This window comes from Hippocampus bargibanti, linkage group LG14 (genome assembly GCF_051943395.1).
Source record: "Hippocampus bargibanti isolate YZ-2025 linkage group LG14, ASM5194339v1, whole genome shotgun sequence".
In the NCBI taxonomy this organism is placed as follows: domain Eukaryota; kingdom Metazoa; phylum Chordata; class Actinopteri; order Syngnathiformes; family Syngnathidae; genus Hippocampus; species Hippocampus bargibanti.
This window is the reverse complement of record NC_142747.1, coordinates 7,332,886-7,397,336: the sequence shown is the minus strand read 5'-3', so window position 1 is coordinate 7,397,336 and position 64,451 is coordinate 7,332,886. Positions and strand designations below refer to the sequence as shown.

The window sequence follows — 64,451 nt, the reverse complement described above, 5'->3', positions numbered from 1 at the left end:
AGTGTCCCGGAGCCGATCCCAACTACATTTGTTTGTACTGGAGGTTGGGAACACGCTCGATTGATGGCCATGCAATCACGGGACTCCTGAGGGCAGTTAGCGAGTCTATCTGAATTGCTTGCCTCTCTACGTTGTTAGAATTCAATAACACGGCTACGTGGACGAACGTGAGTCACGACAGATGAATGAGCAATGGCAGTTCTCTCGACGAAACTACTTTGAAATGTCACCAAAGGAATTGATTTGTTGCCGTTTGGACTGAAAAGTGGCGCTGCGTGAGAAATTACTGTAAACATTTCAAAGGAAAGCAATTTTCTCCGCCGCGTGCACGCTCCAAATGAACTCTTAGGTTGTTTGCGATTTAATCTCTTTTCCATTTATATGCTAAGTCCGCCTGAACCGTTTTTTTCCCTGCTAAAATCATTTTAGATTATCTTAATCTTGGTGACACATAATGACAGTAGGCCGCTGCCAGCCAAGGGGTGGCCCTGAATGTCATGTGACCGCTGGGGAATCATGAGAGGCTTGACGGACATTTTGGCAGAGTACAGGCAGGATTTAGCCGCGTGGAGGGTGCGACCGGGGGAGTGAGACTATCAAGAGGAAGTGTTCATAGGCATCCAAGACAAGCCCGAATCACTCCTTGAATCTATGGGCCCATCACGCTGTGAACAAAACTGATTCTTGACTTGTACAATTGACTGATGGAAAATATTATCTCGAGATTCCTTGTCTGATTGTCTGTCCAAGTCCCGAAATGTTCAGCAAAATAGATGAAAAAGTCCTTTCGGTGGGGATGGGATTTGACACAGATAATCATGCGGCGCACCCGATCCGAGCATCATCAGCCGTGTACATCGACGTCATTGGGTGTTTAAGCAATTTATTTTCCCCTCATTGTACATAAAAATGTCATCCATGTGCTAGATTTCCTAAATTTTATTATTCCATCACTTATTTGGCACGCGATGTGTCATGCCTTCACCGTAATTGACAGGTGACCAATCCAGAGCGGAATGATGCCTGTCAATTCAAGTCTATGAGTTTCCAGCTCCCTGTGTGTATCCACTCCAAAAAGTTTTATTTTCTGACAATTGCTCATGTCCTGCATTGGCTTCTTTGTAACGTGCTATCTTTATCCGAGAAACTGCAAAAGACACATGCAGCCACAATGTTTTTTCGAGCAGCAATGGAGGACAGTTCCCCAATGTATTTCAATGTGATGTGTTTCAAGCCCACCCCCAAACCCCCTCCACTCCAACCCCTTCTGTGTTGAGCAAACAGTGAACATCCCTCAGGTCAGTCAACTGAAACTCCTTCCTCAGCGTGTTTAAGTCCTGCTGGGCTCCTTGTCTCACTTCACTGCTTTGTCTTATTGGAAGCAACGGGAAAACCAAGTTGGTTCACTCACTCCATTAATTTGGTATTATGAAACTGCCACCGTATGACCCACCGACGCCCGTACTACCACTCCCCACCCTTTGGCCTCCCAGAGGTGATCTAAATCAAACAAAGCAATTGAGCATGAGAATTGAGCAAAAGACATGAACATTCATACGGATGTAGCTAGCAAGCTTTGGTGGAACGACAGTCGTGATCCTGAATGAAAACCTACGCTTGTAAAATATGCGGGTCTAACCTAAAATAGAACAAAAACATAAAAAGTCTGAAGTATATATGTTGATATGAAATATATAGTATTGCTCAAATTTGCCACGGGAAGCTAATTTTATGAGATCTACTATCCCAAGCTATCACCTGGTTTAGCTCGCATTAAATAATAAATAAAATAAATAAACTACTGAGCCCCACACAAAAACAACAGCATTTAAACACCAACACTCAATACTCAACAACAAATACCCAGCGCAGTATGAAAAATGATCGTAACTTATTCACTGACAATTTATTCGGGAATGGCAACGAATTCACGAATTTATTCGGGAATTGAAAAGTGTGACGTGGAGCGCCATTCTCGAATTTGTTTGGGTTTTGGTTTTTCTTGCTCGCGGGTGCCGATAAAGTGCAGCTCAGACCTCTGGCAAAGATTTTCTCTTCCACCAGGAGGCAGCATTTGCCTTTTGTCTATGTTAGCACTTCGTTCCAGCTTCTGCTGTTGTTAAAGTGCTATATAAATCAATGTGGATGTACAGTGATACCTCATCTTACGAACTTAATTGGTTCCCAGAAAGTGTGTGTACGGCAAAGAGTTTGTCTGCCAAACATTTATTTCCCATAAGAAACCATTAAACATTAGAATAATCCATACCCAGGTCCCCATAAACCATAGTTTTCTACTAAATTAGCCTTAAAACTACATTAAATATACCTTATTTTATGTAGAACAAATGTACTATTGTATTGTAATTAAAGAAATAAACCAGGGGTGTCAAAGTCATTTTTTGCCGCGGGCCACATTGTAGTTATGGTTTCCTCTCGAGAGCCGTTATGAATTTGGGGAACCCATTAGAATGTTTAAATCCCTTCAAATATTACATATAGAGCAAACAGCAAATTAATGAATAACTCGTTTTCAAATCTGAAGTCAAGAATAATGACTTTTATTGTGGTTGACATCCAAAAATATGACAATTTGGCTCAGATTTTAGCTATCATCATGGAATTTAACAAGTTTGATTTGCTTTCGCGGGCCGAAAAAAATGATGTGACAGGCCGGATTTGGCCCACGGGCCTTGACTTTGACACCTGTGAAATAAACTGTACTGTATAAAAAAAGTCGTTTTATTTACCTTTGTGGTGGTTGTTGATGTAGTTGCTGCTTGATGATATCCAAGTGAATTTGCCGTGCTTTCTCTGCGATAATACACTTACACACACTGTCCCCTTCTAGCTGCTTTTCATTAATCCAAATTAAGAGAAGTTTTTCAACCTCTTCTATTGCCTGAGACTGTTGCTTAGACAACACAGAAACACCCTTAGCCACACGTAGCAATGGTCGACTTAGCGTACTGGTACTAGGACGCTAAGTCACACAAGCGCACACCTCGTTCGTGTTTCTCGATCAACTTCTTCTTTTTCATTCATCATTCATCATTTTCTTTAATGTCTTCTTCGGCATAACACTATAGCCGCCTGTAAATGAGTCTTTTTCGGTCCCATAATAGCAAAAGTACTCCACACGATAACAAACCATGTTTGCACTCAGAGAGGAGGTGTGGAAAACTAGTCCGCCAGTCACCCTGGCGCTGTTCGCCCGTGCGGTTTGGTATTCATCCGCCGAAAACTAGTCCGCCAGCCACTGTGGCGCTGTGTGGTTTGGTTCGTCCGCCGAAAAGTAGTTTGTATGCCAAGATTATATTCTCGCAAATTTAATGTTCATAAGGTGAAAAGTTCATTAGCTAAAGCATTCGTAAGCCGAGGTATCACTGTATTGTATTTTGTACAATATCTATTTTGCATCCGTGTTTATGTTCTGGGGACATAAACATATTTTTTCTGCCAAGTCCGCCTTGTTTCTTGTCATTTCACTGCATTTCAGCATAGTAAGTGATTTGATTTTGCTTTAAAGACTCGACTTGAAATAATGTCAGTCATCTCCCTTGTAGCGTGAAGATAAGTAATTGCCCCTGTCACCATTAGCATTAATAGGTCACAACTGTGACATTATTGCACATCATGTCGTCAGTGAGCACTGTGTTGCCACCTATTTGAGCATCAAGGGCTGGTTTCTTTTAAAATATTTGTTGTCTGATGAAAGTACATGTTAACCCCCAAAAATAAATTATATCGTCCAAATCCTATCACCCCCTTTTCTGCTGTCACATTCAGGGACACACAAACTGTTCACTCGTCAACATGGCAAGAAAAATGGCCATGAAACAAAATGTTCCGCGTTGTGGCTTAGCGGAACACCTGCGCCTGGACTCGCACGAATATGAAATAGCGCAACAGCCTACGTACAACAACAGTAGCCTTGGTTTAGTTCAGAATTTGTGTTAAAAGAGACTCGGTGAAGTACAAATGGGTGTCGTCAAAAACTAATGGCTCATCTAACGAGTTAATGATTGACGACGATTGAAAAGAGCACAATGTAAGCTAAAATCAACCAATACTAACTTTGCAGGGGTCAGAGAGGAGGACAAAGTGTCTGCTGTATCCACCAAAATACCTAACTTGGTCCTTGAAAAAGTTTTCAAATCCCAAAGTTTTGTGTAAATTGGTGATTTACTTGATGCCGAATTCTTTCTGAAAGAACCACCGGGTAAATTAATTCATTTTATTGGCCAGTCAGCAGTTTGTGAAAATGCTATCGTTGCATACTAGATTGATCCAAACAAGCACTTAATTAATACATTGCTTCCGATGCCAAAGCGTGCAGAGGTTTTCTTTTCTTGGATGAAAAGCAAAATAAATAAATAAATAAATTGATTGGCCTGAGCGAACGAGGCGGAATGTGATGCAATTGCAGCCGATGACGATTGACTTTGTAGTAATTAAGTTTTGACATTTTGGCCCCCTGGGAGGCTGCTCAATAGCCAATCTAATCAGTATCACAAAGTTCAATCCGAAAGCAGGAATGTCATAAAAAGCATCATTTTCATAATCTTTATGAATAATATTTGAAAGACTGTTTAATGAGCATTGTTTTGCATTCATGGCCTGGAAATGTTTTTCCATGCAAATATTTTCTGTAATTTGTCATAAAACAACAACCACCTACTGTAACATTTCAGGTGAGTGTATCATGTTTGAGAGAAGCCATGATATATATTGTTGTGCTTGTGTTTTTGGCCCCCTATACAACAGATTGTTGGAAATCAAGTGAGGAGTAACTTGTGCTTGCTTGTGTCATCATAGTTACATTAAAAAAAGAATAATAATGCTTAGCAAAATAGCAATTCTGCGTCTTTGTCTTTTTGGCCAACAGACATGTCAGCATTTGTTATATTTTCCTATTTTTGGGGGGGTATTTCAGAAAGTAAATTCTAATCTCAAATACCTGTGTGACCCAGGCCATTGTATACGGAGGAGAGAACTTTTCCGACACAAAGCTGACAATGCCTTTCCGATGCCGTGCATAATGTACGAGCAAATGACCGCTGTAGAAGATGAGGTGAATGCACGAATGCCCCGAGAAACAAGAGCGAGGCAAAACGCGGATGTTCCACCTCCACGGCCTTCGATGTTTTCCTCTGGGAGAAGTCATGCTGCGGTGCATCATGCACATGGATGCATATCCGGACATTGGAGCCACACTAATTGACATTTGCGCATCACTAGTGACCGAGTGAAATTTGTTTTGCAGAATTCTGTGCACTGTATTCCCTTCGGAGTCTTACTATTTAGCATACGGAGCGCAAGACAATATCGATTTTACGTGTGCTGTGCAGTCGGTGGAGTGAAGGGCTTCACTAAGTGAGGAGACTGTATAATGTTGGCCTACAGTGTAGGCCAACATTATACAGTGTGTTTGTGTTGGTGTAGGCCCTACACCAACACTCATCTAAATTTCAAGGGCAGCCAATGAATAAATTGAAAATTCTGTCCAGTTTTGCATTATGAGACTTATTTGTGTTTTCCCCAAATTTGTTCACGTTGAATCTACAGTGAATAATGGAATGGAGGCGCAATAAAAATTTACAGAGAGAAATAGTTACAGAGAGTGTCCGAACAAAAACCTACATTAAATATAGCAAAGTAACCAGTTTGTTATCAGCTTAAAAATATAATAATAATAATATCGATGAAAAGGTTTCTTCAGTTGAAGAAACCTTTTCATCGATGGACCACTGCTGAGAGCTGCCACAGACAAATAATAATGATGATAATAATAATAATAATAATTATTGTTGTTGTTGTAATGGAAATAATAATAATAATCATAATAATAATAATAATAATCATAATAATCATAATAATTGTCTGAGAAGGTGATTGCAACCACCTGGGAATGGCCAATTGCCGCTGGGACCTGATTGGCCAGAAGCTCAGGTGAACCACCTTTAAAACCAGACTGAGGAGGAAGAAGAGGGAGAAAGGATAACAGTGTTACCTGTGGTCTGCCGACAACCGACATCCATTGTGACTTCAAATAAAGAAAACTCACAATGCCCTTCTGGATCTGGCTGAGTGAACGTTTATCATTTTTTCCACATGCTTGCTGTCTCGCCGCATAACACCCCGCGAATCTAATGAGGAATAAGAGGCACGGATATTGGATGGGAATGGATTGGATTGGATATGCCTTTATTAGTCTCACATGGATAATAATAATAAGAAAGATTTTCCATATTTGTCGCTACATAATACTTTTCTTATTGGGGACAATTTGGCCACGATATCAGATTACATTAGATTAGATGAGCCTTTATTTGTCTCACAGTGGAGAAATTTACATTTCACAGCAGCAAAAACAAAATACAAGAGCTGTTGTAAAGGCAGCCATTCTCGAAAGGTGCCATCTTGAAGTCAAAAACAAACAAAAAATAATAATAATTTGACAACACAAAAGACACGGACTGTCATTCCATCTTCAACACTTTCTCCACCCTCTTTGTTGCATGAAGCAGTTATCTTCTGTCCCACGTAAAAATCTGCTTCAATTTCAAACTGCGACAGTTCCACATACATATATATATATATTTTTTTTTCCCAAGAGGGCGGCGCGTGAACACGCAGCGGCTCCCCTCTCCCGGCAAATTGGCGTTTTCATGTTTATGTTTGTTAAAGTAATTATAAGTGCCTTGCATGCTGGGTCCGAGAGGACAGTAATTTCATCTGTGCTGTATGTCATGCATATTAGCATATTTGACAATAAAACTGACTTTTACTTTGACTGGACTTTGACGCATCGGCGCTCTGCGTTGAAGCTCCTTTGAACTCATCGCTGGCTCCTCAAGCCATGGGTCCGTCCAACCGCAGACTGTCCAACAGCACAGACCTTTTCACTGAACAAAAAAGGGTATGTGAAAATGCTGCCCATTACAGACGCAAAAAAGCACAATCGCCCCAGGGTTGTCTTTGCGATTTCCATAATTAGTCATGTTTCTGTTTGTGAACAACAGGTGGCGCTATAGGGCGGCACAACCGTTGTTCATGTCATTTGGTGAACATGTATAGAAGGAATACTGGCACACCATTCAGTGTCATATTTGTTCTATCCTGTCAGCTTTGTTGGAGCTTGTCATGTTTGTTTGGCAGTCATGTTTCAGTCGTGGTTTTTGTTTGTTACTTTGGACTCCTTTGTTATGACTTTGTTGTTTTTGATTTAGTTCTGTCTTAATTTAATACAATTTGTTAAATACGCCCCCCCCCTTTGCCTGCATTTTGGGGACCACCACCACCAACTTGCAAACATGACAATTTGTCCATGGACCGAACGCGTACATGCAGATTATGTTCTTTATTTCCTCAAAGATTTTGAATCGAAACAAAACAAGAAAAAAATCTCAAAAGAAAAGACTACTACTAAGATCTATTTCTGTAAACAATGCGCTGTGCGGCATCACAACTCACAGCAAGATACTATGTGTAATCATACATACCTAATTTGTATTGTCCAATACTATAAATAATCCAATAAAAAATCATTTATATGACACCCATGTGCCATACATATTCCAGAAATTTACATATATGAGTAAATACAGGGGAGACAGACGCTAAATGTATGTATATGTGTATAAGAGTCCTGCATTATACCGAATGGAAATGTTCCAACAAGCCTCCGTGCCCTGATGAGTCTTCACGCTTACACTTATGCATTTCTTTGAAAACAAAGCACCCTGTTAAGAAAATGAATCCTTTTCTCCATAAACCAGATGGCTGCACAGATGGTCGTCACAGCTTCGGATTAAAAGCTTCATCTCGACTTGTGTATTTGAATGACACACTCTTCTCACCCAAAACTGGATCCATCTATCCATCACCCGAGAACGACGCCGCGGTTGGGTCAATGTTGGTGGTAGGCAACTCCAATTTTCTGTAGTCACAGTCCTGCTTGTTGCGACTCGATCCAAACAAAAAGACTTTATATGTAATGATAATGATAAACCACCACAATGTACCACAAAACCAAACCAAAATTCCAATCCTGTAAATAAAATCTACCCATCCATCTCCTGGCCCGTTTATACTCATTTGAGTCATGAGTCAGCCGTCGTCTATCCCTGTGGATTTTGGATGAGTAACTCACACACGCTAAGGAAATGTATTGAAACACATTAATGGTGAAATTGAACGGTTCATTATTTTGCAAAATTGCCGCTGCCCCGCTGTAACCGTTCTAAATGATGAGGCTCAATTTGTTTCCCAGTGGCAATCTGCTGGAGCGCAAATTTGATTAAAACCTGAATATCATTTGAATGTTAAAAGTCCATCCATCCATTGTCTGGTGTGCTTGTACAGACAAACAACCCTTAGATAGTTTGGAGTCTTGATTTAGACTCACTTTTTTAACTCAAGCACTGCCATTCCCGAATTTATTCAGGAATTGAAAAGTATTAGTGGCGCGCCATTCCCGAATTTGTTCGGTTTTCGTTTTTCTTACGAACGGGTGCTGATCAGACCTCTAGCAATGTTTCTCCCTCCCACGAGGGGGCAGCATTACAGCCGCCCCCATTTCAAGCTCAGATAACTTCAGACCCATATAACTTGGGAATTAACTTTTTCTGCTGAAAGAAGAGAGTCTATGGTTTCTTACGCTGTATTGAATGTATGTAGTTTGTATGTTTGTATGTTTATGTAGTCCTAAAACTCAATATTCTGTCAATAAAACACTAGCACTGTAATGGACACATTTTTGCACATCGTCTGGCCGTGAATGAGTTAAGTTCAACAAAATAGCTGAACTTGGGCTCATGCGATTTGTTTATTTTGTTTTTGTACTACATTTTCAACAAGAAAATATGAGACAGAATTCATTTTCCCTTGGATTGTCCTTCCAATTAGAACAATGTAAGTACAAACGCTCCCCAACTTACGAACGGGATATGTTCGGAAAGGTCGTTCATAAGGTGAATTCGTTTGTATGTTGCTTCAGTGCTATATTTTGAATGAAATGTTTGTTTAAGGCTTATATAAGTTTGTTTAAGGTGCATATAAGTATGTTTAAGGCTTATATAAATAACCTGTATTGGTTTGGAGTGGACATATGTTTGCACATCGTCTGGCAGTGAATGGGTTAAGCGTGTTATCGAAATGTTAAAAAAAAATGCTTTCGTGGTTTTAGCATGGCCAAGAAAAGTACAAACCGCCCATTGAGAAGTCACGCAGAGAGAAAACCCGTTTCAAAATTATTACGATTTAAAGATAAAAAAAAGAGGTAAAATGATTAAAACGTGGGTCTAAAATTTTGAATTGAGCTCGAATAGTTCAGTCTAATCCTTGTGATCGTCCTTTCAATTCAATCCGGCCCACATTGCATATTTGGAGTAAACACTGGAAAATATGTTAAAAAAAAGTGTTGATGTGTTCATTTAGTAGTACGTTTACTGCAAAAAAATATACTGTATATATTTTTGACGTGGCAAAATGTATTTGAGATGTCACTTATGTAATAAAATAGCAATCAACGTTTTTGTCGCGGCCCACATCAAATGGCAAATAATCTTGTGACACAAAATTCTTCAATCATATTTCCAATTGCGGTGTTTGACATCATGAAAAAAAGGCAGGGGGAGCAAAATAAAAACACATAAACTTTGACAGATGATGCCTTGGGAAATGAATTGTAATCTTCATGGGATGTTTTTGGTGTTCAGGCCACGTCGCTCTTTTTTTATCTGTTGGGATGTCCAACATTGTCAGATATGAAAGGATTAAAATGAATATGGACTCAAGAGGGCAAAAAAAGCATTCCGATTTTTTTTTTTACATTAACAACTCTCATTTATTGTGTAAACATGTAATTCTAACTTACATTTGTCACATATGCATTTTTAATACCTATTTTTTTAATGTATAATTTTCTGTGTTGTTGTCTCTGGTGTGTCAAAATAAAACAGTGTCAGCCAATTGCAAACAAATAATACTCTGATTTTTGGAATTGCCACTCCTTGTTGCCAATGCTTGAGACATACGTGAAAATATACACTGAAATACATCATGTCGCCCGCATGCGTGTTGGGACGAAGCTGCCACCGCCACCTCCGACTGTACATATACCGGAAATGAAATATTCCAATTATTCTCAAATGAAACTGTCGGTTATTGCATAATTTCATTTTCAAATGCATACCAGTACACCACAGGCATGTTGTCGTAGCTGTACAAGTGTCCAAATATTGGTTTGTTGCATTTTCTTTCTGCCCGAGGCAACAATTAGAGTAAATTCATGACTCCATAAAGGTTATTATGCTCCCATTAAAAGTCCATTATGAGATTATGTTGTTGGATGGTCGGAGATGTTTCCTCGTCTTCTGGGTATCAGTCACAGACGCTTAAGAGACAAACACTTCACTCACTCACTTTTTCTTTTATTGCTCTAAATCAAATTAGCTTGTGATTTAACCATCAATGAGACGTATCGTCTGACTGTTATGTTTGGGTGTGTTATGGATTATTTAATAATAGATGTTTGCCGAAACGCAAGTGGGAAATGTGCAGAGCCGCAACAGATGAGGACAAAGGAGACGAATTAGACAAGATGGTTCGTGGGCGACTGTTTTAGATGCGATGGGAACACAGGTAATGAGGAAATGCAGGACGCTGTCGTCCCGCTCACAACCAGGAGGACGATATTTTGCCACAAGGGGTTTGGATGTTCTCTTGCATTGGATTTCTGGGGATACTCTTCCATATATAATTATTAGTAGTTTTATATACGTATATACGTATACTGTACACTATCTATACTGTATATATACAGGTGTATATATATATATATATATATATATATATATATATACAGTGAGACCTCAACTTACGAACTTGATTGGTTCCCAGACAGCGTGTGTGAGGCGAAAAGTGTGTATCTCCCCCAAAAATCCATTACAATGGGAATAATCCGTTCTCGGGTTTCCATAAAAGATACTTTTCAACTATATATATATATATATATATATATATATATATATATATATATAAACACCTCCCAAGGTGGTAGAGAATGACCGAGCAAAGATCCTGTGGGACTTCCAGATACAGACTGACAAGATGGTAATGGCCAACCAACCAGATATCGTGGTCATACATAAAGGGCAAAGGAAAGCCATTGTCGTGGATGTAGCGGTCCCGAGTGATGGAAACATCAGAAAGACGGAACATGAGAAAATGGAGAAATACCAAGGGCTCAGAGAGGAGCTGGAGAGAGCCTGGAAGGTAAAGGTGACAGTCGTGCCTGTGGTGGTCGGAGCACTCGGGGCAGTGACCCCCAAACTCGACGAGTGGTTGCAACAGATCCCGGGAACAACATCTGATATCTCGGTCCAGAAATGCGCAGTGCTGGGAACAGCACGGATACTGTGCAGAACCCTCAAGCTTCCTGGACCCGAGCTAAAATGGGGGACAGACACCACCCATGGGGGGGTGAGACGGGGATTTATATATATATATATATATATATATATATATATATATATATATATATATATATATATATAATGTTGTTCCCGGGATCTGTTGCAACCACTCGTCGAGTTTGGGGGTCACTGCCCCAAGTGCTCCGACCACCACAGGCACGACTGTCACCTTTACCTTCCAGGCTCTCTGCAGCTCCTCTCTGAGCCCTTGGTATTTCTCGATTTTCTCATGTTCCTTCTTTCTGATGTTCCCATCACTCGGGACTGCTACATCCACGACAACGGCTTTCCTTTCCCCTTTATCTATGACCACGATATCAGGTTGGTTGGCCATTACCATCTTGTCGGTCTGTATCTGGAAGTCCCACAGGATCTTTGCTCGGTCATTCTCCACCACCTTGGGAGGTGTTTCCCATTTTGTCCTTGGGGTTTCCAGTCCATACTCCGCACAGATGTTTCGGTAGACTATGCCAGCCACCTGGTTATGGCGCTCCATGTAGGCTTTCCCTGCCAGCATCTTACACCCTGCAGTTACGTGTTGGATTGTCTCAGGTGCCTCTTTGCACAACCTACACCTTGGGTCTTGTCTGGTGTGGTATATCCCTGCCTCTATGGCTCTGGTGTTCAGGGCCTGCTCTTGGGCAGCCAGGATGAGTGCCTCTGTGCTGTCCTTTAGGCCAGCCCTCTCTAGCCACTGATAGGACTTCTTGAGATCAGCCACTTCTGCTATGGTTCGGTGGTACATCCCGTGTAGGGGCTTTTCCTCCCATGATTGTCCCTCTTCCAGCACCTCATCCTCTGTTCCCCATTGACTGAGACATTCTCTGAGTCCATCATCCGTTGGAGCCTTCTCTTTGATGTATTCATGGAGCTTGGATGTTTCATCCTGGACAGTGGCTCTCACACTCACTAGTCCCCGGCCTCCTTCCTTACGGCTTGTGTACAGTCTCAGGGTGCTGGACTTGGGATGGAACCCTCCGTGCATGGTGAGGAGTTTTCGGGTCTTAACATCCGTGGTCTGAATCTCTTCCTTTGGCCACCTTATTATTCCTGCAGGGTATCTGATCACTGGCAGGGCATATATATATATATATATATATATATATATATATATATATATATATATATATATATATATATATATATATCCGGCCTCCCTGTGTGGAGTTTGCATTCTACCCGGACCCGCGTGGGTTTTCTCCGGGTCCTCCGGTTTCCTCCCACACTCCAAAAAACATGCATGGCATAGGTGTGAGAGTGACTGTTGTATGTCTTTGTGCCCTGCGATTGGCTGGCAACCAATTCAGGGTGTACCCCGCCTCGTGCCCGAAGACAGCTGAGATAGGCTCCAGCAACCCCCGCGACCCTAATGAGGAATAAGCGGTACGGAAAATGAGATGAGATGAGATTTACTGTGCAATAATCAAATTGTAACATGCATTAGTAGAATACTTACTAATATATATATATATATATATATATATATATATATATATATATATATATATATATATATATATATATATATATATATATATATCTCAACCACCCTAGATAGATAGATAGATAGATAGATAGATAGATAGATAGATAGATAGATAGATAGATAGATAGATAGATAGATAGATAGATAGATAGATAGATAGATAGATAGATAGATAGATAGATAGATAGATAGATAGATAGATAGATAGATAGATAGATAGATAGATAGATAGACATAACAGCACAACAACTCAATATGTTAGAAAATAGCTAGGGCCGTCAAATATATATCCCATGAAAGATAATTTAAAAATAAAAATGTTTTCGAAGTGCGGAAGAAATTGGTTGCCCTCTCCATCAATTCATATCCAGACCGGAGCTGTCAATTTCAAAAAGGTCGGTGACCCTCCTGTGAGAAGTGTCTGAATGGATTTTTATGGCAGGATTGATTTTGTGTGTGTGAGTGCTTTGTTGCCGAGCACATAAGCATGTTACACAGTAACTAAACTGTGTGTCCAAATATGTGGTGAGTGACATCTCTTGGCACCAAAGACAAATCAACAGAAGACTCACCAAATACTCTTCCTGTTATCAGCGGCACACGTCACTGGTGGGGAGAGATTTGTTTTGATGGGTTGGCGTCCATCCATTTGTGAGTGCCACAGCTGAGTCGACATGCTGAGATGACATTGGGTAAGAGGTGGCGAGCCAATCTGAGGGAACATATCGACAACCATTCAAACTCTCGCCCAAATGCATAACTTGGCTTCAATAAGCATTGCACAATGGGTGTTTATTTATTTATTTATTTATTTATTTATTTATTTATTTGTTTGTTTGTTTGTTTATGTAGTTATTTATTTATTTATGAAACTACACTCTGTTTTTCATCTTTTTCCCCTCCCAATTTTACAGAAGCAATTTATGAGATTCATGAAACTGTATTCGTTTACTCGACTTGATTGATTGGTGGATTGACAAGATAAATGACTCCATGAACCACATCAGCGGAGGAAAAACTGCATAAATTCAAAATATGTATGGGGGGGGGGAGGATGAGTTTAAAACATTAAATAATAAACAGCTAATTCCATCCAGTGTGTGACCTTCACTACTTTGAGAGTTCACAGAGGCTTTGCCACGAAGGCTATTTATGTCAGTTGTTGGCAGTGTGTTGGGAACCAAAGTAATATTTGATTATTGTCATAAAAGCCTATGCATATGCTCAATATGACTTCATCATAACTGCAATCAGTGCACAAAAGAATGACATTCTATTTCTGGAATGAAGCAAAAACGATACATGAGAGCACACTGGAACACTGACTCACTTGTGCACACTGCGTGCCATGGCTGACGAAAGCTGAAAGAAAAATATTTGCGCAATTATATGACCCGATGGTATCTTCTCGTATGGAATAAACGCTGATACAGTTTACAATGCATTGGTAATACGGGCGCGCGCACACACATACAGTTTCAACTCTACCACATTTGAAAACATGTACAGTATGCACAACTAAATGTATCATCATTATTAATTAATTAATATGTGCATTGTCTGGTAGGCGTATTTTTGTTGAATTGCCATGTGACGAGAGTGCTCTCTTGCGGTCAGTTATGTGAATGGCATCAGTTTGATTTTATCCCATCTCAGTATTTTATCGATCAAGTTTGATTAACTCTGATTCCGTTGTTACCACGATCAAGTGTCTGTTGTAAAGAAAATTATTGGGCTCAATCACGCATATTTTTTTGGGGGGGAGCGGGGTGCGCGGGGGGGATAGACGACCCCCAGAAATATCAATTTCTTCAAATTCACTTTCTGTCAAGCGAGTGGAATACAAATTTACTTTTTATCCAGCCCAATTCAACTCATGACGACTGCCAATGAAAAAGAAAGTGAGTAAATACTAGTGTGGCATTTGACTTTCTATGTCAATTCATTCTTTCCTTTGGTCACATTATTATTGTTTATCCTGTGGTGCAACTCCATGTTGCGCCATATAGTCATTTGGAAATGGCCATTTGGAAATGGCCACAGGCTGAAGAGTTCTCCTGACAGCAGTGCTTTTTTTACACGGTGACTCAGTTTCAGTTCATTGCATGGATTTCTCTGCCTGTTATTTTCAGCTGTACTGTTATTGTCAACAGATAATTTTGAATTTTCTATTACATGCGTTGTTTGTAAATGTGGGAACAAGCCGAATACCCAGAGAAAACCCACACAAGCTATGGGAAATAGTGTGCCGTAAATCCTGAACCTCAGAACTGTGAGACATACTAGCGAACTACTTGACTATTATCCTGCCTTTTCAACTTAGCATTTCTTGTCATTTTAACAATGCACCGGATGTGTCAGAAACACAGTAATCCTTCGTTTTACGCTGTAAATGGGGACCAGGATCACCCGCAAGACAAAAATCTGTGGCAGGTCTGAGACAAGGCACACCCAATCCACATGGCTGTAAATCATGGGATATAGTGCTGTAATTGGGTGACGTCAGCGTTGGGAACCAATCAAGCTACAGCCATGTACAAAACATGAGTCATTTGGCATTTCTTTCTGAATTTTCTTTCTCTGATTTTTTTTTCTGTAAAAAAACACGAGGCATCAAGCGACGCGATAATCAAACCGCGAAGTAGTGAGGGATAACTGTACATGCACGATTCTCATTGAGCATATTTTCATAAATACAATACAAGCATTATCTCTTATTCTTATCTGGTTTTGGCATGATTACCCCCACTTGGAGAGGAGGAACAATGTCAGCAGTTGAGGTGACGCTCCACATTGTCTCTTGCGCATAATAGCCGGTGAGTCTCTAAAAGGAGTCGGTAATTTGAGAGATTCATCACATGACTGATGTTCCACCGAAGGACCTACGAAAGTCTCGATGGCGGCCATAAATCTTGGTTCACGCGTGGCGCCACAAACATATCTGCATCTGTCACTGCAGCGCATTAAATTAGCAGCCAAATTTTAACGGCCCAGAGCCCATTCAATTGATCACTGGAGGAGCCCGTCGCTATTTTCCAATCCTATTTCGCACTGGCTTTCTTGAACTGAAGTGATTATATTAAAATGCATTGTCACGTTTGTTTCGTGTTGTCTGGAGGAACGTGATACATAAATCATTACATTTGGAGGTGACACTAAATGATTGCAATGTTACTTTTATCTCTGCACCGTCAAAGGCATGGCTTTTGCGGTGACTGTACGAAGCAAATAAGGTCAAGCATAATCAGGAGATAAAAACACTTTGTGGTACAAATCATATTTGGTGTTATCTATCCATTTAAGATGCAGTTTCTTCTATGTTTTATACATGAGTTATTGGAGTTAATGGGAGCGGCATCGGGCCTAGAGGCATTTATTATCTCATTGAATCCCAGCCTGAGTTCCTTCAATTTATCCAGTACTTATTGCAGCAGACATTCCAGGGCCAGGATTAGACTGAACCGCCATTTTTGGATTGGATTGGATTTACCTTTCTGAGTCTCGCAGTGGAGAAATTTACATTTCACAGCAGCAAAGTTATGAAAGGAAGATGAAAGGAATGAAAGAAGTAGAAAAACAAAATATGTGAGCTGCTGGAAAGGCAGCCACTCTCGCGGCACCATCTTGAAATCAAAAGAATAACACAACACAACGACAATAGGACAACACAAATTCATTCTTAAGCACTTTCTGTACCCTCTTTGTTACATGAAGCAGTTGTAGATGAAAGAGGAGACGATCAAAGCGTCCTTTTCACCAGAGGATCATGGACGTCATAGTGGAAAATGTACATCTGTTACAAGCTAAATGTTGAAAGCAAACACGAATCTGTAGCATCCATTGGCGAAAAGAGATTGTCTCACATCTCCTGTCCCACGTAAATCCGCTTCAATTCCCAGCCGCAACAGTTCCACAAATGCATCGGCACTCTGCGCTGATGCAACTTTCTTCTCATTGCGGGCTCCTCAAGCCATGCATCCATCCAGCCGCAGACTGTCCAACAGCACCAACATTTCTACTGAACAAAGCAGGGCTGTGAAAATACTGCCCACGACAGGTGCAAAAATGCACAATCGCCCCAGAGCTGTCCAGCGATGACAGACAAGTGGCACGGACATTCCACCCATTCAAAAACAGTAATGGCATATTTGTGCTGCCGAAAAACCGCTCAGCACAGTCTCTCTTTTATAGTTTATAGTTTATAGTTTATAGAAATATAGTATATACGTTTTTATATATTGTGAAGAAGTATAAGTGAAGTTAAGTGAAGGCGGCCCGGTCCGGCCTCCCTGTGTGGAGTTTGCATGTTCTCCCTGGGTTTGCCTGCATGGGTTTTCTCGAGGTCCTTCAATGAAAAGGTTTCTTCAGCCGTCATCTGTACTTTTTCTTCTTTTCATCGATGGACCACTCCTGTACAACTGAGAGCTTACACAGACGTATTGCTGCCAACTCCAGGTCCTTCGGTTTCCTCACACGTTCCAAAAATATGGAATGCAGGCTGATTGAACACTCAAAAATTGTGCGAGTGTCAGAGTGAATGGTTGTCTTTGTGAGCTCTGCAATTTGTTGGCAACCAATACAGGGTGATTTTGATTTTGACCAATCACGTGCGGCTTCAACCGAATGGCAGGAAGTTGTCTCTTCAAGCGGCTCCCAATGAACAGCCTGTTTCAGTCGATCACTTCAAAGAACCGGCACTAAAAGCCGCTTCGCTCGTGAACGACACATCAATCGTCAAAAGGAATGAAACGAAAGTGTGAGCAAGAATGGCGAGACATTTTCCTAAGATTGTATTGTCTTTGCTCTTTTATGATTTGGTTATTTTGGTTTTAGTTTCCTTTCAACGCTGCGGTGAGTAAAACTCGCTTTTCGTTTCGAGTCTTCGTCAAAATGCGTCATGTTGAATATGAACGAGGTGGCGTTCGTCTCGTACAGAGGTCGGGAACCTTTTTTTACGAAGAGAGCCGTCGAAGCAAAACATTTAGAAATGTTATTCAGTGAGAGCCACGCACGCACATATAAGTGTGTGTATTAAGAACGTTATATTGTATCCTCATTTTGTGCAATGCTGTAATATTGAGCGGATCTGGCAACACAGCCACAACGCGACATCCCGTCCTTTGACAGCGATCTAAGTCAGTGTGCGTTAGTGATGTGTCGTTCGCGAACGTGCGGGTTCATGGAGCCGATCTCTGAAGGGAACGAAGAGAGTCGGTCCCCAACAAGGAGCCGGAAATGGGAGCCATTTTTTGTCCTTCATTTCTCTGGTTTGGAGTTCTTGTTGGAAGAGAGTTGCCGCCTTTCCTTCGTTAATATCGGATGATGGGAATTTTGGTGATCCAAATACGAGCTGGAAAAGATGAACAGTAATTTCAAATCGATGAAAAGGTTTTTTCAGCCGTCATTTGGACTTCTTCGAAGGTGTTGGACGTTTCACTCTTCATTGCTGACGAAGCTCTTCGGATGAGGAGCGAATCATCCGACACCTTGAAAGAAGTACAGATGACTGCTGAAGAAACCTTTTCGTCGATGGACCAATCCTGTACGACTGAGAGCCTACACAGAAGTACTTTCAAATGGTTCATTTGCAGAGTATTCTGTACACTAATGATTTACAATGGCTAGTTGATCACCAGTGTCTCCACATCATGGACACGCAACATATGTATTTATTTCAGCAGAAGGGCGACGTCAAGGATGCATTCTCCCAAAACAATTCTTAGCTTTTATCAGTTTGTCTCCACAAAGTCTCCAGTAAGCAGTGTATCATGATTAACAGATGGTTCAAAGTATGCACTTGCTTCACTCCGGGTATGAGAATATTATACAAGCTAAACCAAATATGGCCCAAGACACACATCGTGACATTATTTTCATGATATATTATTTAAAAAAACAAAATACCATTACAGACACTTCAGTAGCCAAAATATGAACAGATATAACCGTTCATTCACCACGTTAATTTACGAGTAAATCCGCACTGTGTACTCAGTTTGTGCGTTCGTGTTTTTTTTGGGGCAAATCCACTCCTGTGAGTCGGATGCCACATGTCATGTCAGTTGCATTTCGCAATTCCAAGCAAAAAGTAAATGGGAGCATCACAAGTGCACTGTATAAATAAATACATAACTAAATAACTCACTTAATAACCCTTCTTTTCCTTTCGGCCATTCCCCTCAGGGGTCGCCACAGCAAGTCAGTGTCCTTCATCTAAAATTAATCCATAAATGAATGAATATATAAATGAATGGATGGATTAAAATTATCATTTACATTATAGTATAGTTGAAAAAAAATCTTTATTATACTCTATTTTTTCCAACCCTTGGAACAATAGTGAGAAGTGACCAAGTTTATATTTTGTGTGTGCCAAGGTTGTACACTCATTTGACGACAATGAGGTTAAAATCTTAGCGAAAGAACATAGATGGTTTGAAAAGGGGGTAAAAGAGGCGATTCTTATAAAACAACAAAATCCTTCATTAAACCGGTCTGGTGGGGTGAGGTTCAATTTGGATCGTTCATACAATAGCCTGCTTAGGCAAAACAGGTTAGGCAACTTTCGTAATGCTGATGAGGGTCGTTATGCTGATGAGGTGATACCGGGGGGAGTGGGGGTAATAGGCCAGTCGTTAGTCAGGAATGTAGGAACAATCAGTGGGGCCACAGGGAGGGGCCCCTTGCCCCCCCCCCAACCTGAGAGTAGGGACCTATCATAGCTGTGTCCGGCGCCACCATGTCTGGACATTAGGGATATATAAATGGGGCCGATACGACCAGTCAGACTTTAGTTCGCTGACGAAGCCTCTTGGATAGGAGGCGAAACGTCCGAAACCTTCACTTTTGTACAGATGACGGCTGAAGAAACCTTCTCATCGATGTGGATTGACGTGTAAATCTTTCTTTGAAGAGAACGCTTGTGTCTGTGTGTTTAGAATTGATGTCCGTTGGCTTTGCCTCCTACTATGGCAACCACATGGTGCTGCAAAAGTCTCCGAAGAGAGCGATTCTTTGGGGTTATGGCAACCCTGAAGGTGCCCAGGTTACAGTCTGCTTGTCAGGACCAATGAAATACAACAGTTCACCGGTCACTGTGAAGAACGGTAAATGTATCCTGTTGCTATGACTCTTCGGATATAAATCAAAGCAAACAAATGACCACATCACAGCTTATACAAATGCGCCCCAATTTACGAACGAGATACGTTCCGAACGGTCATTCGTAACGTAACTTTGTTCTTAAGTTGCTTCAGTGCTATATTTTCGATAGAATGTATGTTTAGGGCTTATATAAGTGTGGTTAAAGGACAACCGACGTCACTTTTTTGTTTCTTAACTGACATCAGAAAAACGTTTTATAGCATCTAAAATACCCAAAACACGCAGTATGATATTTTTATTCAAAGATGTCATGATGCCAAAAGAAATGTTAAATCATTTTGTGTTTTCTGGATTTTGGATGGGAGAAAGGTGCGCATTTCTCCCATCCAAAACAGTAGAGTGTGGCGAATGGGAATAGCCAATTGCTGCTGGGACCTGATTGGCCAGAAGCTCAGGTGAAGCACCTATAAAACCAGACTGAGCCAGTCACTTCGAGGAGGAAGAAGAGGGAGAAAATACAGCCTGGAGAGCAGTGTTACCTGTGGTCTGCCGAAAACCGACATCCATTGCAACTTCAAATGAAGAAAACTCACAATACCCTTCCTGCATCTGGCTGAGTGAACTTTTATCATCTTTCCACCTGCTTGCTGTCTCGCCGCAAAACAAAATGCAAAACACCAATAAAAATGACTTAAAGTGTCCAAAATCTGCAAAAAGATTGAGCTGCGAATTGGGCATTTTCAGAAAGTCCCGCCCCCAGTTTGTGACGTCACGCCAAGACGTCTTGCATTGCTGGAGAATCAAAACAATGGCTTCAGATTCGGAGAATATGCTTTCTTGTTACACATCCAGTTATGAATATGATGCAAATAGTTCAGAAGAGGAGAGCATACACGTTTGCAATCGATTAAATAATTTATTCCGTGCCATTTTGAGGCAACATTGGGGGAAATGTCGCACCCAAAAAGAGGCACAAAATGGCCACCGAGCTGTTATGAGGAATGAATCAGCCCGTTTGCACCGGCTGATAAATTCCTTACATGGAGCGTGGACGCCCTCTTCTGGCGGCTTTTGGGTGCAACACGAGGTTTTCAGACCAAACAAGTACAGCAAAATACATTGACGTGATGGAATGACTGCTACAATGTGTCTATTTTTCGGTCAGGGGCGGTCCTTTCGTGACGTCACATACACACTCGTCACCAACTCAAAAACAAGACTTCCTGAATATTCAGCGCCAGTCTTAAAACGTAAAATATAGCTATATGCGGTGGAATGTAAATTTCTCCACTGTGAGAATAATAAAGGCATATCCAATCCAATCCAATCCAATCCAATGTTTGTAAAATACGCTCAGTAGAAGTCATTTGAAGCCATTTTACAAATTATGGACACAATTTGTCCGGAGACGTCGGTTGTCCTTTAAGGTTTATATAAGTATGTTTAAAGGACAACCGATGCCTCCGAACAAGTTGTGTCCATAATTTGTAAAATCACTTCAGATGACTTCTATTGAGCATATTTTACACGGTAGGTATCGTCACTGACCGAGAAAGCGACACACAATGATTTTTGGGTACTTTGTTTGGTCTGAAAACTTCGTGTTGATCCGTGTTGATGGTGAAATTAGAAGGAAAACATAAATAACACAATGGTGAGTCGTTGCACCAAGACTGCTATTTGATACTCGCTGACACAAATTCCCAGCAGACAAATCAGCCCATTTCCAACGGAGCTTGCGCGCCATCTTGTGCATTTTCTGGGACACTACATTGCTGTCATTGATGGCTCAAATTGATATGGGAGGACTCCTTTAATCGATTGTAAACATTTATGCTTTCCTCTTCAGAACTATTTGAATCATATTCATAACTGGATGAGTAACTATTAAGCATCTTCTCCGAATCTGAACTCCGTGAGCCCATTGTTTAGTTTCTTGAGCAAGGCAAGACGACCTTGCGTGACGTCACGAACTGGGGGCGGGACTTTCTGAAAATCCCCAGTTTCGAGCTGATTTGTGGCAGTTTTTGGACACTTTAAGTCATTTTTATTTGTGTTTTGCATTTGACCAAAAATATCAGCATGCGTGTTTTGGGTATTTTAGATGCTATAAAACGTTTTTCTGATGCCAGTTCGGAACAAAAAAAATGGTGTCGGTTGTCCTTTAAGGCTTGTATAAGTAACCTGTATTGGTTTGTACTGAAAAATAAAGATGTAATAAAATATCTCTAAAATATCTAAATAATATATATACATATGTATATATATGTGTACAACTGGAGAGAATACTACATGTTACTACAAAAATGTTCGTATGTACCATTGTTTGTAACTCAAATGTTCATAAGTAGAGGAGCGTCTGTCTATCTAAAAATTCAGGTTGAGTCACTTGTATCTCAAAGCAGTACTGTACTCACTGTAATGCTCTCTAGTATGGCCCAGTGTGAGGGATCAAAGATTTTTAATACATGCTTTTTAGATACTAATAGTACAAGGCATACCGTAACTTGAAAGCATGACACTTCACTGTGCCATATGCAGGCGTTTGGCGAGTCGTTATGGACCCCATCGAGGCTGGTGGTCCCTACAACATCACTGCAACTCTTCAGGACAGTGCGGCCACTCTGACGGATGTTTTATTCGGTGACGTTTGGCTTTGTGGTGGCCAGAGCAACATGTACTTTAAAACTTCTCAGGTCAGCAAAACTCCACGACCTCTGCACTTTGGGGTCGACGGACAAACCGCTGGACCACAGGGCCGGTAAGGTGTCATTTTATTTATTTATTTTTAACCCGGTAGATTTTCAATGCATCCGAGGAACTCGCCCTGGCATCCAATTATCCTCACGTCAGGCCTTTTATGGTTGCCTTGAAGGCGAGTGACACAGAGCTGACCGATCTGATTGGAGTGATGCTTCCATGGTCCATCCCAAAAGCAAGTAAGCAAGCGGCTTGTTTCTCCATTTCACGGTCCAATGACCGCTTCTGAGAAGGCAGCGTGTTTCCAGATTCTGTTTCGGAGTTCTCTGCCGTGTGTTGGCTCTTTGGCCGTTACATGTACGAAAAACTCAACTACCCAATCGGACTGGTGGAATCCTGTTGGGGGGGCACGGCCATCGAAGTCTGGTCATCTTCAAGAGCACTTCGTCAATGTGGATTGGACCAGAATCAAAAGTAGGTGTACACAATTGTCCATCAGCGGCCACTCGTTATTTACTGGTTTGTTGCAGACTAAAAACTGGGGAACCGTTGCTCTCAAGGCTTCTCAAAACCTTTGTCAGCACCGCGCCAACTGAAAACTCCGTCCTGTGGAATGCGATGATCCATCCGCTGCTAAATATGACACTCAAAGGAGCGCTGTGGTACCAAGGTAAGGTGCACAGCCTATTCAATACAAACGCTCCCCACCTTACAAATGAGAAACATTCCGAGCGGTCGTTCGTAAGGTGAATTTCTTCGTAAGTTGCTTCAGTGCTATATTTTGTATGGAATGTATGTTTAAGTCAGACACTGAACAAGGAAGTATAAAACACAGACGCTCTAACAGTCGTAAAATAAATTCACACCTACTGTAGTACGACGGCATATTTCCTTGGGTCTTCAGAAATCCATTACTGGAGCTGCTGGCACATAATTACTCATTTATGTGCCAGCAGCCATTACTTTTTGTTTTGCATCGCCTCCTCATGGGCCGTCAACTGGGAAGAGGGATTTCCTTCCCGCCCACATACTCTATGCAGCCAATCGCAAGCGAGCTCAGTCGGAAAAAGGCGCGCAATCCAAAATTTAATTTACAGCATCTCTGTCCGAACATACCAGCAAAAATGTTCGTAAATTGGGGAGCGTCCGTACCCGTAGATATGCAACGCATAGATAGAAATGCCTCACTTTTTTTTAGGTGAAGGAAATACAAATTATCATGAAAACAAATACAACTGTTCTTTCCCTGCCATGATTGATGATTGGAGGATTGCATTTCACCTGGGCTCAGGTGGGCAAACCGCGGTGGACTTTCCCTTTGGATTTGTGCAGGTATTTTTTTGGGCCAATATTTTATTCTTTAGAAATGCAATGGTTATTTGTTTAGAGTGCCGTTATCTGGAAGATATTTTATTTTGAAAAATTACCCGTTTTCTAGGTACATTAGTGAATATGTTACTCGCGACGGGCGGCCCGGTAGTCGAGTGGTTAGCACACCAGCTTCACGTTGCAGAGGTCGCCGGTCCGGCCTCCCTGTGTGGAGTTTGCATGTTCTCCCCGGGCCCGCGTGGGTTTTCTCCGGGTCCTCCGGTTTCCTCCCACAATCCAAAAACATGCATGGGAGGCAGATTGACCACTCCAAATTGTCCCGAGGTGTGATTGTGAAAGTGACTGTTGTACGTCTTTGTGTGCTCTGCGATTGGCTGGCAACCAATTCAGGGTGTCCCCCGCCTCGTGCCCGAAGACAGCTGAGATAGGCTCCAGCAACCCCTGCGACCCGAATGAGGAATAAGCGGTACGGAAAATGGATGGATGTTACTTGCGACGCTAAAATGAAATCGAGGCGTGAGCAAAATGAATGACAAACTCACTCTGCATAACACCCGGCGACTGTGAGTCATGGTTTTCATGCATTATGTATTTGCGATGCATCTTATTTTGAAGGGACATAATTTGCTTGCATTTTTTTAACCTGTCAATTTGACAGTTTCTATGTCGCTCAACGTCACACTTTTCATGGATGCATCTGTCCCGCGCCTGTGTGACATTTACACATTTTGACAGCCAGCGGCGCAACTTTGTCACTCTACTGCGCCAGCATCAGCGCATATCTATTACGATTAGTTCATATTGCAACATGATCTGCGCTACATATGACATACTTCTGTTAAAATAGCTAAAGAAAAAATGTTTCATTAAGCCACAATTGAAAACTGTTCGTTTTCCTTCAGAGATTTTAACTTTCGTCGTTTGCAATCTTGCCTCACTAATATATAGCCATAAACACCTTGCATTTGTTTCGGTGTGTTCCAAAGTCATTTTTTAGATGGGTCTGGAGTTATATGAGCTTGAAATAAGGGCGGCTGAACATACATATTGGTTCGTATAGCGCTTTAACAACAGATTAAGCTGGAACAAAGCGCTAACATGGAAAACTAAAGGAAATGCTGCCCCTTGTGAAAAAACATTGCCAGAGGCCATGGCCGGCGCTTTATCGACACTCAAACAAGCAAAACCAAAACCCGTACAAATTCGGGAATGACGCTCTACGTCATATTTTCAATTGACATATACATTTGTTAATGGCATTGATTGAGTTAACATTGTTGAGTTAAATGAATTAATAAAGAGGATGGAAAGTTCTTTTGAATTGGATGTACCTTTATTCGTCGCGCAGTGGAGAAATTTACATTTCACAGCAGCAAAGTCATGAAAGGAAGAGGAAAGGAAAGAAAGAAGTAGAAAACAAAATATAGGAGCTGCTGGAAAGGCAGCCACTCTCGCGGCATCATCTTAAAGTAAAAAAAACTAAATAACATGACAACGCAAAGACAGTCATTCATTCTTCCGCACTTGCTCTACCCTCGTTGTGACATGAAGCATCCGATCCATCAATTCACCTGACAGATTGACAAATTTGATGATTCAAACACTCGTCAGTTCGAGCCAATTATTTTCACTCTTTTACCATTGAACAGTTTCTTAGGCCAGAATCATCATTGTCGTGATCATTTCAAGTGTCTTTTCAACAAAAAGCAACTACTTTTTTACTATACTTAGAATATCTTGTTTTTTTGTTTTTTTTTTATCCTTTCACATCCCCCCCACACCCTTTCAAATTGCTGCTGTGGACTGAAAATTTCCCTATTTTGGGACGATTCAAGGTTTTCTGATTCTCCCCGGTGCAGCTGTCCACCAACATAAAAGGCTCCAAGGATGACGGTTTCCCAAACATCCGCTGGCACCAGACGGCCAACAAAGGCTTTGTTCCCAACTCTCGCATGCAAAGGACCTTCATGGCTGTGGCTTTAGATTTACCAGATGAGACCTCACCGTACGGCAAGTAAGGAAACATTAGACTTGTAAGAGACGTTTAAAGTGTGGAATCGACAACAGATGATTAATTGATCGCGAATAAATGATCGGGTTAATCGAAAGAAAAATGTGAATTTCAATTGCCCAAATACCGCTTCTAAGATCCTAATTTTGAAAAAGCCAAAGTGCTCACTAGTTTTCCATCCTGCACCTACGAACCTTGTATCTGCTCCAAAGAACACTTTTGAAACCAGAACTGCGATCTGAACCCACCTAAACGTCTCCTTCCTCCACGGGTGATGCCGCGTGACATGACTGTGTATACCTGCAGCATCCACCCTCGTGACAAGCAAGACGTAGCGTACAGACTGACGCTAGGAGCACGAGCGGTGGCCTACGATGAGGAGGATGTGGCCTTCCTTGGCCCTTTCCCGAAACAAATCCTGTCCACTCCGATGTACGTCAACATCAGCTACGATCAAGCAGTCGCTGTCAAGTCATCCCAAGACATCTTTGAGGTAATAAACATCGACAGTGGGCGGCTCGTACTGACCTCGCTGCTTGTAAAACCCGCATACAGCTTCAAGCAAGTGAATCCCAAGTCGCGTGCCGCGGTACACTCGTGTGCCTTTAGAGATGATCTGCGTGCTGCTTAATTTGCTGGAACATAAAAAAAATATTGAAATGTTTTTCTTCAACCATATATGCCAGTGATGTATAGTGGCAGAATGTAAATGTTCCTATTTTTGTTTGTTATATTTGACTGAACAAACATGCTTTACATAAAAATTAACAAGAAAAGCAAAGAGCAACGGTAGTAGAATATTTTTTTTGGGGGGGGCAGTGTATACAGTAAGACCTCAACTTACAAACTTTTTGTCTTACAAACGTCAAATTTATGAAAATTAAACCTGATAATAAGCACTATTTTCATAATACACACCCACCACGGCTGGCGGAGTGATCTTCGGCAGAAGCACACGACCGAACAGCACCAGCGGTTAAGTTACCAACAGTCCTTATGGAAGGTGACTCTCCTTCCATAAGTCATCAACGATCATCAAAAAGGTAAATAAAAATTTATTTTACAGCACAGTTTATTTCTTTAATTACAGTCGTCATGTAATGCGCCTCTCTTTCCAAACAGCAATTCCCTTTGACCTTCGACCTCCAACGCCATTCCATCAAGCCATAAATGACCATCACAAATGTAAATAAAGTGACTTTATGATACAATGCAGTGTATTTCTTTCATTACCATACAATAGCACATTTATTATACATAGAATAAGGTATGTTGTGTGTAGTTTCAAGGCTTATTTAGTTGAAAAGTATATTTTATGGAAACCCGGGAACGGATTATTCCCATATTCATTTCCTTTGGGATTTTTTTTTTTGAGATACACACTTTTCGCCTTACACACTCTGTCTGGGAACCAATTAAGTTCGTAAGTTGAGGTCTCACTGTATCCAGACAAAATATTTTTCCCAAGTGGCTTAATAATGCACTGTGTTGCTTCCCAAAAACAATCTGTGAAATATATCCCCCGTCCTTCCCCCCGCCAAGATCTGCTGCTCACACTCACAGAGTCCATGCGGACCCAAGTCGCTGTGGATTCCAGCTCCAATCATCCGCTGGGCTCCCAACACCGTCCAGATAGCAGCCAACGTCTGTCAAGCCTCAACTGACGTAGCAGCTGTGCGGTACGCGTGGAAAGATTGGCCGTGCGATTTTAAAGCATGTCCTGTTTATGGCGCGACATCTGCATTACCGGCGCCGCCTTTCATTTTCAATCGCTATCAAGATAATAACGATTATTTTTGGAAAGACATTTTTTAATAAGTCTGTATAAATTATGAGTTGCCGAGACATACTGTAGTTTGTATAAAATTATTTTTAGAAAGTCATGGTGACAAATTGTTATGTTCCCAAGACTGTATGAAGTCCAGATGTTTTTTTATTTAAATTGACACGTTTGCAGACACATCACTGTTTCTCATTCATAGTATTTGAACAAATAAAACAATTTTAGCATATGGAATACTTCTCGAGCTGCTAGCTTTCTTTTGGAAAAGTACCGTTGTCAACTGCAGATGTACAGTATTTGGGCCCAAATCACAGACAAGGACAGTAGAAAAGACATGAGATGTGTCCCGCATTTGTTTTCTCCGTTTTGTCAACCGCGATGACCTCAGAGGCAGTTTGAGGCACAGAAACGTCAGGGGCTGAAGTAGGCAGTCGGCAGTTTTGCGGATGTAGCGGGCAGATGCGAGGCGCTAGAACACTGCAGGGTCGGTGCTGAAAGAAAGAGACGACATGATTAACTCATTCACTGCCATAATTCGGGAATTGAAAATCATGATATGGAGCGCCATTCTCAACTTTGTTTGGGTTTTGGGTTTTTTTGTTTTTTTGCGGCGCTTTATAAATCAATATGTATGTATTGTATTGGGGGCGGCCCGGTAGTCGAGTGGTTAGCATGCCGACTTCACAGTGCAGAGGTCGTGAATTCCCGACCCGGTCCAGCCTCCCTGTGTGGAGTTTGCATGTTCTTCCCGGGCCTGTGTGGGAAAATATGCATGGCAGGCAGATTGAACACTCCAAATTGTGCCTAGGTGTGAGTGTGAGAGTGACTGGCAACCAATTCAGGGTGTTCCCCGCCTGGTGGCCCAAGATGGCTGGGATAGGCTCCAGCGCCCCCCGCGACCGTAATGAGGAATAAGCGGTACGGAAAATGGATGGATTGTATTTTGTACAGCCGTCCCCATTTCAAACTCAGATAACTCCAGACCCATATAAATTGGGAATAAACTACTTTTTTTCTGATGAAATAAGATAGTCCAAGCTTTATTATGCTGAATTGAATATTTATGCAGTCCTAAAACTCAATATTCTGTAGGTCCTGAAATTTAAGTGAAAATGACAAAAAACCTGGCTGGAGTGGACACATTTTTGCACATTGTCTGGCAGTGAATGAGTTAAGTATGAAACTGATACGTCTGTGTAAGATCTCAGTCGTACAGGAGTGGTCCATCGATGAAACTGTTTGTTCAGCCGTCATCTGTATTTCTTTGAAGGTGTCGGACAATTCGCTTCTCCTCCAAGAGGCTTCGTCAGCTAACTAAAATTTTGCTGGTAGCTCTGGCCTGACACCTTCAAAGATGACGGCTGATGAAACCGATCCAATTGGTCAGCCCCCACGGTGTCTGACATTTTAATAAATTATTTAATCGTCTAAGTGTTTGTTTACTCAAGTGTTCCTTGCAATTATGTTTGTGAACCACTGCATACATTTTAACAAAGCCTCGATGAAACACTCCAATCAAAGATCTCCAATGTTTCTACGAAGATACGTTTTGCATTTTATGTTCTTTGACAGGAGACTGACTGGAACTGTCCCATACTTAAAAGCCCTTTCCTGTAAAATCAACCATTGGCGACCAAAGGGAAGAGTTCCGGTGGCCATTTTGAGAGGTGGCAAGGTCGCAGATGAGGAATGAGGCCATTTTGGTGACAGAGATCGGTAGAGTAGCCATAAATTGTACTCAAGTACTTTAGAATAATATTCAAGTGTAAGTACCGTATTTTTCGGATTATAAACCATGATGTCCCTGATCCACTGGTGGAAAGACGCTTTGATCCTCTCCTCTTTCTTTCTTTTTGTACAGCAAGTCCTGAAGAATAAATGTCTCTCCGTGTCTTTGTTTTGTCATATTGTCTCTATGCTGTCATATTATTTGTTATTTAGTTTTTATTGTTCTTTTGACTTCAAGACGGCGCCCCGAGAGTGGCTGCCTTTCCAGCAGCTCATGTATTTGTTTTTCTACTTTCATTCCTTTCATCACTTTGCTGCTGTGAAATGTAAATTTCTCCACTGTGAGACTAATAAAGGCAAATCCAATCCAATCCAATCCAATCCAATCCAAACCTGAGATTTGCTCTTGCTTGTCGCTAAATCGCCGGTGTTGCTGATAGGCTTCAAAGTTGATGGAGGCGTCATCCTCAGACAGGCTGTGAGGTCTCTGGCCATCGCCTGGGCGGCACACTTCGAAACGGATCCATCGGTAGCTGGGAGGACGGACATTAGGAGAAAGCATATATGTGATGCGAACCACATGTGAGAGAAAACAACATCTATTAATATTTATTAAAATAAACAGTTTAATAAACATGGGAAACATACTTGTGACACTTTCGTGCTCCAGGACAACTCTGGATGAGATTCTGGACGGTGGGATGAGAGAAGCCAAAAAAATCTGCGCCGGATGGCACGATTGGGGCAACCGCCTTGGAACTGGGAAGAAAAAAAAGTGATGCAGTTCAACCGTCAAAGCTTTTTGGAGTTGAGAATTTATCGGAGGCAAAATGAAGCAAACCAGACTTTTTGATGTCACAGACAAATCTTGTGAGACTTCATCTCAGAGAGCATTCGTACCTGACTGACGCGATGGCTTTGAGCAAGTTGGAGTGGCAAGTCAGGGCAGAGGAGGCCACGATGGCATTCTGGGGATCATCTTCGGGTACGATCTCAAACTGTGACATGACAACAAATGGGAGCATTTGAAACAAAGACCTTCGCTTTGGAAAACAACATACAAAATCCACTTCTGACGGCCTTGTATAAAAAGGCATGAAACATATCACCAAATGATCGTGGACCTAATAAAGTGTTCAGTGAGTACATGCTAAATTTAAATATGGTGCGGTTGGATGAATATAACTAGCCTCCTCTGCTGGCCTAAAAATATCAGAATCACACACTGACGTTCATGAATTCTTATTAAATACTTCCAAATTGTCTTCATTGCTTTTACCCAATTGTGCTGCTTCCAGATGTGTGTTTTCGTATTCAAGCATTGAGCCAATCACATTTTAGCCATGATTTGTTATCCGGGTCAGAAATCTACCTGGACGCCTTCACAATCAGTTCTGCGGGCCCTGATCGCACTTTTGCTCTAACCAATCAGATTTCGAGTTGGGAACCCAAAAGAGGTATCAACGCCTTCTTGAAGGCGCAGGTCAACGTCAGAGTTTTCGCAAACTATGATGATTGGCTAGTCACTAGCCAATCATACTAGTTTGCCAAAACTGCTCTGATCACAAGCCACGAGTGACAAGAGCATACTGGCCAGAGGAATCTGCATAAGCAAATATATTGTTGTGTTGATTTAATAGCAGTTTTGTCAACCCACAATGGCTGAAGGAGGAGAAGAAATGGATTTCTTTGGATATTTTCTGTTAAAGCCATTTTCAAGACGGACTTTTCTCGTAAAAATGGACAACTGACGCCTCCGGACAAGTTGTGTCCATAATTTGGAAAATGGCTTCAAATGACTTCTACTGAGCGTATTTTACAAAGATTCCACCGCATATAACTATATTTTTACGACTCGCGCTGAATATTCCGGAAGTCTTGTTTTTGAGTTGGTGACGAGTCCTCACCTCACGTCACTGAAGGATCGCCCCTGACCGAGAAAGGACATACCTTGCATCACCTCGATGCATTTTGCGGTACATTGTTTGGTCTGAAAACTTCGTGTTGATCCGTGTTGATGGCGAAATTAGAAGGAAAACATAAATAACGCGACGGTGAATCCTTGTGTGTTGCCACCGAGCATTCATTTGATATTTGCTGACAAAAATTGTAAGGACTTAATCAGCCCGTTTCCACGGAGCTTTGTCGCCATCTTCTGCCTCTTTTTGGTGCTACATTTCCGCCCCCAGATACCTCAAAATGACAGGGAATAACTTCTTTCATCGATTGCAAACATGGCTGCTTTCCTCTTCAGAACTATTTGAATCATATTCATAACTGGATGAGTAACAAGAAAGCATATTCTCCGAATCTCAAGCCATTGTTTTGGTTCTCGAGACGTCTTGGTGTGACACCACGAACAAGGGGGCGGGACCTTCTGAAACTGGCCACCTCTGGTTTCAATTTTTTGCAGTTTCAGCACACTTTAAGTCATTTTAATTGGTGTGTTGCATTTGACTCAAAATATCATACAGTTTTGGGTATTTTAGATGCTATAAAACATTTGTCTGATGTCAGTTAGGAGACAAAAAAGTGATGTCGGTTGTCCTCTAAGAAAGGTCGGTCAGTTATTTCCTGGCTAATGGTACCCTGTCGTGGACTTGTAGTAAATCACACCACACTTTTTTCAGTCTGTATTGATTCAGACGTAGCACTACTGAAGGCCTAGCGATGAAGTCCACGGCCCGCCACTGGATTTCAGAGCTGTTGCAGCATATTCTTCAAAGCAAAGAGATTTGTTTCAGTAGACACTTGTAAGAAATATTGTGCAAAGTCTGTTCATCAAAATAGCACAGTATTGGTTGTGTATTAGCTAAAGAAAATTTAAAATGTTTATTTAATGTCTGAATAAATTATTTGACTTGAATTAAAATTGTTGATATTAGAAAAATAGATTTTAATCAAATAATGTTTTGTTCATTTGCACTTTAGAAAAATCACGCGCCTCTGAATGTATTTTGGTTTATTTCAATCAGTTTTGTATACTTCGGCAATCTAGTTAAATCCTACCCCATTAATTTTAGAAATTGGCCCCCTTTTCAGACATAAGCCCCCCCCCTTTTTAATTTCCCATATGCTTCCCTGCATGCTAAATTTAATCACGGTACATTTGAATGACTATAACTTCACACGCATGCAGCTTGAGCCTCAAGCTTATCGTTTGCTTAGGAAGATGATTTAACTCTGAGTAGACCCATAAAATTAAAAAATTAAAAAGGGGACTTGACCGCTATTGAAACAAATCAAGGGTAAAAATAGGCGAATAATAAATTCCATTGTTAGCAGATGCTAACGATGTAGCATCCGCAGTTCATGTCTGTTGAACACACGAACAACGGAAGCTCCAAAGTGTTGGTGCAATCATCATCATCACAATCAGCGCACGCGTCCATTTTTATGATTACCTGCGGTCCGCTTCCTCCATCTTTGATTTGGCATGTGTAGAGGCATTGCAGCTCAGGGTTTTTCATGCTAGCAAAGACCCGCGTGCTGCAGAAGCCCACTGGGTAGATGGCGCATTCATCATGGAAAAACATTCGATCTGTGATAATCTATGGGAGGGAGTCGGGAAATGTTTGCTTTTGCGGACACGCTGGCCGGCGTGGCGTCTAACGTGACTTCACCCACCTCGCCTAAGCTGTACAGCGTCAGGCCTCCCAGCACGATGGGGAATACGGGGCGGCCGCAGGAGTCCAGCGGGATGGGTTGCACCAGTTTACGGGAACCGTCAGCCAATTTTCTCTTCTTTGTCATCTTCTTTGGAGCTAAGAATAATTGAAGTCATCGTCATATCAACGTTCTGATATAATTGCGATCACCACAAAACCCCAGAGAGAGCACTCACGCTCATCCTTTCCATTCTCTCTGCCTCGCTCTTTGCGTTCCTTCTTGGGTTTCTTCAGCTGCGCCTCATCCGCTATTGTGAGGAGGTGCGTCCCGCACAGGCCGGTCGGCCCTGCAGGGTTGCAGCTCATCACGGGAGGCGGCACGGCGGGATGAGAGGTCGAGCTAGACGCAGACAGGAAGTCTCCCTCCGACAGAGAATGGTAGTGCAGCAACAACAATCTGAATGTTTTGGAAGAGAGAGTTGCATAAGTTGGGCCTGCCGCTTCCGGCGATATGTGGATAGATTTTGAAGATGACCAATGTTGTAGCTTTGAAACAATGATAAATAGACAGACAGACAGACATTTCTGTGAACTGACTTACTGCCGTTCTTCCTTTGCTCTCAAAAACTTCTCTTCCAAATGGGCAACTTCATCGTGCAAAGCTGTGTTTTCCTATGTAAATGACAAATGTATTTTTTTACAGTGGAGCTTTGTATCATTCGTAATTGCTTGATTAAATCAAAAAAAAAATCTTGCAAACTCACGAATATCATGGCCCGCGCTGCTTTGCGTAGTCGAAGGTACTTCAGCCGATACTTTTCATTCAGTTTTTTCCGTGCCCCTCTCCTCATCTTTGCTTTATTCTCAGAAGAAACGGCGGCGGGCGGAAAGGGGGCGGCGGCGGCGATGGCTCCTGCGGGGGCTGTGGCACCAGCGGATCCCAAAGTTGAGACGATGTTCTGCTGCGACGAACCAAGGAAGGCTTGAGCGCTGAAGGTCTTCAGAGCCTGATGCCGCTCGGCATCTGTCTAAGGGAGAAGACAACGATCACCGGGAGACTCTCATGGTGCCAAACCACAATGGGAGTGGTGATCGCAGGTGCGACTATGCTTTATTGATGACAAAATCCCATGACAAACAAGCACGGACAGAACCTTCCACAGAAGAAGTACAAGCATTGAAATCATGACATCATTATCTGCAATATTCAATAACATTTGAATGCAAGGTTAGTTTTGCAGTACTGCCTCAAGTCAACTCACCAGCATTGCAAAGACTCCGTTTCTGTTTTCAATCCTCTTGAATCTCCTGCTTCCTTTTTGTGTCTGAAATATAGCGTGACAGTGAACCAGAAACAGCCAGGCTGGATGAGCTACACACATCTAACAACTTGCTTATACAGCTCATCCCAAAGGTTCAGATGTCTATAGCGATGTGAAAAAACGCTCCATTAAATAAACTCAAAATGAATAATGGCGAGCATCAGCTGAACAGAAAGTGTGAATGTACCAAAAGTCTTGCTTACCTCACGATACATGACGGCTTCCAGACTGGATTTTGCACTGCCAACATAACAGATGAGAATGCGCCATTTATACAACAACCTGACTTGTAATTAAAAGGTAGCAATTTATGTACATGGTAGTAAAATGACATGTAGTTATTAGCCGTACTTAGACTGCACAAGCCCCCGGTCGATGATTCTCTGCTTGATCTCCTTTATGTGCATAGGATGTCCTGCTTCTTCCAAAACAATCTAGGTGTGCGTGCAAAAAAAATCGTCTAAGTTTGTCAATCTTAGTGTAGTAACCATGATAAATATGTTCACTTGGAACAGCACCAACCTGAGCTGCATCAAGCCAGGTCAGGTTTGGCTTCTCTGCAATTTCATTTGACGGTTCACTGTAAAGGTAAAATACTAAGTCAAGGCAAGTCAAATGTATGTACAGGTATTTGCAAAGTGCTTAATCACAAAAATTCTATAAAATATGTGATTCACCCGAGATTGCCGGAAAAAAGCACTTTAATTGTTAGGCACATTTCTATGGGTGTAAATATGAAACTATTAAAAAAAAACGCAATAGCTCCGACCCTACGTATTGCTCAAAATATGATTGACAAAGTTTACTTCACAATTGACCTTTAAAGAAAACGCACTTGTTCAAAGAAAGGTCGTTGCTGTCCAAGTGTACCGTATTTTGTATAAGGTGCACAGGAGGAGAAGGTGCATCCACAATGAATGGTGTCTTTTCGAACTTTTCCATATACAGTATAAGGTGCACCGGACTATAAGGTGCACCTTCAATTACTGAAAAAAAAAAACGTTTTACAAATGTAATATATAAATAGATACAAGTTTTCCAAATATAAGGCATACCACGTGATGAGGCGCTACAGCAGAGCGTGGGGTCACGCACTATTTCTTCTACAGGGGGAAATGGAGTCGTGGCTGCTGACAGAGACCAGTTGTGTCTTAATATTACTTCACATATAAGGCGCATCTGCGAATAAGGCCTATGGTCATCTTTTGAAGAAAATGAAGGTTTTTTGGTGCACCTTATATACCGAAAATACGGTACATAATGTTATTTCCCATGGATGCATCAATGACAACAAACCTTTCCAACGAGTCAGCCGTACCAGACAAACCAGCAATGCTATCCAGTGATGGAAACAGAGAATAGCTCCCCTGTCCATCAGTCTCCATCTCTGATCCAAAAGTGTTGAGCGACTCCATCTGGTGAGCAAGACAAAAAAAAACACGTCGCAGAAATCATCTCGAAGTACAGTGGGGAAAAAAACTTACAGATAATGACCTTCTGAGACGAACAACACATCGAAAATGAGAAAGTAGTTCACGGAGGCAGAAAAATGCTCACCTCTTTTATATCGAAATGACAGTTGGGTTTACTTTGGTAGTGGGCGTTCGGTATCGCTCACGTTTAGTCCATTGTTTACGTGCAAGCAAGCTAAAGGCTAACGTTGATGAGCAGCTGAGAGTAGTAAACGCTTGCGCAAACCCAGAGACTGGCAACGTCCGAGAACAGAGTGGCAACTCAGAGTACACCGTACGACCAAAAACTACAAAACAGTTCGGTGTAACGTACGGGTGTCAGCATTCTTATTCCATGGAGCAAGTTCTTGACGCTTTTGCCATCGCTCTTCTTCTTCTTTCAAAATTAAATTGTTACAACAGCCGTGAGAAACACGACTGCCATCTCCAGCGTTCCTTCGTTTTTTCCAGATGACACTGTAAATCAATATCTGACTCAATGTAGAACTCAAAGCTTTATTTAGGGCAAATGATTCAAATTAGGCGTAGTAATTAAGTCTAAAAATCTTGTTGGAATGAAACCGCTGCAAGGAAGGAAGAAGACTCGAGCTTCACCTTTCGACATCTGCTGCCCTCTCGTGGTGTGTTTTTAAATGGGCATACTTTTGTTGAAGGCCGTTCTTTTATTTAAATGTATGCCATCATATTCAGAAACGCCTCATATCTCTCTATGACTGTCATTTGTGCCCCTTACATGTCGAGTGAGACTTGAATTTGACGGGCAGCAATATGTAACAGCCTGTCCCCCCCATGGAACGCTGAATTAATCTCGACCCCAAAATCCCATACACAACTTTGTTGTCATTTTTATTTAAAGTCAACAGTTGTCAATCACTTCCTGCCACCCCGGAATTTCAGCCGTCACCACTGGAGAGGGAAAAAAAGCCGAGGCAGAGCTGAAATTTGAGGAGCTCGGCTGCACTTTTTGGCCACAGGGACGGAGCAAATTAAAAATTCCAAAATATGCGGACAAGAAGTGACACACAATAAAAACAGGACACTTGCAGACCCCAGCAACCAGTCAACAGAATACAAATAAATAAAGTGCAACTGATTGCACTTTATTTCTTCTTATGGATAAACATCAAATGCAATACTGTACTTGATTTCTATTCAACCCTGGCAGTGTTTACAGTGTCGCGATATTGCAAAATAAACAAATACATTATCGGTGCGGGTAAAAATTGTTTGTCTCTATATGTGCCCTGTGGCTGATTGACAACCAGCCACAATCCCAAATACAAGTGATTTATGGATGATTAAATGTTGGGTGCTCGAAGACTGATTTGCAATTATATTAATGAATGCAAAAACAGTGAGGCAGGAATCTCATCCAGGGATGTAGAAAATGGGTCATTCACACACATACACAAACACAATTACACACACAGACTTGCATGCAAAGCATGCATGTGTTTGTCAGGGACCATTTTAAAATATCTGGACCGTTTTAAAATACCATCCAAATTCCCCTTGACGGGCCCACTTCCCCTCACTGAGTCACAGTCCACATATTACCGTGGTAGTCGCGACATTGCTCCAAATCATGAAAACAAAGTTTGGATAATGTATTTGTTTATTTTGCAATATCGCGACACGGAGAGGATGTCGATGGCGCCGTTTTTAGTTGAAATGTGAGTTGACGGTTAATCTGAAAGATTCGGATTAGGGGTCTACCTCGCCTATTGACCGAACGGGATAGGTTCCAGCAAGCCCCTTGAGTGGATAAAGCGGATCAGAAAATAAATGGATGTATGCATAAACAAGATAGATGTGCTTTTTCGTGATGCAACTCTACTGTATATTGCCACCATTAAATCCAACATCAGCATTTTTTGGGCCACACTGACATTTGCAAAGTACATTTTGGTAAAATACTTGAGTCAGCCCAGTACAGTTTAAAAGTAAGCGCTGAGACAAACACGAGTGAGTTCTCATCACTTAGGAGGAAGTGGCTAGGTGCTTTTACATGAATCACTTGGAGGGGTGGGGGTCAAGCATTATAAATACCCACTCACAGATGGACAGTGTCAATGACGGCTAGACAGACAAAATGTTATTTTGGCTGCTGCTGCCACTGGCCACTCACTCCTCTCTGGCCGGGCCTTTGCTCACCGCGGAAAAAGACACCCGGCTGCTAGCTGAGGTAAGACCCCAGGTTGTATGAGCTTAGTATCCTCAATACATTCAGCCCCTCTTTGTCATTTCCAGAAGTACCTTCGGCGCTTTTATGGCCTTCCGGTTGGTCTGCAAAGCCAAAGGAGGACAGCAGTAGACCTTAAGTCCAGGCTGAAGGAAATGCAGAGGTTCTTCAAACTTGAGGTGAGTCCATTTCATCTTACGGTGCATTTGCAACCTCTCTCTGCTCACCCGTGAGCCCAAACGAGATAAGCGCAATCGAGAATTGACAAGCGGATCGTCCTTTTTGCTTCCTGTGCAGGTGACAGGCAATCTGGATGACAACACTTTAGATGTGATGACTCGGGCAAGATGTGGCGTCCCCGATGTGGGCGAATACAATCACTTCCCGCGCCACCTCAAATGGAAAAACAATATTGTGACTTTCAGGTATGCTTCCAGACATGTCAATGCGTATCAAACAAAAAGAATTATTCTGATCTGCAATTTATTTTGCATTGGTTTCAGGATTTTAAATTACACTCCGGATTTGAGGAAGTCCGATGTGGACCGAGCCATCCGCACAGCACTCAACGTTTGGTCTGACGCGACCCCGCTGACCTTTAAGAAGCTGTACTACGGCACTGCTGATATTATGATCAGTTTTGGAAGGAAAGGTGAATAGGACACAATTCCGATCAAAAAATTCTCATGGAGGAACCGATGAAGTCATGTTAATTGCTAAGCTAACTAAAAACTGAGAGTAAAATTAAGCGCTGGGGTGGTTCAGGAAATTTTTCATCGAGGTCGGAGTGCGTCGCATCACCGTTGTCATCATCATCATCGTGATCATCATCATCATCGTCATCATTGTCATTTATTCTTTGGTGGAAATAAACTTGTGCCGCACAGAACATGGTGACCACAACCCTTTCGATGGTCCTAACGGACTGCTGGCTCATGCTTATCCGCCAGGCCAAGGCATTGGGGGAGACACTCACTTCGATGAGGACGAGCACTGGACCAAAGATTCATCAGGTCATTGTTTGACTTTGAAGTACAGTAGTGACATTTTATGGAAGAAAAAGATGCCCAATATTTTTTTTTTTTTTTTTTTTTTACCAAAACACAGCTTACAACCTGTTCATCGTGGCAGCACATGAGTTGGGCCATGCCCTTGGCATGTCACACTCCACAGACTCGGGAGCCCTCATGTACCCCATCTATTCATACGCGAAAGGGTACCCTCTTGCTGAGGATGACGTGAAAGGCATCCAGGCACTCTATGGTAACTACTCCATCATCAGCTCATCCATTTCTTGCTTTCTCTTCTTGAATACTTGGATTTCTTTCAAAAATGGAGGCCCCAACCCAGACCATAAAAAAATCAAGCCCAAGCCGGACGCCCCTCAAAAATGTGACCCCGAATTGAGCTTTGACGCTGCTACAGAACTCAGAGGAGAAACCATCATCTTCAAAGACAAGTGAGTCCATGCTCAGACATACGGAATATTCTTGGGGGTGTGATTTATTTATTATTTTTACCTAAACAGAAATAGATACACATAATATACAAACAGGATTAATTGCATTATATCGCTCTTTTTATTCTCTCTCTCTCTCTCTCTCTCTCTCTCTCTCTCTCTCTCTCTCTCTCTCTCTCTCTCTCTCTCTCTCTCTCTCTCTCTCTCTCTCTCTCTCTCTCTCTCTCTCTCTCTCTCTCTCTCTGTCTCTCTCTCTCTCTCTCTCTCTCACTCTCTCTCTCTCTCTCTCTCTCTCTCTCTCTCTCTCTCTCTCTCTCTCTCTCTCTCTCTCTCTCTCTCTCTCTCTCTCTCTCTCTCGCTCTCTCATATATATATATCTCATCTCATTTTCCGTACCGCTTATTCCTCATTAGGGTCGCGGGGGTTGCTGGAGCCTATCTCAGCTGTCTTCGGGCACGAGGCGGGGGACACCCTGAATTGGTTGCCAGCCAATCGCAGGGCACACAAAGACATACAACAGTCACTCTCACACTCACACCTAGGGACAATTTGGAGTGGTCAGTCTGCCTGCCATGCATGTTTTTTTGGAATGTGGGAAGAAACCGGAGGACCCGGAGAAAACCCACGCGGGTCCGGGGAGAACATGCAAACTCCACACAGGGAGGCCGGACCGGGACGCGAACCGGTGCAGCCGGTGTGCTAACCACTCGACTACCGGGCCGCCCCTATATACATACATACATATATATATATATATATATATATATATATATATATATATATATATTTATATATATATATATATATATATATATATATATATATATATATATATATATATATATATATATATATATATATATATATATATATATATATATATATATGCATATGCATATTGTACATATATTATTGTACATATGTTCTATTTATCATAAAGAAAAATATATATATATATATATATATATATATATATATATATATATATATATCATAAAGAAAAGAGAGAGAAAATTGAAAATGCACATTGTACATATGTTAAAGAATAAAAATAAAAATAAAATAAAAAATAAAAAATATTATTTTTAAAATAATGTAATTATTTTAAATATGCAGTTTTACTAACATATTGACATTTGTGTCATTTTGCAGATTCTACTGGCGCCTCCACCCTCAGATGCACGAACCCGAGCTAACAATGATCAAGTCCACGTGGCCGTCCATCCCAAACAAGGTCGACGCTGCCTATGAAAACCCAGAGAAAGACCAGGTCATCATTTTTAGCGGTGGGTTAACGTTTTTAACAAATGACGATTAATAAAAATAACAAAAATACATACAGTATTTTTGAAGCAAAATATTGCTGTGGTGTTCATCAGGTATACGCATGTGGGCTTTAAATGGATACAACCTTGTTAATGGTTATCCAAAGTATATACACAAATTGGGACTTCCTAAAAGCGTGAGGAAACTGGATGCGGCTGTTCACATCAAGGGCAAGGGGAAAACACTCCTCTTTCATGATGAGGAGTATTGGAGGTAATGTTTGTGATATTTACTCCATGCATTTTTTTTAATGAAAACCAACTCGGCTCAATTGCACATCAGACATTCATGACGGTAAAAGTGAAACCGTGGCGCTCTGAATCTGGAATCTGGATTAAATATAAATATTTCATATTTGTCTTCATATTTTTTTTCCCTTTTGCTCCTCCACATTTAGTTATGATGAAGCAAGCGGGACCATGGATAGTGGCTACCCGCGATCCATCGAGAATGATTTTCCAGGAATGGACGATGAAGTTGATGCTGCGGTTTATCACTACGGTAACAATTTACTTTACTGTGTCATTCAATTTGAATCTCAAGTGAATTTTCTCAATAGTGTTTTTATTTTATTTTTTTCAGGGTTTTTGTATTTCTTCCATGGCCACACGCAATATGAGTACAGCTACACGTCAAGGAAAGTCATACGTATCCTCAGAACCAACTTTATACTTGGTTGTTGAGGTTTTCGATATACAAAATAAAACAGAAATCCATTGGAATAATATCATAGCAAAATTTTAACAAATATTTGTTTGCAACAGTCCTGGACACAGACACCGAGAGAATTCCCGCCAGTGTGACCGCCGATAGTATTTGTATTTATTCTTTTGGTTTATCGTTTGTTCTGTTTCACTTCAAAGTTGACTGTCTGGGCTCAGGATTTGCAGATACTGTCGAGCACCTTTACCACAAAGTCAAGGCCTGGGGGCCTGATCTGGCCCCCGCATCATTTTATGTTGACCACGAAAGCAAATCAAACATGTTAACTTCCACGATGCTTGTACTGTACTTGAACTGTATTTTGTATGTTTTTGAAATGTTATTCCCAAAGAAGCTGATTAATAACTTTAAAGATAGCCCATTTCAAGTTCTGCACTTGTCATATAGTGTTTGTACTATTTATTTTCAATGACCAATTAAATTGTTCATTGTATTTGTTTTAAATTGGAACATTGGAACCCCTGAAGTATTTTTGACTGCATATGTTAGACTCAACGAATGGATTGGATGAGCCTTTATTAGTATCACAGTGGAGAAAATTACATTTCACAGCAGCAAAGTTATGGAACGAAGAGGAAAGGAAAGGAAGATGTAGAAAAAAACAAAATACGGGAACTGCTGGAAAGGCGTCATCTTGAAATAAAAAAAAATAATAATAAATAAATAAATACATTATAAAAAACAACAAAGTACTATGACAAAGACATGACAAGACTCACTTTCTGCACCATCTTTGTCGTATAAAGCAGTTCAAGATGAAAGTGCACAGGATTGATGCGTCCTTTTCAGCAGTGGATCAGGGATGTCATGGTGAAATGTGCACGTCTGCTACAAGCTAAATGTTGAACGCAAACACGAAGCTGTAGCATCCATTGATTGTGTCACGTCTCTTGTCCCACGTAAATCCGCGTCAATTCCAAGCCGCGACAGTTCCACATACGCTTCGGCGCTCTTTCTTTTCATTGTGGGCTACTCAAGCCATGCATCCATCGACATTCCTCCCACTCAAAAACGGTGCTGGCACATTCATGCTGCCGAAAAGACGCATCCGCTCAGCACAGTCTCCTCTTTGATGATGTTTTGTTTTGACACGACTCACAACAACGCACATCACAACAACACAAAGTGACAAAAACAACACAACAACACAAAAACAAAAAAAGCAAGTTTCATGCCTACTCGGGTGCCTTCTTGGACTTCCTAGTGCTGGAGCCTATCGCAGGTTTCTTTGGGCAGTAGGCACGGGCACCGCGAGCCAGTTGTCAGCCAATCACAGGGCACACAGAGACAAACAAGCATCATCGCTCACAATCACACTTGAGGACGATTTAGAGGAGGGGTGTCAAACTCAGTTTTTGCCGCGGGCTACATTGTAGTTACGGTTTCCTCTCGGGGCCCGTTATGTATCTGGGGAAGCCATTAGAATATTTAATCCCCTACATATCTACATATGTATCATTATCATTATACGTATAGAACGCATAACAATTAATGAATATCTAGTTTTGAAATCTGAAGTCAAGAATAATAACTGTTATTGTGGTTTACATGGGACACTCAAGCATCATGGAATTTCACATGTCTGATTTGCTTTTGCGGGCCGAATAAAATGAGGTGGTGGGCCAGATTTGGCCCCAGAGCCTTGACTTTGACACCTTTGATTTAGAGTGTCAAATCACCCTGACAAGCACGTTTTGGGAATTTGGGAGGAGGCCAGAGTTGAGTGACATTTGTATATTTGTGTTCCAAACATATTTATCAGCTTTAAAACTTAAAATACAGTGATACCTCAGCTTACAAACTTAATTGGTTCCCAGAAAGTGTGTGTAAGGTGAAAGGTTCATCTGCCAAACATTTATTTCCAATAAGAAACCATTAAAAATGATAATAACCTGTTCACAGGTCCCCATAAAAAATACTTTTCTACTAAATAAGCCTTAAAACTGCACAAAACATACCTTATTTTATGTATAATAAATGTGCTATTGTATTGTAATTAAAGAAATAAACTGTACTATGTAATAAAGTTGTTTTATTTACCTTTATGATTGCAGTTGTCAATGGATGGTAGCAATGGTACTGGGAGAGCTAAGTCACACAAACGCACACCTTGTTCGTGTTTTTCGATGATCTCCTTCTTCTGCTGGACCGTAATTTTCTTTTGTGTCCTCTTCGACGTATCTTTTGTGCCCTCTAGCCTGTGGTGGGGTCTTTTTCAGTCCCGTAATAGCAAAAGTACTCCACTCGATAACAAACCACGCGGTGACGAAAACTAGTCCGCCAGCCACCGTGATCTCCTTCTTCTGCTCGGTCGTAATTTTCTTTTATGTCTTCTTAGGCTTAACACTAGCCTGTGGTGGGGTCTTTTTCGGTCCCATAATAACAAAAGTACTCCACTCGATAACAAACCACGTCCGCACTCAAAGAAAGGTGGTGACGGAAACTAGTCCGCCAGCCACCGTGATCTCCTTCTTCTGCTCGGTCGTAATTTTATTTTATGTCTTCTTAGGCTTAACACTAGCCTGTGGTGGGGTCTTTTTCGGTCCCATAATAACAAAAGTACTCCACTCGATAACAAACCACGTCCGCACTCAAAGAAAGGTGGTGACGGAAACTAGTCCGCCAGCCACCGTGATCTCCTTCTTCTGCTCGGTCGTAATTTTCTTTTATGTCTTCTTAGGCTTAACACTAGCCTGTGGTGGGGTCTTTTTCGGTCCCATAATAACAAAAGTACTCCACTCGATAACAAACCACGTCCGCACTCAAAGAAAGGTGGTGACGGAAACTAGTCCGCCAGCCACCGTGATCTCCTTCTTCTGCTCGGTCGTAATTTTATTTTATGTCTTCTTAGGCTTAACACTAGCCTGTGGTGGGGTCTTTTTCAGTCCCGTAATAGCAAAAGTACTCCACTCGATAACAAACCACGCGGTGACGAAAACTAGTCCGCCAGCCACCGTGATCTCCTTCTTCTGCCCGGTCGTAATTTTCTTTTATGTCTTCTTAGGCTTAACACTAGCCTGTGGTGGGGTCTTTTTCGGTCCCATAATAACAAAAGTACTCCACTCGATAACAAACCACGTCCGCACTCAAAGAAAGGTGGTGACGGAAACTAGTCCGCCAGCCACCGTGATCTCCTTCTTCTGCTCGGTCGTAATTTTCTTTTATGTCTTCTTAGGCTTAACACTAGCCTGTGGTGGGGTCTTTTTCGGTCCCATAATAACAAAAGTACTCCACTCGATAACAAACCACGTCCGCACTCAAAGAAAGGTGGTGACGGAAACTAGTCCGCCAGCCACCGTGGCGCTCTTTCGACCGTGTGGTTTGGTGTTTCCGCCGAAAACTAGTTTGTATGTGAAAAGTTCACTAGCTAAATTGTTTGTAAGCTGAGGTATAAATTGTTTTATGTTTGTGTGTGTGTCAAAGCGTGTGTGTTAAAATCTTTCGGGGTGTGGCGACAGCTTCGGAACTTTGGATCGAGACGAGTAAAAGACATTTGAAGGGGAGGTGGAGGGTTGGGGCGTGCAATGAAAAGTGAATGAGGGGGCATCCTTGGGGAAAAACGTCGACTGATTCAAACCAGATGGTTGACAGAAAACGACAAATGAATCATAACAATGACTCCACTTAATTCCTGGAAACTCCCTCTGAGGTCAGCAGGATGAGAAGCGATGATGCAAATTCTCCCCACAAAATCAAAACACATGTGACTTCCTCTTAGTTCCCTTGATTTGATGCACACACACACACACACACACACACACGCACACACACACACACACACACACACACACACACACACACACACACACACACACAAGCACACGCAGACACACACACAAGCACATACACACACACACACAAACATACACACACAGACACACGGTCGAATGAAAAGCTAGAATGCAATGCAGCACTGCGATTGGCTGACAATCGGTTCAGGGTGTCCCCTGCCTACTGCCCGAGGATTGATGGAACCGGCACTTCTGAGGATAAAGCGGATGAGAAAATGGATGGATGGACAGATGATCGGTATTATTATAGATTGCGTTTAGAAATGATCACTTCTGACTGACTCAGGGGCAACAAAGGTGTGTTGTCCATCCACTGGAATCTTTCTTTCTCTCCGTCCTCGTGATTCCTGAGTATATCTACGGGTGTCATCTCATCGATGACGGGACTGTTCACATTCTTTCAAGAGAAAAGATAAGAGACAGCTCAAAGCAAAGGTTCACACTTCCTATGAAAAACAAATGGCAAGCAAAGTGACGCGAGCTGTGAATAAGTTAGCGATAAAGTAGAAACATTGTGACCTGATTTTACTTCTCCTGAATCAAATTGGATGCCGGGTGACGTTTAGATCAGGTCAGGAGGATCGTTTGAAAGCAAGAAATCATGTGAGAAGACAACAAGAAAATGTGATGGCGATCCTGTCGTTTTTGTTGGAATGGGGTGTGACATTTTACGATGACTATTGAGGACATGTTCGTGTCATTTGACAAAGGAATTTTAAGGTGTGTTGTTTCATAGTGCTCTGGATGGTATGTGGAATGGAAGTTACAATGGTGCCAGATCAAAATTAGCAACGAAGGGGGAAAAAATGGTTGCAGTGTTTGCACAGCATTGGAGATAAAGAAATAAGACAGCTGAATTCGAAATCGATGATTATCAAACCGTCCTCTGAATATTAAAACAGGTTTGCTTCCGCATGTCGGTTGCAATAATTCATGTGGGAAAAGTCTCCTGGCGAAGTTCATAATGGTCCAATTACGGTATATTTAATTATATCATGAATGAATTATTGTGCTGTATTGTGTATTTGTAAATGTGGAAAGTTAATTGAAGACTGTTTATTGTGGCACCTTGATGAATATTGCTTTATCAGAAAAAATACATATTTTTTGGTCTTTTTTGTGACATCAGATGTGATTTTTCTTTTTACAGCTCAATGACAATTCAGAATGTAAAAAAGCTGCATGAAATCAATTGTAAGAAACTTTTTTTTGCATATTTGGAATATTTTAATGGGGTTTACAGAAAGCTTAGAAACACGTTTTCAACCTTTTGTCATTGCGTTCAAAGACATCCACAGCCAACAAGGCCATCTTTGTGCCGCATAAAATGAGGCAAGCTTTTGTTTGTCTGACAAACAAACTGAGCCAAGATGCAACACTCTGACACGGTTCATCTGCCCCTTGCGTCAGCGCACCACCAATGGGTCAGCGGACGTTCGGATCAATATCATCAAGGCAAATATTATTGATACCAAAGTCCATTTAAGATGTAAGGGGTTGTTCTTGTATTGAGACATTAATCCAGTTAAGGCGTACATGTTGAGCTGCAGAGTGAATTAGTATTGATATTATTTTTTGGGGGATCGACTACGTGTCGTGTTCACATTGTGATTGAGGGTGGTCTTCAGTCCTAACATGTAAGTGCTTGGAAGAGAAAATGCACACATCTGGAAGTGCTTTCTGCATTCACTGAGTGCTCACTTACCCTCCTCCCTCAGGCAACAAAGTAGCCACTTTCACAAATAGACACACACCAATGAAAGACATTGGAGGGGTGGAGGTGGGGGGTTGCTGTGTCTTGCCTAACCGAGCATTTAAATGAATTAGTGCCTCAACCGGCCCCCTCCCCTCACACACGCACACGCACGCACGCACACATACACCCACACACACACACACACACACACACGCACGCACACACACACACACACACGCACACACACACACACACACACACACACACGCACGCACACGCACACAAAGGAAAGTAGTTGTTGGTGGCAAGTCGTCACCCTACGTTGTCAAAACCTCCGAATTTTATTTAATCAGCAAATCATTTTTTTCCATTCGAGAATATTTGTTGATCTCAGTGTCATGTTTTTCTAACGTTGTGTTATCAAGAGAAAAGAGGGCATTATCTGAACCCTTTGCATAAAGGAACTTTTGTGTTTATCCAAGCCTCTTACTCTGCTTGTCATCTTGGCAGGAATCCAGACAAAACGAGCTAGATAAGATTCCACACGAAAGCACGCCACTGACCACACACTTTATTGTTTGTAAGGCCCGGAAAAAACACTTGACTTTGTGTCTTGCTCTCAATTTTCCCATTAGGGACACACACTTCACACAATTAGGTCTCGGAATGAATGCTCTCAAGACACCTGGATCTCATGAGGTCTCAATTCAGAGTGCATTCAAGGACTGATACATTGTTTCCATCTTTGCTTTGTTTTGCCTTTTGGCTGTTCAGGTTCTTATTCAGGATAAACATAGGGTTATGTATGTCACAAAAGACTGTTTTTTTTGTTTTATTTGTTTGCCTTGATAGGATATTAACGGCAATGTGCACGGTGGTAAGCGGTTTACACATCTGCTTCACAGTTCCAGGTTTGATTTTCAGCTGTGTCTTTTTTGTGTCGATTTGTATTCCATTTATAATTGTATTTTATTTATTATTCTTATTATGCTTGTCTGTGACTGTAAAGTGTCCTTGAGAGCTTTGAATGGCGCTTGAAATAAAATGTATTATTGTTATCTCACCAGGTGCGCTGCTTATTTACTGTACAGTACATATATATGATACCTGTCCATGTTAAGCGCTTTGTTGCAGCTTCAGTTGTTGTTAAATCGCTATATAAATCAATATTGGACTGTAAAGTGTCCTTGAGAGCTTTGAATGCCGCTTGAAATAAAATGTATTATTATTATTAGTAGTAGTAGTAGTAGTATTTGGTGTGTTCTTTTGTCTTGTTTCTCTGCTCACAGCATAATGAGCTAAGCTGGGTGAATATCCGGAACCACTTTCAAGTGACACCACAGCCATCATTTCTGATTATCCATTTCTACTCAACATTGAATTTGGTTTCACATGGGATTTATGCTGAAGATGAGTTGCTGAACATGTCCCTCTATTTGAAAGAGAGACACATCCAGTCTGTTCCAAAGTCATCATTGCGCACACACGCATTTTATTCAAAATGACAATTATAGACTGGAAGGTGACACAGTCTTTCCTCCCGGGTGTTTTTTGCGAATGCTCCAGAATGAATCTACTGACACACCCAACATCACAGCGAGACAGAACACGAGCAGGCAACACGGAAGAAAAATCTCAACTTATTCAAGATTTGCATACATTTGCAAAAATACATCCAGCATCGCGATATCCATTTCCATAGTCGACTGCATGTTATCAGATTGCATTTAACACCTAAGAAATGAGCATTGTAAAGCCAGAACCTCATTATGTTTTGCAGACATTCAAATGCAGCCTTGAGTCCACAGGGAAATGTTAATTTGTCAGACTTCCGGGGACAGCAAAAAAGTGAACTGCTGGTGAACATGGCTTTGGTGCGTGTCCCTCTCATGCCTGTCGCTACGTCGTCGCCACATTTAAGGGTGTGTGACTGACTTCATCAACAGAGAACGCATATGCCTTACATTCACATTGTGATCTCTTTTATTTTTATTTTTTAATTTGGAAGTTCCAACTCAAGTCAATTGGTTCACAAACAAACCGCGTCAGACTTTGTACACATTATTTTCTCTGTCAACTTCAAGAGCTCACGCTACTACTCGCAGAGATTAGCCTTTGGTGAAGTTGTTGGCTATCTTAACTCAGCATGGTTATTAAAAAAAAGACAGAAAAACACTGTCCTTGCTCTGAAAACTAAGTATGAGTGAGGTGTGGAACCACATTTTTCATTGTTTGAAATTCAGTGAAGTCAATGGATTTGAACTCCCTCGTGCGAAGAAGTCCGATGCATTAACTTAGTGGTCACGTGGTCAGTGGTGGTAAAAGCTACATAACATTGCGTTAATCGATCAGTATTTCGATGAGCAGCATTGAGCCTGCTTTATTTAGGATGAAAATAAGCGCAAAAAAATATTTGTATGCGGATAAAGAATTTGAATATGACATCATATTTTGTATCCTTATTTACTGTTTTATGTCCATTCATTGATTCTTCATTTTTATCAATGAAGGCAAAACAACAACAAAAAAATTATTAAAGCTTGGGGAAGTGTGATTGAAGGCACCGTGCCAGTATAAAGTCCAAGGAATGGTCAAGATTGGCATGATTACAACGCAAGGCTGTCCCGATTGCAGTTGAGCACCTCGTGCTGTTTGGTCTGTCCCAGTTGTCTGTGAAACACTCCTTGTTTCTGGCTCCTCAAGCAGCGGATGTTCTGTCCTAGAGCAATGCTCTTGATCGCTGGTAAGTGTGAGAGCATGTTCTGTGGTAAGGATGTCACTCCAGAGCCGGATAAATTCAGCTCCTGCAGCGAGGCCAGTCCGGTAAAAACGGATTGACTTAGCGTCTTCAACTTGGGATTGTTGGACAGATCCAACACCTGAAGACTCCGGAGGGCCTTAAAGCTATGCGACTCGATTCCCCGAAGCTGATGAAGGCCGCTCAGGGACAAGAAAACCAGATCTTTCAGGTGAATAAAGTCTCCCTCTTCAATGAGAACGATGGGGTTGCTATCCAGACTGAGGTATCTGAGTATCTCCAGTCCCTCCAGACTCGGTACGCTGGAAAGACGGTTTGCCGTTAGATTCAAGCTTTGAATGTGTATCAGTTTCCCGCGCGGCGTTGCGGAAACAGACACGAGCTTGTTGTGCGACAGATCCACGCTGACGGGTTTGCTGTTAACTTTCACCACAAACACGTCCATGTTGAAGTCGCGGAGGTTGTTGTGACTGAGATCCGCTTCGGCCAGAGGGAGGCCAAAAAAGCAGCCCGGTGAAAGGCCCTCCAAGTCATTGTGGCTGAGGTCCAGGGTCTCCAGGTAACGCAGCTTGGAGAAAGCATTGGGGCTTACCTGGAAAACAACGCATGGGTAACAGAATTGCCAGAAAAAAAATATTTAAAAAATACTTTCAAAAAACATTGAAGAAAAAAAAATATTCAAATAGACTGAATGGGATACAAATTTCCATAGGATTGGTCTACTAGTGGGTGATTTTAAAAAACATGAAAGATTTGCATGAAGGTTCGATGAGAAAATTCTGAACAATGGATTGGATAATCCACACACTATCCAATCCACCTTTTATAATTATTATTTTAAAAAAATGAATATGTATTGAGGAGGTGTCTCTTAAAAACAGAGGTCAGCCAAGGTCACATATCTCTTGTGTTTGTTTCGATTGACTCACCATCGTAATATGGTTGCTGCTAAGGTCCAAGCTAACAAGGGTGGTGTAACCCGGCCCGGCCAGCATGTCGTCGGTGAGGTTGCCCATGGCGTTGGAGGACAAGTCCAGGAAGGCCGTGTCCAGCGGTATGGGCACGGGCATGACGGCCCCGGGGCCCAACCCCCGACAGTCTACAGTGGTCAGGCTGAAGCTGTCAAACAGGCCGAAGCTTTCCACTTCGCAGTGGCAGCCGGGGTGGCAGTTCTTGAGCGAGGTGCACCGGACCCCCGCCAGTAACAACAGCAGGTCGAGCCACAGGAAGAGCGCCATTATGTTCTGCAAACACAGTGCGTTACTTACAACGATGTCCAAATGTCTGACGGTAGCGCTTACAAGGTCAAATTTAACCAAAGGGAATACTCCTCGATAAATTAGCATGTTAATATTTTTTATTGACTACTTTTTTTTACACATATACACACACACAGACACACACACTTACACAAAATGACGTCTTCGCAATCCTCAGAAAAACTGCACTGAAATACTGATTAACTCATTCACTGCCATTCCCGAATGTATTCGGGAATTGAAAAGCATGACGTGGAGCGCCATTCCTGAATTTATTCAGGTTTTGGTTTTTCTTGCTTGCCGATAAAGCGCAGGTCAGACCTCTGGCAATATTTTCCCTTCTAAGAGGGGGCAACATTTGCCTTTTGTACAGCCACCCCCATTTCAAGCTCAGATAACTCCTGACCCATATAACTTAGATGAATGAACTCTTTTTTTCTGATGAAAGAAGAGAGTCTAAGGTTTCTTACTCTGCATTGAATGCTAATGTAATCCTAAAAACTCAATATTCTGTGGGTACTAGAGTGAACGTGACCACAACCCTGACACTGGAGTGGACACATTTTTGCAAATCTGGCTGTGAATGACTTAAATTCAAGTTAAATCAAAATGTTATGTGGAAAATAAAATCACAAAATAATATATTATTGAAGTTAATGTGCATGCATTCAACTTTTTCCTGTCGCTTTTCGGCAATTCTCTCACAGAAGGAACCCCCAATGAAACATTTGGCTGATTGTTTCAAACTCAAAAGTTCCACAAAAAAACTATGGAATGTTGTACTTTACTTCTGGTATATTTGATGAAAAGAATATACAGTAAAGTCTCGTTATATCGATATCGGATATATCGATAGTCCCGGTTATATCGATACTATTTCTATGCACGCACGGAGAAAATTACATGCAAACAGGGTCGGATATATCGATAGTCCTGGTTATATCGATATTTTTTCGGACTCCCTTGAATATCGATATAACGAGACTTTACTGTATGTTAACACCAAATTGCTCACACCCCAGCAGGAGAATCCAAAAAGTAACGCTCCCGTGTGGGACATATTCATTTTTTTGTCGCACTCCTTTAGCTACCAAAAATTAATAAATGAATAAAACATGTTACCTGTCCTACATACCCAAAAATCACCTCTCATGTTTGCAAACCGTCGTGCCAAATAGTACAAAACGCTTATCAAATCACATTTACCAAGCCTCCCTGTTCCAGCTCAATTGTTACCAAGCACATTATGTTCTCGAGGACCGCTTACAACCAATAGTGTTTTTTTTTTTAATGATAAAGAAGATGCCCCCGTAGCGTTAGTATGCGGTGTTCCCAGTTGCCCTATGCGCATGACTCCACAGGGAGGAACGGACAGACGGTGACAGCCATCACACCTTAAAGGACAACCAACGTCTCCGGACAAGTTGTGTCCATAATTTGTAAAATGGCTTCCAATGACTTCTACTGAGCGTATTTTACAAAGATTCCACCGCATATAGCTATATTTTACGTTTTAAGACCCGCGCTGAATATTCATGAAGTCTTGTTTTTGAGTTGGTGACGAATCCGTACGTGACGTCACTAAAGGACCGCCCTTTACCGTAAAAAAGACGCATTGTAGCGGTCCTTCCATCACGTTAATGTATTTTGCTGTACCTGTTTGGTCTGAGGACCTCGTGTTGCACCCAAAAGCCGCCAGAAGGCCAGAAGAGGGCGCCCAAGCGCCATATAAGGAATTTATCAGCCTGTGGAAACGGAGGTGGCCACAGGAGGTCGCCATTTTGTGCCTCTTTTTTTGGGTGAGAGATTTTCCCCCAATGTTGCCTCAAAATGGCACAAATAAATTATTTAATCGATTGCAAACATGTATGCTTTCCTCTTCAGAACTATTTGAATCATATTCATCACTGGATGTGGAACAAGAAAGCATATTCTCTGAATCTGAAGCCATTGTTTTGATTCACTAGCAATGCAAGACGTCTTGGCGTGACGTCACGAACTGGGGGCGGGACTTTCTGAAAATGCCCAATTCGCAGCTCAATTTTTTACAGATTTTGGACACTTTAAGTCATTTTTATTGGTGTTTTGCATTTGACTAAAAATATCAGCCTGCGTGTTTTGAGTATTTTAGATGCTATAAAACGTTTTTCTGGTGTCAGTTAAAAAACAAAAAAGTGACGTTGGTTGTCCTTTAAGTGTTATTCAAATAAAAAGTAAAAGAAAAAGGGGAAATGAAGTCTCGCCTTTGGGCCGTCCCACCATGACACAGCACACCAAAGAGATAAAACTCACTTTTCTTCTTTGAGAAACAATGGCCACATTTGGCAATGCAACAAAATGCTGAGCTTTTTTTTTAAAGGCAATGGATTGCCAAATAACAAACGAGGCCCTTGAATGAAATGTTGTTTGATCACTTGGCAGGAAAAGTGATAAATCATATACTGTACTTGGATAATTAAACAGGTATTCAGGTTATTAACCGGCCTGATATAAGAGGTTGACATTATATGGAGCGCTGCCCGGTCGCCGTGGCTCAAAGTCCACGATTCGAGCCTCGATAATGTTTTTCTTTTGACCCGTGAACTCCAAACATGACTGTCTGTGGGTGGGAAACGGGTCCATTCTTGTCACAATGATTATCTGGTCGATCCCGTCTGAAAGCTTGACATCGTTACACATGGCAACCAAGGGCACTGCCGTACGCTGACAAAACACTGAGCTCGTTGAGGCTTGCGTTGATGAACGTTTGTGAACCTTGGTTGATGCGGTAATCAAACCGTTGTCAGTGCCAAGCCGATAAATAATATCTCTCTAGTCGTCCAGGTTTTTACTACACGAAATGCGGGTAGCCAAAGAAATTATGTAAGGTGAGTCAATGTTCATGCGGCGATATTCATTTACTACCAAAGTCAACGGACCTTTGTTCGGTGCGATCCGCTTGCATTTATATCACAACACTGTGATCTCCAGGCTGAAAACGGCTCATTTCAGGCTTGATCCTGTTGAGCCTCATTCATGCGTGACTCAAAATGGACCTCCGAGGCTTTAAATGAAATGGGTGGATATTAAGCGTTTTTTTAATAAACAATTAAGCAGCAAACAAGTAGACGAAAAGATGACAGGTTCGGTGAAGACATCTGACAATTAGACCGGAATCAAATTTAAACGTTCACAAGCCATTGTTCCCACAGTGAACAATAGAAATAGCCTTGACTAAATAACATTTAACATTTGTAACTACAGTAAAGTCTCGTTATATCGATATTCAAGGGAGTCCGAAAAAATATCGATATAACCGGGACTATCGATATATCCGACCCCGTTTGCATGTAATTTTCTCCGTGCGTGCATAGAAATAGTATCGATATAACCGGGACTATCGATATATCCGATATCGATATAACGAGACTTTACTGTATTATACAGACCCCATAGGAGGTTAACCAGTCTTTCTGGTAATGTGATAATGACACCAACAATGAAGTGACAGGACAAAAAGAGTAATTGAAAAAGAAAAGCAAGTTAGTCTCGCTTGGCGGTAACCAACCATTTTCAAACTGAGCACTATGACCTGGGTATCATAATGTCGTGCAACAAGTAGGTTTTAAACATACATTACATTTGCGATATACCAACATTGCACTGAATGACTGCAATTAACAGTACTTTTCTGTCTCATGCAAAGCAATTGTCTAACATTCTTCAGCTTTCAAAAAAGGCAGGAAAGCTTTTCTTCACTGATCATTACCAACTCTGATACTGATCATAAAAAATGACTTACCTGTCAGACTTTATCATACTGAGCCGCAATGTTTACCGATGCATGAGGTCAGTGATTTGTTGCAAATCAATGGTAAAAAAAGTCAAAAAATAAACACAAAAATTGTCTCTTTTTACATCACACTGCGGTACTGACCAAGATAAAGGGGTAAAATTTAAAAACTAATACGCATTTTGTCAATCACCCACAAAGCTGTAATTTTCTACTCTGAGAACAAGTGCATAACTGGAAATTTACTGGGCAAACATCTAGCCAATAGATAAATAGATAGCTATCTATTAATCTATCTATCCATCCATCCATCCAGCCCTCCATCCACCCACCCACCTACCTACCTACCTACCTATCTATTAATTAGCTATTAGCTAGCTTCCTATATATTTGAGTTATTCCGGGTTGAGTGAACGCTGGTGCGTGTGGCTGCCGCTGCCCACCCACAGAAAAAAAACTGATCCTGTGACTGTAAAGTGACCTTGAGAGTTTAGAAAGGCGCTTATAAATGAAATGTATTATTATTATTATTATTATTATTATAAACACCTAAGGACAATTTTCCTGTTTTTATCCTATCTGGGGGAGTACAGGGAAGGTCCAGATGTCCATACAATAGTAAGAAAAGCCACACATAAAAGTTGGAGTCAAGATTGAAACTCTGAATCTCAGAACAGTGAGGCTAATGTCCTTAACCACTTGGTCACCATGCTGCAAGTTTGTCACCATTGACAAACATTAATATTTTTGGAAAGTAAAAGAACAATTTGCACAAGTTGATACTTTTCGGATTCATAGTACGGGGTGTCGCAATGTGATGTGTTTATTTACATTGTTGAGCTTCCTTTACCCCCCCCCCCCCCCCACCCACCCTACATGTTTTAAAAAGTGCATATCAACCAATTACATTATAACACGTCCCCTTAAAATAGTCTGGCACTTTAGTTTGATTGGAATTGTCACGGCGAAGCTTGACTATTGAAGGTGCTAAATTCTTCAGAAACAGCGTTGATTGTGTTTCGGGAGGCATTGTTGAGTCCGTAGAGTGGTCGCGTAGCGCGGATAGTTTATTCAACAAAGTGGCCAATTGAAACCTTAGATGGTCATTAAACTCTGAAGTTTTTTTTTAAACCGAACTCCTGAAATGGTAACATTTAGCGTCTTCTAGGAAAGAAAAAAAAGTTTAAGAAAGTCGTGGCAACTACTTCATAGTTTTGAAACTTACGCTCGCTTTTTACTCGCCTTTCATCCAAAGTGTTGTAGGTGCGCCGCCACAGTGTCCGTGCTCTTCTGACCGTTTTTCTCACTTCATTTTACCGCTCCCATTTTCCAGAACCCCGCTGAGCAGGGTTCCTCGGTGTCCGGGCGGAGTGTGTCTCGACTCGGTTACTAGCTCTTTAGGTTCCTCCCTCTTTTGCCGCAGTTGGCTCAGTTCTACTCGAACGGTCAGCGGGAGTTAGCAGAAAACGGTGACACTCGTTTCCTCCCATCCCACTTTTCAGTCCTGCTGGCGAGGCTGTTCTAACAGCGCCACCTCCAGGAAAGCACAGATTGCAAGATTCCGTTTTGATCTTTCAAAATAAAAGCACAAGACCCATTTTGACCGTGCCAAAGAATCAGTTCAGAATAATTGTCCCATTTTTTTATTGCCAGCCCGTTTGTTGCGAGAGATCCTCGTGTGTCCAATTGCCCTTAAAAATCAAGACCTATCTACCGATCAATCTACAGTATCTTATGCATTTATACATTTAGTTTTGGAGCATCTCCATATACATGTACAGTGTATGGAGATGCATGGGAGACAAGGGTTAGAATCCCGCTTGGGAATGAGAAAAATGAGCACAAGACACCATCCAGTGTGGGTCCTTGGGCAAGACCCTTCACACTAATGCCTACCTCACACAATGAGAGACAATAAATTGAATGACATGCCGGCTCAGACGTCGCCCAGCCAAACAAGGTCTGCCTCAGGTGCTGGGAAACCAGAGCACCTTGATAAAAAATGGGCTACTGGAACAAAGCGGAGATGGACGAGATGCGATAACATGGCTCTGCTGGAATGCTACTACTCAAGCAACCCTAGTCAGAGGGGTTCCATGCGGAGAATGGGGGCTGAATGGCTACTTTGAATCCCACAGTCACGGTTGACCACGAAACAACTAGTAGTTCAGTGTTCCAATATCCACAAACGGCAATTGCTATCACAACTTGAGATTGATGAGGTACAACACAAATTCCGAGGTGAAGGGCCCCATGCTACCACATCAGAGGAAGAGGTTCAACCAGAGATTGGGAGGCAAGCCTCAATGAATGATGAGATTGGGAAGCCAGCCCCAATGAATGAAATGCTGAGCGAAGCAGCAACGGACCTGAGACATAAGATCATGGCAAGAATGAATGCTGGGCAACTAAGAAACCGATTACAATGGCTATGTGAAGTACCACATGAAAGTCTCATGGAAACTGTGAATGCAGCACTGATAGCGATCCCGACCGGAACGATCATGGAAACCAATGAGCTGATACACGCTTCAGCAACAGTGATCCTAGAGATGCTTGGCTACAAAAGCAACTGTGAGAGCCACGAGATTCGTTACCCACCATGGAAAAGACGGTTGGTGGCTAAGATCAAGGCGGCTCGGAAAGATGTGAGTCAATTGACGGAGACCCAGAGAGGTGTGAATAAAAGGCCAATACCCAAGAGGTACATGCAGATAACCATACCTGAAGCACTCAAAACTGCCAAACAAAGGCTCCAGACCTTGTCCAGTCGCCTAAAGAGGTACACGAAAGAGAATGAGGCCAGAAGAATAAACAGGCTGTTCGCAACACAACCTGCGAAAGTGCACACTCAGTGGCAGGGTTCTAACAGCAGAGCAGACCCTCCAAAGTTGGAAACTGAAAGATACTGGAAAGGCATATGGGCGAAGGAGGTCGCACATAACAGCAGTGCACAATGGCTGGTGACTCAGAGAGGAGCACAGCAACCTCCCTGAACAGAACCCAGTTACCATCACAGTGGCAGACATACTAGAAAGAGTCTAAGGTATGAAAAACTGGACGGCACCAGGCTATGGTCCTTCCTACATATATATATATATATATATATATATATATATATATATATATATATATATATATATATATATATATATATATATATATATATATATATATATATATATATATATATATAGTCAGCTGGAACCATTCAGGGTGACTTTGACACAGTCACGGTTTGCAGGGTGGTGATGGCGGGTGCGGATCCCAAAAAGCAGGCAGGAGGGAGCATGAGGTTGTTTGACAAATTGTATTAAAATAAAGGTCAGCAGGAACAAAATGTAATACATCAAAATCAACTGAACAGAAAAAATACAAAGTATCAAAAGAAAATCAAGTGTAAAAGTCCGCCAAGGTTAAACAAACACATGCACTGCATACACAATGCATACAAAGCATGCAACAAACAATGAACCGACACCGGATGGTCGTGCCGGGTGTCCTTTTAAGTGTCAGTGATTAAAACAACCAACACCTGCGAGGCTGCAGGCAGGGCTGACGTCGCTACCCGTTGGTCGCCAATCTGATCGGGACGACCAGCACCTGTGCAGGTGCAGGCGGGGTCGACAGCGCCCCCCGTTGGTCGCCAACCAGATCATGACAGACACTGCCATTGTCGACAGTAAAAGACACGAGGCGTCGTTTTCATCACGTCATATTTTAAACACGGATATTGTAATTCTGACCTGAAAGTGGCAAGATATGTTGCCACGATGTATCGAAGCTCCAGAAAAATGAGATTAATAATGATTAGTAGTGGAAGTAGCTTGGCCAAGGTGCACGAACACTATGCCCGCTGGCACCAGCTCGCCACGGCCACAAGGACCGCATTAGTCCTGAGACTGACCGTTATGTAAGTTCTCTTCATCCTACATCCGATTGAATACACACACTCCAAAGTCTAGATTTGATCAATTGTTCAAATTAATAGGTTTTTGTTGTTATTGTGGTAGTTTTATAAGACCTGCTAGTTATGTACACGGGCACTAACACACCACAAACCAACTGGCTTTGGAAATGTGCACAAACTGTTCATATCTTTTATTTCCCCAGACGTTTGGTTATCCTCACCAAAAATTCCAAAAAATTTTGAAATGTGAACTCATGGTACATTTGAGAATTTGCTTTTGTTACATTAGGCTTCTGTCACATACCGTAATATACGGTGTATAAGGCACACAGAAGTATAATGTACACCCCCAATGAACAGTATATTTGTCCATATATAAGGCACACCGGAGTATAAGGTGCACTTACAATGAATAAAAAAAAGTTTTCCAAATATAATATATAAATAGATACAAGTTTTCAAAATATAAGGCACACCACATTATAAGGTGCTACATTAGAGGCTGGGGTTACCCACGACTTGTTCTACGAGCGGGAAATGGAGTCGGTGGGTGCTGACAGTAGTTGCGAGACCTAGCTGTTCTGGCTCAATATTACTTCACTGACAAGGCACACCGGATAATATGGTAATTAGATAGATGAATTGGGTGTTGCTGTTTTGTGGCTGTGAACGTTTTCCTTGCTTGCTTGGACTGTCTCATCTACAAAGTTTGTAATGTATATGAGGCATCATGTTTTGATACCATATCATAATTTAATGTAATTCGAGCAGATTTGTTATTTCAGAATTGCGTATTGAACAAGCAGTCCTTATTGGAACTGTTAACGATAGATGAAGAACAACTTATAATTTGCAATTTGCAGTGTCAACAGTTGCTCACCAATGTATCACGTCAGTGTTTTCCTGCAAATCGGCTGACTACAATAAAATGTATTAAAAAAATAAAATAAAAGAGTCTCTTCTTATTGGGGCGTCCCTGATTATCCGAGAGGTCCACAAGAGGTAGTTTTCAGTTTAATACAGTAAATGATGGTGACCCCCGCTGGAGACCAACAACATATTCACATAGAAAATTAGAGCAGAATTTTGTGAAAGTTATTAATAATACTACATTTCATCTATAAGCGCCTTTAAAAACTCTCAAGGACACTTTGCAGGTTATTTATTTTATTCTATTTGTGAACACATTTTAAGGACCTTTTTATATATGCGTCAAATTTGTCCCAGCATAAACTGTGGCACATTTGCTTCTCGGTGAGTGGCAACGATGCTGAGTCATCATTTTTGTCTTCTTTTGTTGCATGCATGCATGCAGTGGTATCGAGGTGTTACATTTAAGAGGCTCATGGGCTTATTCGGGATATGGGTCAACATAGGTGGAATCATTTCACTACTGTGAGCAATATTTCTTTGCAAATGAACTGGAATGTCTCTTTAATATTTATTTCCTCATCCCTTTGAATTTCTATGTAATGTAATCATCCGTTTCGACTGTGTGGTTTTAGAACGAGAGAGAAAAACATCAAACAGGTTTGTGGATTTTGAAACCATCCAAAAATGATCTTTCTTGTTTTATGGTTAAGACACAGTTTCTGACTGCAGCCACTCGTAACGTGTCACCATGGTGGATGTTGTGGCAACCGTCTTGTGCTCATTTGCTAGGCACCCACCTCATCAATCAAGGTGGAGTCTTTTTCAAAACCATCCGAAAGGACTGACGCAATCAAAATCAGTGCTCAACCCCAGGGGGCCGCGACACATGTAGGGAAGAGTCCTTGGTTATCTTTAATTACCACCCACTCCACTTCAGGCTCCAATTCATTTCGTCTGCCGGAGCTGCTGTTGCATGAGAGCAATTAAAGCTCAGTTCAAGTGACTTGTACAAAATGCATAGCTGTCCCTCACCGCAATAAGCAGGCGAGATGTTTTAAGAGATGAGCTTCGTTTTATTTGCTGTTTGGTACCGTTTAGACCGCAGGTGTCTAACCCAAGGCCCGAGAAGCAAGATCCGGCCCACCACATCATTTTATACTGCCCTCGAAAGCAGCTCAAACATGTCAACTTCCATAATCCTTTTTGAAAATGTCTCCCAAATGTTTACATTCTCGTATGAAATATAACCTAAGCATTTTCTTGTTCCCAAACACCCTATGATAGTATCTTATACAATAGTGGAATCAATGATTATCCTTGACTTCTTTTTATGGGTCCATCGTAACGGCCTTCCAAGTAAAATTGCAACTAAATTTAGGTTGACAGTGAATCATTTGAAAGTAATTTAGGATCTACTATACTTAATATATGTATGTATGTATGTATGTATGTATGTATGTATGTATGTATGTATGTATGTATGTATGTATGTATGTATGTATGTATGTATGTATGTATGTATGTATGTATGTATGTAAGATGACAAGCAAGCATGGATGTGGATTGATTTCTCTCTTTTGATTTCCGTTCTGGAAAAGACGCTCGCATCTAAAGCCAATAAATCAATACAGTATAACAAGTTATTTTTTTAACTCTCACATATGGAGCTCACATACTCCCCCTACCATGTTCTCAAAGTATATACAGTATATAAAACAAAATTAAGCACTGCAAAATATCCAAAGTACAAGCAACATATTTAACAGGAATTTACTCAGACAATTCTCAATAAAAACAACCAGAAAAATAAAAACAGTTTGGATGTGAAATGAAGTACACAGTTTTTATGTCATCAGAGTAGTTGAGAGTGTCAAACAGTAAGAAAAAAAAGAAGTTGATGGCTCTCCAGCTGTACCGTAGCGAGGCTTTTAGACGAGACTAAGGCCTCCTGTCAATCCTCTTACAATGTTCCTCAGTGAAAATGGATTAGCGAGTAACACCTATGTTTTGGCCCACGGTCACTTTGGCGGATTGGATTGGATGAGAATGTGGCTGTCGCCCTCCTCATCATACAATGACAAATACATTTCTGTGAAGATTTTAACGAGTCACTTTTTTTTCCAACGGGGACTTTTTTCCCACTTTGGTTGTTTTTTTAAAGCTTTCTTTCAACATGGGTGTCGAGGAGCACAGTTCTTTGTTGTCATCCACTTCCGCCTCTTGAACGGCGGGTTGTTAAAGCGGGTGGCTGCTTGGCGTAAGTAGCTCTCCAGGGTGCTGAACTTGTCTCCAAACGGCTCCCCAACTGTCACTTGGCAGCCTGGCAGTCCAAGCGCGATGACTCGCCTCCCCGGTCGCTCGCCGAAAGCAGGGAAGGATGCGAGGATGGTGAGGTGACACCTGGACTGCAGAGATGGCCCGATGACTTAATAGGAAAGCAAGGTGAGTCATTTTATTTACTATTTGTCTGAAATGCCTTATAAATGTCCACATTCTGCAAAAATGTGTGCTTTATTTCCAGATGGTGATCCCGTAGGGAACCGAAGACATTACTACCTCAAATTCACAGCTGGTAAAATGCAACATTTTCCCCCTCCATGGGAGTCCAGTAATCCATTTGTGCCTATGGTTAAAAGCCGGCATTCTTCACCAACACCGTCTTTTTTTAACTTTCTCCTATTTGTCATCATTGGATTGTTGACGTTCCCTTGCCACGTCCGGACTTTGGTTTTCAAAGTGGGTGTCCTGGGGCCTTGGAACTGCGACACGGTTTTCTACAGGACGCACCCGGCTGCCGCCGCGAGGCTCGCCGTCACCAGGATAAACAAAGACCTCCGTTTGAATTTGGACCTAGAGATAGATTTTGTCATCCTACCGGAACCTTGTGAGACTTCCAAAGCGCTGACTCAATTCATACATTATGAGAAAATGGCGGCTGCATTTGTGGGGCCTACTAATCCGGGATACTGTACTGCGGCATCACTGCTGGCAAAGAACTGGGACAAATCCATTTTCTCCCACGGCTGTGTCAATTTTGAGCTGGACCGAATTACGGGCTACCCGACTTTTTCCAGGACTGTGCCGTTTCCTTCTAAGGTGCTTTTCACAGTGTTGAAGCACTTCCGGTGGGCTCACTTGGTGGTGGTCTCCTCCAACGAAGATATTTGGATTGACACAGCGGAGAGAGTGGCCGCTGCCATGAGGAAAAAGGGCCTGTCCGTCGCCTTGGTTACATCTGTGGGCATCAACGAGATCCAAGTTGAGAGTACGCTAAGGAAGATACAAGAAGCAGGGGAGATAAGAGGTGGTTAAGGCTTCTATTCAAGCCATTTGATGGATTAATATGACGCATTTAGAAGTTTTTATGTTCCACGTTTCCACTGAAAAAATGCTATGTGAATCTTTTTCTGTGTGGTTGAGAGGACCAGCTTGATGCTATGATATGATTTCACGCAAAATTTCACATGTTGTTCCAGTGATCGTCATGTGTATGCACTCTGTGCTGCTCGGAGGGGAGCAGCAGGCCACTTTCCTGGTCAAGGCACAACAAATGGGTCTGACTTCGGGCAAGTACGTTTTTGTGCCCTACGACGCCCTGCACTACAGTTTGCCCTACGACACCCCCTTCTCTCCCCTGCAAAACGACAGCAGGCTGAGTGAGGCGTATGACGCCGTACTCACAATCACCATAGTCTCAGATCCCGTATCCTTCAACGCGGCGTACGCGGCAGCAAAAGAGAGCGGGGAAGTGAAGCTAAGCGCGACCGCCGCGCAGGTAGATATGATATGTCACTGCCATAGATAGATGACAAAAGATCTAGCCTATTATTTGGAGTAAATAAACATCTCTCATGGCGAATGTACCATACCACATGACATGGTCGAGATTAGAATATTGCAAACAGTGTCCACTTTCTGTTGCAGGTTAATCCACTATTCGGCACAATCTATAACGGCATTTATCTACTGGCCAAATCCATCCATAAAATCCGGAGGGCCGGCATGCATCTGTCAGGCTCCAACCTGGCCCAGTTCACCAAGAATATATCCTTCAGTGGCTTCAACCAGAAGGTTCAAGTCGACAACGGTGGTGAAATCAAAACCAGCTACATCATCCTGGATACCAACCACGCTGGCAGCCAGCTGTACCCGACCTACATCGTGGACCTCACATCCGGGAAGCTTCGCTTTGCCGGGAGGTCCATTCATTTCCCAGGAGGATCTCCTCCACCATCGGATTCCAGTTGCTGGTTTGTTGAGACTGCTCTCTGCAAAGGAGGTCAGTCCTCCTTAAATTGTCCAATATATTTTTTATTTGGATAAACATTGGCAAAAATGACAAATGTTATCGAGCTCATGCACGCAATGCACTAAAGCCACACTGTATTGCTGGGGTAGGGATCTGCAGTGCGTTTTATCTGTCAATCACTCACCTGTTGTGATGCAGGCGTGGAGGTCACTCATATCATAGTGGTATTTGCGGTCATCGTGGCTCTGGCTGTAACCGGGCTTGTCATCAGTCTATACATCAGGTACAGATTAATACTTTCCAATATTCAGGTGAATCGAATTTGATTGACATGTTGCCCTGATGACTTGCTCATCTTTTGCGGGTCGGACTAAACAGAAGGAGACTCCAGCAAATTCAGCTGGTCAAAGGCCCAAATCGGATCCTGCTG

The 64,451-nt window shown here is 41.8% G+C and overlaps 5 protein-coding genes and 1 long non-coding RNA gene across 21 annotated transcripts in view; 3 read left to right on the top strand and 3 right to left on the bottom strand.

The window, feature by feature from the left end:
* The first annotated feature begins 17,687 nt into the window (after positions 1 to 17,687).
* Positions 17,688 to 30,004, top strand: siae (sialic acid acetylesterase). Of its 5 annotated transcripts, XM_089014098.1 has the most exons (11): positions 17,688 to 17,817; positions 19,905 to 20,072; positions 22,612 to 22,831; positions 22,924 to 23,009; positions 23,079 to 23,244; positions 23,301 to 23,440; positions 23,969 to 24,102; positions 25,959 to 26,113; positions 26,417 to 26,603; positions 27,653 to 27,789; positions 29,466 to 30,004. In XM_089014098.1, the coding sequence occupies exons 1-11, from the start codon at positions 17,733 to 17,735 to the stop codon at positions 29,584 to 29,586; spliced, it is 1,599 nt and encodes a 532-aa protein (XP_088870224.1). In that variant the 5' UTR covers positions 17,688 to 17,732; the 3' UTR covers positions 29,587 to 30,004. The 5 variants fall into 5 exon arrangements, 4 of the variants coding, with proteins under 4 accessions (XP_088870224.1, XP_088870223.1, XP_088870225.1 ...); XR_016117191.1 differs by lacking the exons at positions 27,653 to 27,789; positions 29,466 to 30,004 and adding an exon at positions 27,233 to 27,639 and having other exon boundaries at positions 26,417 to 27,153; XM_089014097.1 differs by lacking the exon at positions 29,466 to 30,004 and having other exon boundaries at positions 22,612 to 22,766; positions 22,871 to 23,009; positions 27,653 to 27,935.
* On the bottom strand, positions 28,026 to 36,599 carry tbrg1 (transforming growth factor beta regulator 1). 3 transcript variants are annotated; one of them, XM_089014094.1, is made up of 15 exons: positions 36,109 to 36,599; positions 35,848 to 35,966; positions 35,074 to 35,131; positions 34,903 to 34,985; positions 34,755 to 34,791; positions 34,492 to 34,554; positions 33,994 to 34,257; positions 33,831 to 33,901; positions 33,466 to 33,686; positions 33,249 to 33,385; positions 33,026 to 33,172; positions 30,522 to 30,619; positions 30,270 to 30,380; positions 30,015 to 30,154; positions 28,026 to 28,384 (listed from the first exon to the last, which is right to left on the bottom strand). In XM_089014094.1, the coding sequence occupies exons 2-15, from the start codon at positions 35,964 to 35,966 to the stop codon at positions 28,305 to 28,307; spliced, it is 1,629 nt and encodes a 542-aa protein (XP_088870220.1). In that variant the 5' UTR covers positions 36,109 to 36,599; the 3' UTR covers positions 28,026 to 28,304. The 3 variants fall into 3 exon arrangements, with proteins under 3 accessions (XP_088870220.1, XP_088870219.1, XP_088870221.1); XM_089014093.1 differs by having other exon boundaries at positions 36,337 to 36,599; XM_089014095.1 differs by lacking the exons at positions 35,848 to 35,966; positions 36,109 to 36,599 and adding an exon at positions 35,607 to 35,624.
* A 1,431-nt stretch (positions 36,600 to 38,030) lies between these two features.
* On the top strand, positions 38,031 to 44,589 carry mmp13b (matrix metallopeptidase 13b). Of its 2 annotated transcripts, XM_089013456.1 has the most exons (11): positions 38,037 to 38,208; positions 38,274 to 38,384; positions 38,503 to 38,630; positions 38,709 to 38,857; positions 39,093 to 39,218; positions 39,313 to 39,468; positions 39,544 to 39,664; positions 40,817 to 40,950; positions 41,044 to 41,203; positions 41,388 to 41,491; positions 41,573 to 44,589. In XM_089013456.1, the coding sequence occupies exons 1-11, from the start codon at positions 38,116 to 38,118 to the stop codon at positions 41,671 to 41,673; spliced, it is 1,383 nt and encodes a 460-aa protein (XP_088869582.1). In that variant the 5' UTR covers positions 38,037 to 38,115; the 3' UTR covers positions 41,674 to 44,589. The 2 variants fall into 2 exon arrangements, with proteins under 2 accessions (XP_088869581.1, XP_088869582.1); XM_089013455.1 differs by having other exon boundaries at positions 38,031 to 38,208; positions 39,313 to 39,664.
* Positions 44,590 to 48,824: 4,235 nt separating this feature from the next.
* Positions 48,825 to 56,472, bottom strand: tsku (tsukushi small leucine rich proteoglycan homolog (Xenopus laevis)). 2 transcript variants are annotated; one of them, XM_089014069.1, is made up of 3 exons: positions 56,215 to 56,472; positions 50,888 to 51,202; positions 48,825 to 50,550 (listed from the first exon to the last, which is right to left on the bottom strand). In XM_089014069.1, exons 2-3 carry the CDS (start codon positions 51,194 to 51,196, stop codon positions 49,807 to 49,809), a joined length of 1,053 nt encoding a protein of 350 aa, XP_088870195.1. In that variant the 5' UTR covers positions 51,197 to 51,202; positions 56,215 to 56,472; the 3' UTR covers positions 48,825 to 49,806. The 2 variants fall into 2 exon arrangements, with proteins under 2 accessions (XP_088870195.1, XP_088870193.1); XM_089014067.1 differs by having other exon boundaries at positions 56,232 to 56,471.
* Positions 56,473 to 62,083: 5,611 nt separating this feature from the next.
* The window catches only part of gucy2f (guanylate cyclase 2F, retinal), a 10,328-nt gene continuing 7,960 nt past the window's right edge, over positions 62,084 to 64,451 (top strand). For 5 of the 6 annotated variants that reach the window (XR_016117089.1, XM_089013055.1, XM_089013056.1 and 2 more), the window contains exons 1-6: positions 62,084 to 62,214; positions 62,294 to 63,076; positions 63,249 to 63,547; positions 63,697 to 64,051; positions 64,220 to 64,304; positions 64,400 to 64,451. The exon at positions 64,400 to 64,451 is cut by the window's right edge and continues 45 nt beyond it. Coding sequence is in view for 5 of the 6 variants with exons in the window: in XM_089013055.1 (XP_088869181.1) it covers positions 62,350 to 63,076; positions 63,249 to 63,547; positions 63,697 to 64,051; positions 64,220 to 64,304; positions 64,400 to 64,451 (1,518 nt within the window). In the remaining variant the exon portion in view is untranslated. The remainder of the gene's footprint in view (positions 62,215 to 62,293; positions 63,077 to 63,248; positions 63,548 to 63,696; positions 64,052 to 64,219; positions 64,305 to 64,399) is intronic. The other variant, XM_089013058.1, reaches the window with a different exon arrangement.
* Positions 63,926 to 64,451, bottom strand: part of LOC148888136 (uncharacterized) — a 2,818-nt gene continuing 2,292 nt past the window's right edge. For all 3 annotated transcript variants that reach the window (XR_016117092.1, XR_016117090.1, XR_016117091.1), the window contains 2 exons: positions 64,206 to 64,293; positions 63,926 to 64,040 (listed from right to left, as the gene is read on the bottom strand). This is a non-coding gene — a long non-coding RNA (uncharacterized LOC148888136). The remainder of the gene's footprint in view (positions 64,041 to 64,205; positions 64,294 to 64,451) is intronic.

What these genes read in the sequence shown, in the direction of transcription:
- siae (XM_089014096.1), top strand. Translation starts at nt 17,733, where the DNA reads ATGGCGAGACATTTTCCTAAGATTGTATTGTCTTTGCTCTTTTATGAT. An exon ending in GGATTGGACCAGAATCAAAA is followed by an intron (nt 23,245 to 23,300) that starts GTAGGTGTACAC and finishes GGTTTGTTGCAG; the next exon opens with ACTAAAAACTGGGGAACCGT. An exon ending in TTCCCTTTGGATTTGTGCAG is followed by an intron (nt 24,103 to 25,958) that starts GTATTTTTTTGG and finishes TCCCCGGTGCAG; the next exon opens with CTGTCCACCAACATAAAAGG.
- tbrg1 (XM_089014093.1), bottom strand. An exon ending in AGAGCAAAGGAAGAACGGCA is followed by an intron (nt 33,687 to 33,830) that starts GTAAGTCAGTTC and finishes CAAAACATTCAG; the next exon opens with ATTGTTGTTGCTGCACTACC. An exon ending in AAAGCCATCGCGTCAGTCAG is followed by an intron (nt 30,381 to 30,521) that starts GTACGAATGCTC and finishes TTTTCTTCCCAG; the next exon opens with TTCCAAGGCGGTTGCCCCAA.
- mmp13b (XM_089013455.1), top strand. Translation starts at nt 38,116, where the DNA reads ATGTTATTTTGGCTGCTGCTGCCACTGGCCACTCACTCCTCTCTGGCC. An exon ending in AGAGGTTCTTCAAACTTGAG is followed by an intron (nt 38,385 to 38,502) that starts GTGAGTCCATTT and finishes CTTCCTGTGCAG; the next exon opens with GTGACAGGCAATCTGGATGA. An exon ending in CCAGGTCATCATTTTTAGCG is followed by an intron (nt 40,951 to 41,043) that starts GTGGGTTAACGT and finishes GGTGTTCATCAG; the next exon opens with GTATACGCATGTGGGCTTTA.
- tsku (XM_089014069.1), bottom strand. Translation starts at nt 51,196, where the DNA reads ATGGCGCTCTTCCTGTGGCTCGACCTGCTGTTGTTACTGGCGGGGGTC. An exon ending in GCAGCAACCATATTACGATG is followed by an intron (nt 50,551 to 50,887) that starts GTGAGTCAATCG and finishes GTTGTTTTCCAG; the next exon opens with GTAAGCCCCAATGCTTTCTC.